We start from the raw sequence: 68,678 nt of genomic DNA, 5'->3' as shown, positions 1-68,678 counted from the left end.
AAATACAATTTTACACGAAGTTGTGGTCGAATTTACTTTTATCAAATGTTATATCCATTGCAAAACGTTTACCTTTTTTTATTTCAAAATGATATTTGAGAACTGAGCAATTCCAAATGTCCTCATAATTATGTAAATTCTAATATGAGCTTCTTCAAACACTTTGAGTACACACCGTGGTAAAATACGAATATATGGTATGTCAGCTGATCGGCAACGTCATGATTTGTTTTGGGTTGTTCCAATCATACCCTCATGGCGTATGCTTTTTACGAATGATTTACCCGAAGTCAATCGGGGTAAATGAGTCATTGCACGATGACGTAAGAAAATAAACATTCTACTGGAAAATGCACGAATGCAAAACTGAAAGTTGTCAAAACATGGAACATAAATAAAAGAATTTTTTGAAAGTCAACTTTCTGATTAAGTTGATTTTATATGATTGACATTTACATACTTATTTATGTACTTCTTTGTCCTGAATGTTCTTGCATTTATTGGTACTGTATTCCTGTCATGTAATGTTGTCATTTAAGCGGTATATTTAACATTGCCATAAAAGCGCGAGGTTTGGCTAGCCACAAAACCAGGTTCAACCCACCATTTTTTTTCTTAAAATGCCTTGTTCCAAGTCAGGAAAATGGCAGTTGTTATCTAATAGTTCGTTTCTATGTATGTTGCATTGTCGTTTGTTTTTGTTGCACTTCAGGGTTTTTGTTGTTTTGTTGTTTTCCTATTATAGTTGATGTGTTTCCCTCGGTTTTAGGTTGTCACCCGGATTTGGTTTCTCTCAATCGATTTATGACTTTTTAACAGCTGTATACTACTGTTGCCTTTATTTACAAACAAAAGCATATTTCTTAAATTAGTAGTATCCTGTTTGACCTTTTGGGCATTAAAACAAGACATTATATGACAAAGTTTCATAAATAAAAAGTACAAAATATATACTTTTGACTTACCCGTTGACATACTGTTTAGTAATTTTATTCACGCGGAATTATTGCCTCTGTCGATGGAATGTGCATCAGTATAATGAAACAATTTACTGTCTTTTGAGACCTGAGAGAAAATATTGAGAAAAATAATATGACATATATAATTGGATCATACAGATTGGTATAGGAACTAAGAAGCAACATTAGGTACCCAGTGTTCAAACTTGTAAATCAACAAATGTTGAATCGCATAAACTCAAACTGAGCAATACCAGATGCGTCAACAAGGTCAGTCTTGTCTGATTGGCTTGTATTGCCAGACTCAGTTGATTACTTCATTGTAATATGGTCTCTGTTGGACAGTTATCTCATTGGCAATCAAACCACATCCTCCTTTATTATTATCTGTGAAATATCGTTAAATACGACACAATCGGTAAAATTTCAGATTAAACACTTATCCTGGTATTTCAAAAGTAATTTATTTGAAAAATAACAATCAAAATGTACGTTCCAAACAACTTTATATTTAGAGCCAAATATACTAGTATATACATCATGTACATTTAGAACATGAAAACCAAATATAATACGATGGCATTTACTTATTTCTCAATGCAAAATAAAATCTATATGGTTAGCTTACTACAGTCAGAAACTACAACAATCAAAAATATATAATATTATGAACAAAAGATAAAATCTTACATGTATTGCGATTCCCTGTGGAAATGACTAAACCATCTTTTGTAGTTCACAATGATTTGATGAGTAACCTGGACTGTTAAGTGTGTCCGTTTATAGGGCACCACTTGTCATATTATTTGGGTATTTTAAAAAAACATACTATCGTGTCTATAACTGACTAATGGAAAACTCAGCGTTCTGCAATTGATACAAGGATAAAGTGTTACGGATAACACAGTTAGGAAGATTATTTGTTTTTATATCCGGGGCCAAATATATGGAAGAATAAAGCATATTATTTATGAAAGCATACTTTATGAAATCATTATATTTTAATAGAATTGGTATAGATTGGTCCAGATTGTGCAAGGAACCACAGGTTCTAATTTTCTGATCTTCGTCACAACATGAAGTTGTAATTTCAGTGCTATTTACAATCGATCGTGTATTATAGTTATTTTCCAGAATCCTTTCCTTAAACAAAATTATATATTTCAAATTAAATGGGATGGATCCGGTTGACTTCAAAATAATGTAGCATGATTAAATCATGTGATGAAATCTTCATCATCTTAATAGTGATTTAAATAATATTGGGGTCGTTAACTAGTTTATCGAATTTTGTTTTGATAATCAATTGTATTAAATTATATACTATTTGGTTACCTGGAACTGTACTGTAGTATGTATTTTATTGGCATAAGACAGATACTGCTGCATCTAATGGCAAAAGTATTATAGATTATTTGTTCTATCAAATACATCGTGAAGTGGAAAATACTGTTCGTTTTTAAACATCCACACTTGTAGGAGAACTATTGCTGACACAAAAGAGTACATTTCAAATATAAAAGGAAACACATACATATAAGTGAAACAAACATATCGTTACCAACATTGTTCTTTTTAAAATAAATGAAAACATAAATATAATATAATAGCTATACAGCTATTAAAATGGACTGTCATGATTCGGTCGAATCGGTATCATGCAAGATTCTGTTTATCTCTTACATTGTATGACGTCTTTACACTACATCCATTAGCTGTGTATGGATTGATAATTTAGTCTTAGTTCTTTTATAAGATGTTTTCAGTGTTTTGTGTCGGTCTGATTAGGCAAGATTTTTTTCACCTGATAATGATAGTTTGTTTTAATGTTGTACCCCATTGTCTAATATAAAAGAGGATAAATATCCGCAAGTACATTATACCCCCGCTCATCATGTATGCGCCTGTCTCAATACAGGAGCCCAAAGTTTAATTCCATATCGTTTTATAAAACATCATAAGTTTTTTTAATGCGAATGTTTTATTTTTTTTACCTGCTATGATGTAATTGTTTTGATAAAGTTCATTGTTTAAGGTCCTACTGTGAACTTTAGATACTAATTCCTATGTCGATTGTCCATGTGCAATGTTGTCTCATTTCAAAGTTTCTTATCTTGATATTGTAACTACAGTAATTCAAGGATACATAAAGAATAGTACAATTGACGATTTTTTGGTTGATCAGAAAAAAAATTAGATTACACTGCACTATTTTATTGAAAAGAGTACAGCGAGCGTTTGCAAAGGATGAAAAATGAAAACTACGAAAAAAGGATAGATCTTTTAATGTTTACCCTTCAGTCTATGTAAATGTTAAAAACATATCAATCAAAATCCCTCTTTACGGGATAGTTAAATCGTATTCGATTTGCCCTAGTTCCATTTTGATTTGCCGTCATTCTAAAGTATAATCTTTTAAGTCACTTGATTTGATTAATCGGTCAAACTTTTTGTTTCTATTGGTTTTAAAGGGGGCATTGGCTGTTTATGTTCATCGATTTGACTCAAATTTTTATATTTGATTAATAACATACTCAAAAGTACATCCAAATAATAAAAAACCTAAAATAAACAATTTACAAAGCATGGGCTCGATAATATGTATCATCGTTTCTAGTGTATTTTAGTCTATACGCCATCTAATTAGCTATCAAGTTTACATACGAAGACCGCCGACGGTAATATAAGCGATATAAACATAAATATAGATTTAAATAGATAGATAGCGAACTCATGCAATTGGATTTTTCTAGGCCTCTTTAATTTCATATAATAGTTTTAATAGTTTTAAAATATATGTTAATCATCGATCGTTTTTACCTGCATAGGTTTTGTGGTTCGAATCAGTCAGTCAAATGAGTAACCTTTGTTTCGCTTTCAATAATGATATTCTTTTTAATCTAATACATGAACACACATAATTCATGCGTAATCCATCTCCAGCTAAGGGGATAAGGTGAAGGTCACATGAATACGGATTCAATGAGGTCGAACTACTCATATACAAGTGAATAATTCATCATTGATATTTCTTAGCTTATTTTGACAAAATTGAACCATACTTGCTGCTAAAAGCAAATTATTTTTTTTCTCACTATTTTACTTTTATTAATGATTGAAACAAACATCATATCTAACTTTTTTATAAATCTCGTAGCTAGTGCCCTTTTAAATGAAAAAAAAAAGCAAAATAAAAACTCAAATTAAATTCCAATCGGAATTTCCCTAGTCAGATGGAAAATCAAAGGTTCAAACACATCAAACGAATAAAAAATAACTGTCATATTTCGGACTTGGTACAGACATTTCCTGATGCAGAAAATGTTGGATTTAACCTGGTTATATAGCTTGCTGACTCTTCTTTTTATACACCTCAGATGTACAGTTATCACTGGTGAAAAATTTTGTTAATGTTCGAGTGAGGAACACATTAAACATAGTTTCAATTGTCGAACAGAAGGGAACCTAATCGAGTTGATGTTTATAGTTCTTGTTGTGCATAGGTCAGATGTATAAGTGTTATTGGAAGTATAGTGTATGCTTAACATAATCATCATGCTGTTGATATAAGCACAAATACATATGGTTGACCTATCTCTTTTCAGATCTGAGCTTCAATGATAAGTCTTGTGTAGACGAAACGCGCATCTGGCGTATCAAATTATAAGCCTTGTACCTTTGATAACTATTTACACCACTGGGTTGATGCCACTGCAGGTGGACGTTTCGTCCCCGAGGGTATCACTAGCCCAGTAGTCAGCACTTCGGTGTTGACATGAATATCAATTATATGGTCATTTTTATAAATTTACTGTTTGCAAAAGTATGAATCATTCGAAACACTAAGGATGTTCTTATCCCAGGCATAGATTACCTTAGCCGTATTTGGCACAACTTTTTGGAATTTTTGGTTCCTCTATGCTCTTCAACTTTATACTTGTTTGACTTTCTATTTTGATCTGAGCGTCACTGATGAGTCTTATGAAGACGAAACGCGCGTCTAGCGTATCAAATTATAAGCCTGGCAATAATCTTTTTTTTTTGTAGAAACAGTTTTGTAATTCGAAAATTTAGTATATACAAATTTTGGAAAAACCTGCAAACTCTTGATTTTCGTCTCATCATAGACATAGAGGAAAACCCTTGGTTTCAAAGAATAAAGTTGTCATACTAAAACAGAGAAAGGAAACATTTAAGGAAATTACAATGTTTTCACAACATTTTTCAACTAGATTTAAGCTATTTTGGAGTAAGTTACCGTGTGTGTAAATACTCAAGATTTTTTTCATGTTCCTAGTAAATACACAACAACTTAAAGTATGAATTTAAGAGGCCAAGATTAATTCAGTAATATGCATTGATACATTTTCTTTGACCTTAAACATAACTTTTCTCATGGTATTATCAATCCTCTACACAACATACATGTAATTATTTCCCAATTTGACAGTTGTCAATACTAGTGATACAGATCTGAACAATTAATTTTGTTTTCTACAGGTTCGTATCTAAATAACTATTTTTCAATGATGTTTTATTCATCGTTGATCAATGTCAATATGTGTTAACAAGTTTTAAACAGGACATGAATTATAAATCATTTTAATTATTTAATTTATAAAGTTCGATAAAGGATTGTTATGTTAAAAAAATCAATTTGTTGCGCTAATTATATGAACATGCTTTGTCATCATTTTTTGTACAAATTCTTCCTTAAATTTTATGAGAGAAATATTATAATTAATGTAAAACATTGTAAACAAAAGGCCAAACAGGAAATCAATTATTAATCATAATAGCTGTTTCAAAAGGAAAAACGTTCGCTTGAAGACTATTAGATTAAAAAAATTAATATGTTACGTGAATTATTTAAACAGACTGACTTTTTTGTCAGAATATTTATTATCGCGATGGATTGAATTGATCTCTCCATTGGTTGCAAGGCGAAACAAGAAAACTACCATGCAAGAAGACAATCATAGAAATCAAAAAGTCAAATCACCTTGATGCATATGCATGATACTCCACAAAAAGAAAGAACTGTCACATGATGACACATCAATTTTTAAGCAATGAAAAAACCAACAAAATTGTAAAGCAAAAATTAAATTTAAGTGCAAATACCCCCACGTCATACAGTTTTGTTGTACATTTTTTCAGAAGACAACTGATAAAGGTACAGAACAAGCGGGACTTAATATCAGCTCATTGAGTACTGTCAGTTTCCTTTGGTTTTACTGTGAAACGTTACTGTTTGTTATTGTATTGATTGTACATGTGATTTTGAAAATTTATCATTGTATGTTAGACAACGCTTTATATTATTTCATATGAATGTTAAGTATCGATAGACTGGTTGCTGTATTATTGACCGTTCGTTTCGAGAACTTGCTAACACAGTAAATGTTGAAAAGACAATATAAGGAATATGAGAGGGTGTGAACCTTCTCTGGTAAACTAGATGGTTTCAGCAGATGATTTTGTTGAATTAGTCTATTTGAAGTTTTTTCCTACTTTTTCCTACCATTAACACTAGCATGAGCAGTATAATTCGTTATCTTAATTAGTGAATATCGAACATGACCTCCATTTTTTTCATTATTAACCATGGTAACAACTAATTTGTTTTTAAAACATCTGTCAAATTTAAGGATGGAAAAAACAACGGAAACAGTGAAAATCGGCGATATTGAACTTGACCTCAATTTGCCATCAGTATCAAAATATTCAATTCAAAAAGCATTGGTTGAACGATTCGTATGTCATTGCATGAAATCTGTTACAGTCGCCCACCACCTGCTCATACTTCACCAAACTAATAGCTTTATTTTTTCCTACGTAAAACCCAATGCGGATGGTATATAATTTGAATCGGAGTGAATAAAACTGCTAAGAACAATTGGATAGCTAGTGTGGTCCTAAATTGGTCCTCCTCTGTATGTGTTGGATTGTGAAATGTATTTGTACTCTAGGTCTAATGGACAATAATTTTTCAATCGCCAGATTTCGATTCTTAGATTTCAAACAGACAACCATATGAAGACATACTCTTTCGATCAGTTTATTTTAGGTCTAGAGCAAGCATGACGGTACCTGTTGGTAGTCCTTTGTGTATTAATGATCGTTGTCATTTTGCATAATTTTTTTGTTACTTATTTTAACAACGGACAAGGACTTCTTTAAACTGAGTTTTACGGTGCGTATTGTTTTGTTTGTAGAAGACCAATCGGTAGCCTTGGATGTTTGGCTCATTGGTCTGGTTGTTCTCTTTGACACATTTTCCGTTTCCAATCACATGTCTATCCTTACACAGTTCAAATTTGAGTTTTGAAAGAAATCTATAAAGGTTGAACTGATATACAGCAAAATATAAAGCTTTTTAAAATGATATCCAACTCTATATAGCCAAATGATCTCTATGGAAATGAGATGTGGCAATTCTTATACAACTGCAGACCAAATATCATTAACCTACCACTTACGGTTTCCCATAAACTGACCTAAGCAAACTTAAACATGTTTACTCAGCAAAAGTTTCAAAGTCAACATACTCTCAAACTAATTCATTTTTGACAAAAACACTGCTGCTGCAAACAGCATACCTATGTCTTGCATTTTTTACTCCCTCAAGGCGAAACAAAAATATGTTTTGTTTTCTATTTATGTAGCCTTCCTTGTAAACTCTTCAAGGGGAAGCTAGTGATCAATAGATTTACTGTAAATATAGGTTTCAGTAATGCAAATACTTGGACTTGGCGAGTATCACATCAATTAGAACTTGTATTGTGAACGATTTTGATATTTGATACATAATTATATTGTATGAATATTTTTCTAAAATTGAAATAATTAAAATATTAAATACCAGTATCTCATTTTATCCCCATCTACAAAAATCGCAACAATTAATACATGCAATAATTCCTAAAATTTACAATAATTCATTAAACAAAGTAAAAGAATAAAGTTCCTAAAATTTACAATAATTCAGTAAACAAAGTAAAAGAATAAAGTAACATTGAATGTATATTTCAGCATTTTTATTATTATCTTTTAACAGATAACACATTTTTCTCATGATTGTTCATATAACAAGGATACATAATGACAGACACTGGAGATCAATGTGTGTACAAGACCAACACCACAACATATTCAATATAACCGTGATTCCATCAAGCTACATAGAAAGTAAAACCCTTTCTGTTTGGGTTACTCACAAGATATTCTAATACTCCATAATATAACTGTAAAATATTGTGAACTTAGAATTACTCTAAGCAGTTATGTGATTGGTAGGTTCAAATAGGAAACAAATATTTAACAAGTTATTCAAGATGAAAGTATAAGCATTTGGAAAAAAATTGCATTAACAAATATTTTACTCTAAACGTAAAATCAAGATTGACAAAACTTTCGTGCAATAAACGAGAATCTTCTAGTTCTTGCCAAATACTTCTTCAGTTAGATAAAACATATGATAAATTGATTTTTTTTTTAAATACAGGCATCATTTTTGATTTCTTTAAATTTTGCACACATATTAATAGGCATCAAGTTTTGTTTCTAGCATTTTTGGGAACCAAGTTCAGTATCTGTAATGTAGGCATTTGTCCAAAAAGAAATAATAGAAGTATATTCCCCCCCTCCCCTCATCATTTCAGTAAATTTACTGTTTGTTGTAACAAACTTTGGAATCTTTGTTACCAAAGTTTCGGAAGTTTGGTTTTTCAGTTCTTCCCCTTGTCATCTGGGTAATATTATATTACCGTACCCACAATGCCAAACTCTGGTTTTCATTATCTTTGATGTGGTCATGGGTTGAACAGTAATTACTTAATCATTGATTATACTAAATAAATAATTGTTCTATCCTATGACAATATAGTATCAATTTTTTGGCCAGTAAAAAGATAATAACTTAAGTACATAATCAAAATTTTTACCGACTTCTATAGCATAGCACTTAAAAGTATCTTGTTTCGAAATAAAATTCATGGACAATGAAACGAAAGGCAAAAGTTAACAAGACCTAAATGAAAACAATCAGCATCAAAGATTAATATTTCAGTAAAAATATGGAAAGCTAAGCAAACTGATATTTAGTGGTTTGCTGAAGATATCTGCAACATAGCAACATAGCAAAGCATGACTAAGGTTACTAATCGCCACTTATGTATAAAGAGACTTACTTTATCAATACATTTGATACTTTAATTAACATAAGTTCTTTTCCATAGAACATTGGAATCAATTGATCTCTTATTCTACATCTATTTATGTCTTCCAATGCAAAGCAATCAATTTTTACAAGTTCATAGAAATTCAATGTTTTATAGCTTTGGTAAATGAATCTCCCTTCTAATAACATATTATTGCTGATGTTTTGACCATTTAATATGTTTGATGGAAAATACAGTAGTGGCTCAATCTGAATTAAACTAAACTGATGATGTAAGACTTGTCTGACTAAATGACAGTCTATGGATGAATGAACAGCCGGATGGACAAGGTTATTGCAATAAATCCCCCACTTAGAGAGCGAGTGTATAATTGGTATTTCATCTTAACAATTTGATAAACTCTCTTATATATATGCAAAGTAATACCCCAATTTCTAATTTCGATGTTAGGTTATTTGTTGATGGGCTGCTATCACAATAAATATATCTATTCATATCTTTTAACTCCTAGGAATTGCCTACATTACAGAGCCTTATATAAATGATGTATTGGTGTAAATTTACACACACATATATGTATATATATATATATAATACTCATTACACAGACTTGCACATTTTCTGGTGAAAATTATAGCTCATATTCTTTCTTTCATGTCTTTCAATCAATATGAATTAAACATACATATAAATTTCTACAAATTATTTGAAACATAATCCTCCACTTAAACATAAGCAAGATAATAAAGGCCCACATTCATGAAAGAGGAATCTGCTAATTAATATAAAATTCAGAAATCTATGTTAGCATAAGCTATTGAGGACTTAACATGTTTGAGAAGATTTGTTTTATCCAATAAAACAATATTCAATTATTAATTATTGTGAAGTTCATTCTGTTGCTGTAAAGGATAGAAAAAAAGTGATCTCATGAATCTTCATATTTTTTTTCCTAGTAATATTTCAAATAGTTTATGTATAAAACATTTTTACTACAATGACATAAACATGTAACACAAAACACAAATATGCATAGAATTGATGTTTTACGGCCATTATTTCCTACAGCTTAACAAAATAATACATAGAACATTCCACAACAAATAAGTGTTTGAACAATGCATTAAAAACTACATTCTCTTTTATGTTTCATTGCAAGGCCACCTACCCCTCATTATATGGACTGCAAAAAAGCTATTGAAGAAAACATTTATATATGTAATTCTAGCATCTGCTAGTAGAACAGCAGTTCTCAACCAAATGTTGCACTGAGAAAAAACCCATCATTTCCAGTAACTATCTGGTTCAAAAATTGGTTGTACAGTAGGCTGCAATGTTTTCTTGTTGTTATGAATTGGTTTTGAAGAACAAAGCTATATTGAATAAGTAATGGTAAGTTCAAAATGTATGTCTCAAAAATAGTTCCATTAGTTACTCCTCTTTCACAGTGCTTTCCCTTGGTACCAACTTTAGTTAATGGAATAAGCCTAATGTCCAAAACAAAAGAATGTTAAGTCTGATTATAACTAATACATAAATAAATACATCAGAAATATAAACCTATTACTAGTTCAAATTTGAAATTAATAGATTTTTGTTTGATTAACATCTATAAGCAAGTATCTAATGAATGTTAGGAGAAAAACATCAATTCTTATAACGAAGGCATGGTAAAGTGTGTGACCCAGGATGAATCTTGGGAACTGTCCCATGGAAAAGAGGAAATGTTTGATAATGCAAAAATACATTACATAAGTTTTGTGCTAATTATGCAAAAAGAACATAAAGGACAGTAATTACCATTTGACTAAGACATAATGATACCAAGAACTGGAAATGACAGCTATTTTACTTCAGCTTTATATATGGTTGAGAACTAATGGCTACTAGTACATGTAGTATGCAACATATTAAAAGAAGCATGAAGATATTATGAAAACTTATCACAATTTGGTGTTTATGTATAAATGTAATTTCACCAATCCAATTATAACTAAATATACAAAAATAACTTTTCTACTACAACAACTAAATACATTAACTTAAACTTAACTTTTAACAAAATTATACACAATAATAGTAATAAACTACTACAAATCAGATAAAAAGTACAAAAATAGTAATTTGAGGTCAGGGTTCCATTTCCAGTTATACAAATTCCAAGCATAGATATATCGTTCATACTGTAAATATAGTTTGGTATGGAAAGCTGATAGTGCCATCATTACCAGTAATATATTGTGTAAAGGTCGGTTCTTTCAAGAATATAGATAAAAATTCAAAACCTCTTGACTAGATATATTTATATTTTAATTCTTAAACATAAGGCCAATCATCTTGTATAATTATCTCCACATAAACAAATCTAGATTTCCTTTGCTTGTGAAAAAAAATGTCATCAATTTTAGTCTTTTGTCATATCTAAATCATTGCTGGTGTTTTACTTATAATATTGAGAATTTTGTGCTTTGATTGTAGTTTTTGAATAGTTTCTTTCTTATTCATTCCCAATTTTCAGATTAACACTTACAGTTGTATCACGTAATAATCTAAATGGTGAAATAACATATTCACTAACACATCTGTGGCACTTTTATACTTCCATACATTGGCAAGTTCAAATAATTTACATATATATCTCTCTCCAGTCTTCATATGACTCAACTTTAAAACTTGTATAATGAAAAACACATACTATAAAAATCTATATAATTGGTTATGGTTGATAAAATAAGTATAACATATACACTGTACGTCATCCCTTACAAAATTCAAACAATGAAGCCCAAGACCATTACTTATCATGCTTATCAGTAAAATGATTTCTTTTGAACCTTTTGCAGAACACTTTCTGTTTAGTAAATCTTCTACATTCATATAACCTTCTTATTATGTGCCTTTAATTCAAATGACAGATTCAATATAAAATTTATCTTTAATCATAATAATCTATTGTTTTTTTCTGTATTTTTTACTGTTTATATATATAATTGAAATTCTGGGGGGGGGGGGGGGGGGGGGACAAACACACAAAAAATATCCAAGTTCCCTTTCAAAACTTCATTCATACATTTTTGAACAAGGACACATGAATGATATATAAAATGGTTTAGTACATAGTATATGTGAATGTTTGATGTTATTATACTTCAGGCTATTCCATTTAAGTGAATGGGGGAGGGCAATAATTCATTTTTAGACATGGAGTGGGTCTTTATGGTTGTACCTGTTTGTCCGTTTGATGTATGTACAACTTCTTAAAGACGGTGTGTTAGTTTTTAGGTGTATTTTGAAAGTCTCTTCCTTCCCTCCCTCATCCATTTTTATGGAATAGCATTAATAATAAATAGCACTTTATGAGATATTTGAACAATCCTACTGATTAGTAGAGTATGATCAAATGGATTTGTTTTATCTTTAATATCAATAATTATGTTCTAAAACACAGCAAGACGGTTAAAAAAAATCATTTTAGGGGTAAAAAAGAGAACACATATTTTCTCACACACTTTATTTCGTGTTAAGTTTTTTCTAGTCAATTTCTGACCAGATCAGGATATTTTGTTCAAAAAAGAAAAAGACAAAATGTGAATAATATGGTTGAGATAGAGAGGTTCTTTTTTTGAATAAATTCTTGTATTGCCTGCTTTTAAAACATTGCTTAATCAATTACACTAAATTTTTAAGTATCTTGAATCATTCACAAAACAAACATTGATGAGGTAGGGAGGCTCATTATATTTTATTTTTGATACCATGTTTTTTTTAATATTAGTTAATCATGTTCAACATGAACATTTTGTTTTAAACCTATGTCAAAATTTCATTTGTAAAAACAAGAGTACAGGTATAGGGAATGAAGAATTCAAGGATTGTGCTGATAACTGCTGATGTGACATGCATTGGGAACATGTATGGGTGCCTGAAAAGCTAATATTTGTTTTGGCCTAAGTAAATACATAATGAGAAGTTCAAATTAAATATAAACAAGCTAAGGAACAAACATTTCACAAGATCAGACATGTCCAACAAAAAATAGGAAACATGTAAAATTTAATAAGAAAATAATATAGCACCTTAAGTTCAAGGTCAAAGTTGAATACTTGGACAACATACAGTTTTTATCACAGTATGACTCAGATCATCTAAATAAATGACCAAAATGTTTTTCATTTAGAAATAAAACAGTGACATGACCATATATATAATACCGTGAAGAACTGACATTCAGTGAATTGGTTAGTATGGTGTAAAAATATTTACCACTAAACAAAATCATATTATTCAATCAATGTGCTCTATATATGGGTTAGATTCAATTCAAATTTCATGTAGGTAGTCCTTTTAGGTTATTTCATCAAATTAATTAATCATAAAATTATATACGTTTATTTTTTTTCTGTTGTTTAAAAATAATAGATTTAATATACATTTATTTTCAATGTAAAGAAATGTCAAGTTTGAAGTTACTGTCCAGGAAACTTTTTTTAACTTATCCAACATGTCCAAAGAGTTTCTTTTAAGTCCTATAAAAAGAATCAACCCATAGATAAATCTTTCATAACAAACTATAAATGGAGACAGTTTCATTCCTTCCTCCTGGGAAACTTATAGTTTTAACCTTGGTGTTATAAGACCAATGTATTATAGGGCACCTGCATACAGTTTTTCCTTCTAATTAGTGCCTATCAATTACAGGATTGATTGTCATTAATTTCCCTATGAAACCTATCAAACTAGACTGTAACTTTATCACTGTATACTAGTATGTAATTTAATCTAACGTAAGATAAATGAACACTTCTGCTCAAAATCTTCTGCAAAATATTTGATGATTTATAATAGCTAAGCCTTATATCCTCCTTAAAGGTTTTATAATACAGCCTTGAGCATTATTAAACAATAAATAAATGCCATTTGGGAAATATCTACATCAAAAACATCCTTCTTTCCAACTGTCATCATGACGAGAAGAAGACGCTGATCTAGGGGCAGGTAATCCACTTCTGAAATAAGAAAACATAATGAAAATAACATCCGCAAAATCAAAATGTTGAACAAGTAAGAAGACTTTTTCATTGATTTCTTTGACACATAAAACAGTCACTGTTTAATTTCAGAGTTAAACTAAATGCCAAAGTATGTTGCCATTTAAGAATGTTTACTGCTGAAAAACAAAATAGCAACATACTCATAAATGATATATTTTTTTGAGAGATAATACAAGCATTTGAAAATATAGAATTTTTGACCACAGTTGTATCTGGATACATATTTTAGTTGAAATGTATGGAATAAATGAAGGCATGACTGTATAAAAAAAACATTAAAGCTATCAAGCCAAATCAAGTTGAAGAGCATTGAAGACCTAAAATGCAAAGGCACAACTCCTATAAGGGGTCAATTTAACTTATTTGTAGATCTTGTTCAGGTCATTTCTACTATTTAAAATTTCTTTCTATTGTTGTTTTCAAGATATTAAAAAACCTTGAAATTTGCTAAACATTTTCATTCCAGAGGCAATAACTCTGAAAATTCCACAACAGTGAATTTGCTGTAACTGCTTTAGTTTTTGAGATAAAGGTCAAGAACTGCATTTTACCCCTATGTTTAATTTAAGGCAAATGTGGCCATGTTTGTTGATGAATCAAGTTCCCAGATACAATTTTTAAACATGATTCCCTCAGGAAAATTTGGGTAAAGTTTGGTAACATTGGACTCAGTAGTTTCATCAGAAGAGAAGATTTTTAAAAACTCTGACGACGAGTGATGACAAAAGCTCATATGGCCTTTGAGGTAAGTTGAACTAAAAAGCTAATCCTGTACCTTCTGACAGGAGTTGCAAGCTTGCTATTTCCAGGCCGTGGTATAGTCCGTCTAGATGGTGTTGGAAGACCAGTTCTTTGAGGTGAAGGCCCTCTAGGACTAGGCTGTCTTAAACCACTAACATTCGGTGATCCTGGTCGACCGGGTGCTTGAAGGCGTGAATATTGACGCACTTTTGGAGATACAGTTTGTTCATATTCATCACTACCGCCAGAGGAATAATTGTCTAGATAAGGGTCACTTCCATATTGTCCAGATGTCTGTGGTAATCTTGAAACATTTTGGTAACTTCTTCTTAAACCTGGATTTTCTGAAATAGTACAGTCACATAAACATTGTACATTTTATTCAAATTTTTGCTTTTTTTTTCTGTGACATTCAATGTAAGAAATATGCTAGCTTATCCTTTATTTGTAAAATTAAGCAAAACAAATTCTGCTTACAAAGGAGTTGTATACTACTGTATCTTTGTTGACTAGAAAGACGACAATTTGCCCTACAACATCCTCTCATTGAAAAATGCAGCGTCAAGCAATATTGGGTAAGGAAATGCACATTTCTAACTTTGATACATCGGTCTGTCAAGTGTGTAGAGATTTGGAATATTGACTGATCAAAATTGGCCAAATTTGTTTAGGATACTTGATAATTCCTGGCAGACTGAAACATATGTTAAAAATTCGTAAGGGTTCTGCGGAACCCAGTGACTCGCCAATTTTGCTGTTAAAAGCAGGCTAAACAAAAATGAGGAAAAAAATCAATAAAAATATTCCTTTAGATACTATCTTTTGATTGTAAGAAGCTTCTGTCAAAGTTTGATAATCCAGGATAGTTTATGAATCTAATAAATGTTTTAAAAACTTTAACTGCAGACTGTATTTAATGTTTAACTGGAAGAAAAACTAAGTCCATTTATAAGTAAAGTACGGATAAACAGGTACAAAATTTTAACAAAATTTCCTTCTAGATACTAGCTTTTGATCATTAACAAGCTTCTGTCCAAGTTTGGTACAAATCCAGGATATTTTAAGAAAGTTATTAAAATTTTAAAAACTTTAACCACAGAGTGAATGTATTGTTTCCTGGCGGAAAAACTAAGTCCATTTATAAGTAAAATACGGAAAAACTGAAATTTTTTTTTTAACAAATTTACTTCTGGATACTATCTTATGATCATAAACAAGCTTCTGTCCAAGTTTGGTACAAATCCAGTATAGTTTAAGAAAGTTATTAAAATTTTAAAAACTTTAACCACAGAGTGAATGTTATGTTTCCCGGCAGAAAAAACTATGTCCATTTACAAGTGAAATACGCAAAAACAGGAATTTTATTTTTACAAAATTTACTTCTGGATACTATCTTATGATCATAAACAAGCTTCTGTCCAAGTTTGGTAGAAATCCAAGATAGTTTAAGAAAGTTATTAAAATTTCAAAAACTTTCACAGAGTGAATATTTGTGGATGATGCCGACGACGACGTAATGTAGGATCGCTATGTCTCGCTTTTTCGACTAAAGTAGAAGGCTCGACAAAAACATATATATACCTTATAAACTGTAGTAGTGGTAATTAATGAGTACTGTTAGATAAAAATTCATCTGTCCATCATATAAGAACTTCCAGTATGTCATGTATGTAGATGTAAAAATTGTTTGTGTAGTTATAAACCATTATATTTTAGGAAATGTATCTCTTGCATTACATCTACCTTATATCCTGTTTGTTAAAACTTCAGCACTTATTTTCTGATTCTGTTTCTTAGTTTATTTTTATCAAACTTATGGTGATCATTTAAAACAAATGTTGTCTATCGTTTGTCTAAAATCTATAAGGCAGGGCTAAGTATTATTGGCAAATTTTCCCAATAACATGAATAAGGATTGCATGCCATTCCAGTTGCTGTTTGTTTTATCAACTTCTATCAAAATCACCTGAACACAAATTACATCTGTATATTTGATACCATGGTTACGAATCTCAGACAGTTTAAGCTTACAAGTACTATCAGCATGATAAGATGCTTTAAAAATAATAATGTTAACTTATTACAAAATGTTTTCGTGGCACAAAGGGAAGTAAATCTTAAATTAAAGGTAGAGAGTAACTTACCTTGATTATTATTATAATTATTTAAATACTGACTACTAGCATGTGGACTGTCTGGAGGACTACTGGCATCAGAACCTAAACTATTACTCTGACTTAAATGTCTCTCACCTGAAACAAAAATGAACTTGTCATTTGTAGTTACTAGAGAAGACAGATACATGTAGAGAAGGAAAGACAAATGTGTCTGTGGTTTGAGCTTTTATTCTGGAAAGACGTCTTTCATTTAAAGTAAAAATGAAATATTAATTTACTTTTTTTTCACACACACAGAGAGAGAGAGAGAGAGAGAGAGAGAGAGTGTGTGTGTTTGGAAGAAAAGTTTGAATACTCAACAAAGAATGAAAGTATATCATGTATGAAACTATAAGCCTTAGACAACAGATAATGACAAACAAATTTCATATATGTACAAACATTAGTTCCATGCCTTATCTAAGATATATAATCGGGGAAAAAAATACTGTAGAAAGTTCTTTCAGAAATACAATTAAACTGTTACATTATTTGGCTTTGACCTTAATGGACAGAACAGAATTAAATTTTCTACTTTTTTTTCACTTGCAAAATATAAAATATGCATAATATACACAAAGCCTTTCCAATGAATAGAAAGCTGTTGTTATGGTTATAAGAGCATAAAAAGAGCTTTAATGTCTAGTAAATTAGGAAATCAATCCATTTGATTTTATGTCTATTACAAAAAATATTTGGGTCATGTAACAATATTCATTTATAATTTTCCTCGGAGTTCGGTATTTTTGTTATTTCACTTTTCATATCTTTACTATTGTTATCATGAATGTTTCCATAAGAACTATATTTAATCAACGTTATTGAGTCTGGCAAAACCATGTCTTAATTTGGTTAACTTTTTTAAAAACTTTTTTCATATATACATGACAAATCATTGACTTATTAAGTAGGTACACATGTACACTTGAAAAAAGCCTGCACATGCCTCAAGTTACCTTGACAATACAGAACAGTATTTGTACATGTTAATTACAGATTGGTTATATGTATGTAATGTATAGGCAATACTTTAACTAGAGGCTCTCAAGAGCCTGTGTCGCTCACCTGATTCTACTTTGGTTTTGGAAATCATGTAAAAATAGATTAAAATAATAACAGATACCCTAATAATGAGTGAGGCCAAATTTGGTTTAATATTGGTCCTGTAATTTAATAAAAAATCCTGGTGGCCATCTTGAACAGTAAATCGGCAACAAAGTAGCAACACTTAATCAGCACCTCATAAGAAACATTTATGCCATGTTTTGGTTTCATTCCATTCAGTGCACCTCTAGAAGAAGCATTTGTATGTATTTCCCATAGGGTCTTATGTTAAAGGAAGTCCCCCCATTGGCGGCCATCATGGATGAAGGATCAGCTTCAAAGTAACAAAACTTAGTCAGCACCTCATAAGGAACATTCATGCCATGTTTGGTTTCAATCCATTCAGTATGTGGTTCTCTAAAAGAAGACATTCGTATGTATCATCCATAGGGTCCTTTGTTAAACATTGTCCCCATCTGGCAGCCATCATGGATGAAGGATCAGCTTCAAAGTAACAACACTTGGTCAGCACCTCAAAAGGAACATGCATGCCATGTTTGGTTTCATTCCATTCAATGGTTCTCTAAAAGAAAACATTTGTACGTATTTCTCATAGGGTCCTATGTTTAACTAATTCCTCAGCTGGCGGCCATCTTAGATTATGGATCGGCTTCATAGTAACAACACTTGGTCAGCACCTCATAAGGAACATTCATGCCATGTTTGGTTTCATTGCATTCAGTGGTTCTCTAAAAGAAGACATTTGTATGTATTTCCCATAGGGTCCTATATTAAACTAAGTCCCCCGCTGGCTGCCATCTTGGATGATGGATCAGCTTCAAAGTAACAACACTTGGTCAGCACCTCATAAGGAACATTCATGCCATGTTTGGTTTCATTGCATTCAGTGGTTCTCTAAAAGAAGACATTTGTATGTATTTCCCATAGGGTCCTATATTAAACTAAGTCCCCCGCTGGCTGCCATCTTGGATGATGGATCAGCTTCAAAGTAACAACACTTGGTCAGCACCTCATAAGGAACATTCATGCCATGTTTGGTTTCATTGCATTCAGTGGTTCTCTAAAAGAAGACATTTGTATGTATTTCCTATAGGGTCCTATGTTAAACTAAGTCCCCCGCTGGCTGCCATCTTGGATGATGGATCAGCTTCAAAGTAACAACACTTGGTCAGCACCTCATCAGGAACATTCATGCCATGTTTGGTTTCATTGCATTCAGTGGTTCTCTAAAAGAAGACATTTGTATGTATTTCCCTTAGGGTCCTATGTTAAACTAAGTCCCTCTCTGGCGGCCATCTTGGATGATGGATCGGCTTCAAAGTAACAACACTTAGTCAAGACCTCATAAGGAACATTCATGCCATGTTTGGTTTCATTCCATTCAGTGGTTCTCTAAAAGAAGACATTTGTATGTATTTCCCATAGGGTCCCATGTTAAACTAAGTCCCCCGCTGGCATCCATCTTGGATTATGGATCGGCTTCAAAGTAACAACACTCGGTCAGCACCTCATAAAGAACATTCATACCATGTTTGGTTTCATTCCATTCAGTGGTTCTCTAAAAGAAGACATTTGTATGTATTTCCCTTAGGGTCCCATGTTAAACCAAGTCCCCCGCTGGCGGCCATCTTGGATTATGGATCGGCTTCAAAGTAACAACACTCGGTCAGCACCTCATAAGAAACATTCATGCCATGTTTGGTTTCATTCCATTCAGTGGTTCTCTAAAAGAAGACATTTGTATGTATTTCCCATAGGGTCCTATGTTAAACTAAGTCCCCCGCTGGCGGCCATCTTGGATTATGGATCGGCTTCAAAGTAACAACACTCAGTCAGCACCTCATAAGGAACATTCATATCATGTTTGGTTTCATTCCATTCAGTGGTTCTCTAAAAGAAGACATTTGTATGTATTTCCCATAGGGTCCTATGTTAAACTAAGTCCCCCGCTGGCGGCCATCTTGGATTATGGATCGGCTTCAAAGTAACAACACTCGGTCAGCACCTCATAAGGAACATTCATACCATGTTTGGTTTTATTCCGTTCAGTGGTTCTATAAAAGAAGACATTTGTATGTATTTCCCATTGGGTCCAATGTTAAACTAAGTCCCTCACTGGCGGCCATTTTGGATGATGGAACAGCTACAAAGTAACAACACTTGGTCAGCACCTTGTAAGGAACATTCATGCTATGTTTTGTTACATTCCATTCAGTGGTTCTCTAAAAGAAGTCATTTGTATGCATTTCCCATAGGGTCCTATGTTAAACTAAGTCCCCTGCTGGCGGCCATCTTGGATGATGGATCGGCTACAAAGTAACAACACTTGGTCAGCACCTCCTAATGAACATTCATGCTATGTTTTTTTTCATTCCATTCAGTGGTTCTCTAAAAGAAGTCATTTGTATGCATTTCCCATAGGGACCTATGTTAAACTAAGTCCCTCACTGGCGGCCATTTTGGATGATGGAACAGCTACAAAGTAACAACACTTGGTCAGCACCTTGTAAGGAACATTCATGCTATGTTTTGTTTCATTCCATTCAGTGGTTCTCTAAAAGAAGTCATTTGTATGCATTTCCCATAGGGTCCTATGTTAAACTAAGTCCTCCGCTGGCGGCCATCTTGGATGATGGATCGGCTACAAAGTAACAACACTTGGTCAGCACCTCCTAATGAACATTCATGCTATGTTTTGTTTCATTCCATTCAGTGGTTCTCTAAAAGAAGTCATTTGTATGCATTTCCCATAGGGTCCTATGTTAAACTAAGTCCCTCACTGGCGGCCATTTTGGATGATGGAACAGCTACAAAGTAACAACACTTGGTCAGCACCTTGTAAGGAACATTCATGCTATGTTTTGTTACATTCCATTCAGTGGTTCTCTAAAAGAAGTCATTTGTATGCATTTCCCATAGGGTCCTATGTTAAACTAAGTCCCCCGCTGGCGGCCATCTTGGATGATGGATCGGCTACAAAGTAACAACACTTGGTCAGCACCTCATAAGGAACATTCATGCCATGTTTGGTTTCATTCCATTCAGTGGTTCTCTAGAAGAAGTTCAAAATGTAAAAAGTTAACGCCGACGACGGACGACGACGGACGCCAAGTGATGAGAAAAGCTCACTTGGCCCTTCGGGCCAGGTGAGCTAAAAACAAATCCTTATTTACTGTGCAAAAAAATCATCAAAAACCTGTCAGCATTTCACTCATACCACATCTCCTTATTTTGTATTAATAGCAAATGTTTAAAAGCCAAAATTGCTCATGATGTTAAATTTGGAAAATAAAATTACTAATGTTAAACATATGACATGGTCTGGGTAATTTATTAACATTATTCCTACCAAATTCCAATACCCTAGACAAAAAGGGCTGTGCTCTTTAGGCACTAGGTTAAAATGATCTCCAAGATTTTGTTTTTAGTCTTTTAACAAGAGTGCACACGCTGAAATGTCTCGCCTTCTTTACTAATCATTGATACATGTATTATGTTGATAGTCCTAAATATAAAGCTTTATTACAACTGTCACATAAACTTAACATTAACCAAGTAAACTAAACATTGACCAATGAACCATGAAAATGAGGTCAAGGTCAGATGAACCATGCTAGGCAGGCATGTACAGCTAACAATTCTTCCATACAACAAATATAGTTGACCTATTGCTTATAGTTTAAGAAAAACAGACGAAAACACAAAAACTTAACACTGAGCAATGAACCTTGAAAATGAGGTCAAGGTCAAATAAAACCTGCGTAACTGACATATAGATCATAAAATATTTCCATACACCAAATATAGTTGAACTATTGCATATAGTATTAGAAAAAAAGACCAAAACTCAAAAACTTAACTTTGACCACTGAACCATGAAAATGAGGTCAAGGTAAGATGACACCTGCCAGCTAGACATGTACACCTTACAATCATTCCATACACCAAATATAGCTGACCTATTGCATGCAGTATTAGAAAGAAAGACCAAACCTCAAAAACTTAACTTTGACCACTGAACCATGAAAATGAGGTCAAGGTCAGATGACACCTGCCAGCTAGACATGTACACCTTACAATCATTCCATACACCAAATATAGTAGACCTATTGCATACAGTATAAGAAAAACAGACCAAAACACAAAAACTTAACTATAACCACTGAACCATGAAAATGAGGTCAAGGTCAGATGACACCTGCCAGTTGGACATGTACACCTTACAGTCCTTCCATACACCGAATATACTAGACCTATTGCTTATAGTATCTGAGATATGGACTTGACCACCAAAACTTAACCTTGTTCACTGATCCATGAAATGAGGTCGAGGTCAAGTGAAAACTGTCTGACGGGCATGAGGACCTTGCAAGGTACGCACATACCAAATATAGTTATCCTATTACTTATAATAAGAGAGAATTTAACATTACAAAAAATCTGAACTTTTTTTTCAAGTAGTCACTGAACCATGAAAATGAGGTCAAGGACATTGGACATGTGACTGACGGAAACTTCGTAACATGAGGCATCCATATACAAAGTATGAAGCATCCAGGTCTTCCATCTTCTAAAATATAAAGCTTTTAAGAAGTTAGCTAACGCCGCCGCCGCCGCCGCCGCCGGATCGCTATCCCTATGTCGAGCTTTCTGCGACAAAAGTCGCAGGCTCGACAAAAATTTGATCTGGAAAGTTCTTCTTATGCACATGATTAAATAATATCTGATCATTCTTTCTAAATCATAAACTCTTCCATTATATGAAATCTTTTCAAGAAACAATCATACAAATTGATACAATAGAGTCCAACTTAATATTTTTCTCATTCTGGCATATGTCAGCTGTATATGTCACAGACTCTGTGAGGTCAATTTAATGTTTTGTATAGAAACCGAATATATGTATGTTAGAGAACAATGACTTTTAAATATGTATCTATTAAACCTGATAGATTTTCACAGAATGCTATCAAAGTCAACAATGGGCCAAAGGGCAATAACTCTAGCTCAAATTATGTCAATGGAAAAATGTCAATATAGTTTATAAGTTATTTCCAGTACACCATGTTTAAATATACCACAGAAAAGTTCATTCAGTGTGTGAGGTTTTATTTTTCTCATACTGTTTTCAAAAAGTAAGACTGATATGTCTATTGGATATAATTCATCTAATTTTCATTATTATGATTACCAGAAAAGGTCTCAAACTTTAATCAGATTGTTACCCTTAAATGAAAATAATGTCACACCATTGATTGGATTTTCATTGTTTATGACATTGTTAGCCAATCACAACATTTTGGTGTATGTTTAAATGAAATACTACCCAGAATGCTTCATGTTGTGAACTTGCGAAATTCTGTTATAAAAATGAATGAACGAAAGTACAATCTACCGATGTACATTTTTCATTAGAGATAATTAGCTTTTAACGGTATATTTAAATGTGGTGTACATTTTTCATTAGAGATAATGAGCTTTGAACGGTATATTTAAATGTGGTGTACATTTTTTATTAGAGATAATGAGCTTTTAACGGTATATTTAAATGTGGTGGATTAGTTACAACAAATAAAGCATAACCTATAATACATCCAAAAGAATTATTTAAGTTTTATCATTTAGCGCATATGGACATTACAATGCAAAGGTTTGTCATTTAGTGCACATAGACATTACAATGCAGACATATTGATATTCAACTCCAAAGTAACCATGCATGATAGCCATGCTTACAACATGTACATTGGTCAGGACATCGGTCTACAGAACTGTTTAATGGAACTTCTTCCATTATAATTTTTCTTTTAAATATGACTTTGTGTACACTTACGGAGTTTCACCTACACAATCGAAATGTTTGGAATTATTTTAAACTTTGAAATTCAAGCTTTTTGGGTGGGATAGCATTTTTTTCCTCAAGACCCCCATTCATACAATTTTTCTTATTGTAGGAAAACTTGTTTTGAACCCCACTACCCCTATATTATTAATACTAGGTGTATTTCAACCCCCACCTCCATTTAATCAATTCTTGAATAGCTAACTAACATTAGAGAAAACAGGATTTATAAATTCTATTTCTTTTTATGTAAAAAAAAGAAAAACATGGAAATAAGTCATCTATTGTGATCTAGTAATCAGTTCTGTAAAGAGATGTTTTCGACCACAACCATGCTCCTTACCGTCAAATTTGTTTGGGCTACATCTATTTCCCACATGGTTATCATTTTCTGTATTAACAGATTGAGGAATCTGCCGTGGTTTTGGGGCTGAACAAAAATAGTAGATTTATAAACTGTATCATTTTTTTAACTGTATACTTTTAGATTTCAAAAGAGCAATCTAATTTAATTGTATTCATATTACACAATAAAACGTGTTATTTTACCACATCTCAATGTTCTCATCATTTAAATATGAATATCTGGGGTGTCAGATAGATTAATGTAATGAAAAACTACTTATTAACAGTTTTCTACAAATTCTTTTGTTATCTTAAGTAACCTAGGTTTTATCATTACCTCTTCTTGGTGAAGACTGTGACATACTTTGCCGCAAACCTGAAAATAAAGTTTTAAAAAATGTTATTTCAATTGCAGTTTTCATGGTTATAGTAAGTATGAAGACAGATCATATTTTTTAAAGCTTTTATTGGTGTAAAACGTCTTTGTGATGAAGCCCTATGTTGTTCCTGTATTTCAGTGACTATTTACCTTTTTTTGTAACTGTTGTTTTTTTCCCTTATAAGTATTATTGTACGGAGACATCATGTATCTGTTTAAACTATGATATATGTGTACAGTGATAGAAATATGATATCTGCTGTTGACTTGTGGCAAGCTTGATCTGAGTTTAAGTGTCTACTAGACAGACTAATTTCATCTATTTGCACTTATTAAAGGGTAAGTACATTTCATTGAGGACAAATCAATTGAAGAAGCTGTTTGCCCACTTGTTCCCTACAGCCTATTTCTACCCATGAATTTACATGTATTCCCTATCCAACAAATTATCAGCTAAGACTCAAATAATAATCACAGACTTACTCTCTTCTTGTAATTTAGCTAAATTTTCTATATCTGAAACATTTGGATGATTTTTACTGTCTGTACTGTCTGTTTCCTCTGGAAGCTTTGCAGGATCTGATGGCATATCATTTACTTGAGGTCTGGTTCGTTTAGGTCTGGTAAATGTTCCAGTATCAACGTTTTTGCCCATTCCAATATTACTCCCTAAAAATGATATCAATAACAATATTGCTCCAAATACAATTCAAATGCACATTAATAAAAATAATTTCTGATAACTGGTGTATCAAGACTTCAGATTACTGAAATAAAAATTATTTAAACAGGTAACATTTTATTTGTATGTTGACTTACTTTAATAACAGTAAAATCTGCTAGTGTTCATGGTGTTGAACATAAATGTATGTGGTAAATTTTAGCATGCATGACAAATGTTTCTGGGAATTAACCTTCATCATGTTCATCAAAAACTTTCATCAGGAAGCCTGGAGACTGAACTACTCTTTTTTCTTAGACATTGACCCCAAAAAAATACATTCTTGTGTATAAAAAAATCGTAGAATTGTAAATCAATCAGAGCTTAGACATAAGTGAGTCAGAATCTTTGAAGACTTGTGCAAGTCGGATTATGCATTTCCATGATTTCAACAATAAATTAATGGCATTTTCAGATTTACTATTTCAAAATATGCAAAAATCATTCAGGTCAGTATCTGTTCTGTGGAAATTTTCAGTATTTTTCTTTACTTTGATTGACTGGTGTTTGCTTTATGCCGCCTCAAGTAAATCAAAATCATATGTTACATTTTTCATAATTAATCACAAATACATATTTTTTATTGACAGAACATTTTCTTGTAGATACTCAAGTTTTACATAAAGGTACATTGCCCCAAAAGATAAGCTTGCTTGATCATTTTTTTACATGTAGAAGTCAAAATTTGAAATAGTTGTGATAAAAGGAAAAATTTGCATGAAATTTCATCTCACTTGTAATAGTAAATTTGTGGTAAATAAAAGAAGTGTGTGTCTGAGGACATGAATGCCCCCGCTCAAGCTTGCTTATAATATGTGAAAATAATTTTGGGTCTGATGGATGGAGGGCAGACAGACGGTCAAGGGTAACACTTAATGCCCTCTTCGCCAAGGGGCGGTGGCATAAAAACTAGAGGCTCTCAAGAGCCTGTGTCGCTCACCTGATTCTACTTTGGTTTTGGAAATCATGTAAAAATAGATTAAAATCATAACAGATACCCTAATAATGAGTGAGGCCAAATTTGGTTTAATATTGGTCCTGTAATTTAATAAAAAATCCTGGTGGCCATCTTGAACATAAATCGGCAACAAAGTAGCAACACTTAATCAGCACCTCATAAGAAACATTAATGCCATTATTTGGTTTCATTCCATTCAGTGCACCTCTAGAAGTAGCATTTCTATGTATTTCCCATAGGGTCTTATGTTAAAGGAAGTCCCCCCATTGGCGGCCATCATGGATGAAGGATCAGCTTCAAAGTAACAAAACTTAGTCAGCACCTCATAAGGAACATTCATGCCATGTTTGGTTTCAATCCATTCAGTATGTGGTTCTCTAAAAGAAGACATTTGTATGTATTGTCCATAGGGTCCAATGTTAAACATTGTCCCCATCTGGCAGCCATCATGGATGAAAGATCAGCTTCAAAGTAACAACACTTGGTCAGCACCTCAAAAGGAACATGCATGCCATGTTTGGTTTCATTCCATTCAATGGTTCTCTAAAAGAAAACATTTGTACGTATTTCTCATAGGGTCCTATCTTAAACTAAGTCCTCCGCTGGCGGCCATCTTAGATTATGGATCGGCTTCATAGTAACAACACTTGGTCAGCACCTCATAAGGAACATTAATGCCATGTTTGGTTTCATTGCATTCAGTGGTTCTCTAAAAGAAGACATTTGTATGTATTTCCAATAGGGTCCTATGTTAAACTAAGTCCCCCGCTGGCGGCCATCTTGGATGATGGATCAGCTTCAAAGTAACAACACTTGGTCAGCACCTCATAAGAAACATTCTTGCCATGTTTGGTTTCATTCCATTCAGTGGTTCTCTAAAAGAAGACGTTTGTATATATTTCCCATAGGGTCCCATGTTAAACTAAGTCCCCCGCTGGCAGCCATCTTGGATTATGGATCGGCTTCAAAGTAACTACATTCAGTCAGCACCTCATAAAGAACATTCATGCCATGTTTGGTTTCATTCCATTCAGTGGTTCTCTAAAAGAAGACATTTGTATGTATTTCTCATAGGGTCCCATGTTAAACTAAGTCCCCTGCTGGCGCCATCTTGGATTATGGATCGGCTTCAAAGTAACAACACTCAGTCAGCACCTCATAAGAAACATTCATGCCATGTTTGGTTTCATTCCATTCAGTGGTTCTCTAAAAGAAGACATTTGTATGTATTTCCCATAGGGTCCAATGTTAAACTTAGTCCCCTGCTGGCGGCCATCTTGGATTATGGATCGGCTTCATAGTAACAACACTTGGTCAGCACCTCATAAGGAACATTCATGCCATGTTTGGTTTCATTCCATTCAGTGGTTCTCTAAAAGAAGACATTTGTATGTATTTCCCATAGGGTCCCATGTTAAACTAAGTCCCCCGCTGGCGGCCATCTTGGATTATGGATCGGCTTCAAAGTAACAACACTCAGTCAGCACCTCATAAGGAACATTCATACCATGTTTGGTTTCATTCCATTCACTGGTTCTCTAAAAGAAGACATTTGTATGTATTTCCCATAGGGTCATATGTTAAACTAAGTCCCCCGCTGGAGGCCATCTTGGATTATGGATCGGCTTAAAAGTAACAACACTCGGTCAGCACCTCATAAGAAACATTCATGCCATGTTTGGTTTCATTCCATTCAGTGGTTCTCTCAAAGAAGACATTTGTATGTATTTCCCATAGGGTCCTATGTTAAACTAAGTCCCCAGCTGGCGGCCATCTTGGATGATGGATCCCCTACAGAGTAACAACACTTGGTCAGCACCTCATAAGGAACATCCATGCCATGTTTGGTTTCATTCCATTCAGTGGTTCTCTAGAAGAAGTTCAAAATGTAAAAAGTTAACGACGACGACGGACGCCAAGTGATGAGAAAAGCTCACTTGGCCCTGTGGGCCAGGTGAGCTAAAAATGATGGGAGGTAACTCTAGCTCATGACACCAAATACTCTGTTTTATGCCAGAGCTCTGACTGTAAATAGAAAGTAGCTGCCTAACACATCCGAAAAACAAAATCAAGGATGTTTGCAACTAGTTAAAAAAGTCCAAACATCATTGTCTCCCTTATTTCATCATGACTTGTCAAGATTTTTCAAGTTATGATCTCAGTACGCAACTGATTGGTAATAAAATTTTGAAAAAAAGTCTTTGTGACATGCCAATCCAAAACAGAAATTTTACTCACTTCAATATCATGAATAAAGTACATGTAACTGTGGAAATAGAACTTCTTTTCCCAACAGATATTATATTGTAGATTTTGGATTTGCCACTATTTTAAGGCGTAATTGCCAAATAAATTTTCTTAATGTTTGGTCAACTGTATAAAGTGGCATATGTGTGCTATATTATATCATGGACATTTACATAAAAATATTGTGTATTCTACAATGGACACGCAGCCATTGGCACTACAAATGAAAATGGCTTGGCCACCTTTACAAGTAGGGGGTAATCCTGAAGAAATAAGGAACTGCTCACCCTCCTGGAGCACCAGAGAATAAGAGTATACAGCAGGTTTTAGGTAGATATATATGGTGTTGCTTAGTTTTTGGATTTTATAAGTCGTATAAGTAGTGTTTTGTGGACTGTTGTTTGTCTGGTCATCTTTTCTTTTGACCATGGTGTTTTCTGTATTTTTTCGTTAATGGTATTTGATTCCCATTTAGTATCTACTCCCCCTTTTTGGTGTGCTGCATATGACACTATATTTACCATAAGTTGCCAATGATTTCCTGATGACAGGTTTATTATTATATACAGGTGTACTATCAGCAGAATGACTCATCTTCGTATAACTTTTTGGTGTACTGTAACTTCCAAATACTGGTGTACTACAACTCCTACTCACTGAAAAAGAAATTAGGTTGAAATTTAAACGCAAGGATAAGGTGTCAACGTATATTTGTTCCGCCTAACAGAAGATCCACTGGAAACTTTGTTATAAACAATGTCATAATATCTGTTCCTGTTGGAACAAATATTCTATACAATTTATTCTGTTAGGAACATTTACTGTAATATTTATTCCAGTGGAAATAATATTCCAGAATATTGTTTCCATTTGGAACTTATATTATGAAGGAACTTCTATTCCGTGACAGCATTTAATTAATACATGTAATATAGAAAAACAAAATGTACATTTCCAAGTACATAGGTGAACATAGGTTAATAAGCTACATCCTTGATGTGCCTGTCCCAAGTCAGGAGCATGTAGTGGTTGTCGTTAGTTCATGTCTGTCATATTTGTTTTCGTAAATTGTTTTGTTATAATTTAGACTGTTAGTCACGTTAGTTTTCTCGTTTGAACTGTTTTCACATTTTTATGTTTACACCTTTTACATGCAACTATACGGTATGGGTTTTTCTCATTGTTGAAGGCCATAGGCTGGCATATAATTGCTCACTACTACTTCATTTTAACTCTTGTGGTCGAGTTGTGGATAGTTGTCTCATTGGCAGTCATACCACATCTCATTTTTAAGCATGTACAACATCACTCTTGCTGGTACTTAGTGAATCATTGTGAAACATTGTGATTGTTGGTAACACTGCTACAGCTATATTGTATTGAATGTACAGACATATATTCAGAGTGAATAACACACATTTATCAGTTTTCAGTGAGAAATCACTGACAATAGTGATTTTTTTTTACTAAATCATCTTAGATCTAAAAAATCACAAAAGACAACTGACAAATTACAAATGTATTTTTTTTTATGTTACTGCATATTTTGATTTCTAATATAAAATAAAATGCTCCGCAGGGCGCAGCTTGATACGACCGCAGAGGTCGAACCCTGAACAGTTGGGGCAAGTATGGACACAACATTCAAGCTTGATACAGCTTTGCATTTGGATTGTGATTAAATATTTGATACAGCATAGGTTTCTGACACAGAATGAATGTGGTCTAAGAACTTAAAAATTTTAAATTGGACATTCACCTATTATGGTCCAATATCCAAAATCTAAATACATGGTTAGATTCAGCATATCAAAGAACCCCAAGAATTCAATTTTTGATGAAATCATACAAAGTTTAATTTTGGACCCTTTTGACCTCAATGTGGACAAAGTTGATAACGGGGCCCAAAAATCTAAATACATGGTTAGATTCAGCATATCAAAGAACCCCATATATTCAATTTTTGTTGAAATCAAACAAAGTTTAATTTTGGACCCCGATTTGGACCAACTTGAAAACTGGGCCCATAATCAAAAATCTAAATACATGTTTAGATTCAGCATATATATCAAAGAAACCTAAGAATTCAATTTTTGTTAAAATCAAACTAAGTTTAATTTTGGACCCTTTGGACCTTAATGTAGACCAATTTGAAAACGGAACCAAAAATTAAGAATCTAAATACATGGTTAGATTCGGCATATCAAAGAACCCCAAAAATTCAATTTTTGATGAAATCAAACAAAGTTTAATTTTGGACCCTTTGGACCTCAATATGGACCAATTTAAAAAACCGGGCCCAAAACCCAAAAACTAAATACACATTTAGATTCAGCATATTAAAGAACCCCAAGAATTCAAGAATAAAACCCAATTGAAATTGGTCAAGAAATAAGCAATTTATATATACAAAGTATCTTCTTTTGCACAATACTGTGCAATTAAATATTTCTTGCTAATGCGCAATACTGTACAATTGACAATTTCTTGCTATTGCGCAACATTGTGCTATTGGATATTTCTTGCTATTGCGCAATACTGTGCAATTGAAGATTTCTTGCTATTGCGCAATACTGTGCAATTGAAGATTTCTTGCTATTGCGCAATACTGTGCAATTGAAGATTTCTTGCTATTGTGCAATACTGTGCAATTGAAAATTTCTTGCTATTGCACAATACTTATTATATAATAATTTACACATCCTGTTTGGTGTGTATCTCCTACCATATCATTATTATTTGCTTTTAAATATAAATCAGAAATAACCAACTTAAAATGGAAAATTTTAAAAGAAAAAAAAAAAGGAAAAAAAGAAAAAAAAAATCCCCCCCCCAAATTTTTTGAACCCCCTTATGATTCATCACCCCCAAACTCAATCCCAGCCTTCCCTTTGTGGTATGGTACCTTGCAGTACAATTTCAGAGAGATCCATACACTTGAACACAAGTTATTGTCTGGAAACTAGAAAAATGTGTTTTTTGGCCCCTTTTTGGCCCCAAATTCCTAAACGTTAAGGGCAATTACCCCCAAACTCAAACCCAGCTTTCCCTTTGTGATATGGAACCTTGTAGTACAATTTCAGAAAGATCCATACACTTACACACAAGTTATTGTCCTGAAACTATAAAATGCTTGTTTTTTGCCCCTTTTTGGCCCCTAATTCCTAAAATATTGAAGCAATTACCCCCATCATCAATCCCAGCCTTCCCTTTGTGGTATGGTACCTTGCAGTACAATTTCAGAGAGATCCATACACTTGAACACAAGTTATTGTCTGGGAACTAGAAAAATGCTTATTTTTGGCCCCTTTTTGGCCCCCAATTTCTTAACGTTTCGGCAATTACCCCCAAACTCAATTCCAGCTTTCCCTTTGTGATTTGGAACCATGTAGTACAATTTCAGAAAGATCCATACACTTTCACACAAGTTATTGTCATGAAACTAGAAAAATGCTTGTTTTTTGCCCCTTTTTTGGCCCCCAATTCCTAAAATTTTGAGGCAATTACCCCCAAAATCAATCCCAGCATTCCTTTTGTGATATGGAACCTTGTGGTACAATGTCAGAGAGATCCATACACTAACACACAAGTTATGTCTGGAAGTTACAAAAATACTTATTTTTGGCCCCTAATTCCTTTACTGTTGGTACCATAACCCCCAAAATCAATCCCAACCTTCCTTTTGTGGTATTGAACCTTGTGGTAAAATTTCATAGAGATCCATTCACTTAAACTAAAGTTAGAGTGCGAAAACCAATGTGTCTTCGGACGACGACGACGCCAACGTCATACCAATATACGACACAAAAATTTTTTGCTGTCGTATAAAAATCCCAACTACACCCCTCTTTCTTTGACTGTGTTGACAATATCATGACGTTTTTTTTCAATTTCATTGATTTTTTAAAGATACCCTTTACCATTCATTGTTTTCAAACCTTTTTCACTATATTTGGAAAAATCTAAAAATGAAAAAAATAGTAAGATTATGTCAGCACGTGAAAAAAATGGTTTGAAAATATTAAAGAGAGCTACACGTTTAAAATAAATAATATTGCCATTAAATTTAGTTGCCAACATGGTATTAAATGTAATAATAAATATTTGTCTGTAGTTTCAAGGAGTTCTGACCTGGCAGTTGCAGACAATTACATGTATGCAACATTTTTCTTAGGTTAACATGATCAAAATGCATAAAATACTAAAACAAATAAATGTTGGATACTCAGTTTTCTATGACTATAATACATTGATACAATCTTACTTCTAGCAGCTTCATCAAGTTTGAAAACAAGGGATCTCTTCACAGATTCCACCTCAGGACTAGGGTGCTCAAATTCCTTTCTAACCCATTTGTATGGACTAACTCTGTTCTGTAAAGGCGTTGGAGGTTTTGGAGATGAGTATAACCTGTAAATAAATATATAATCATAACAAGAGTGAACACGCTGAAATGTCTCGCCTTCTTTACTAATCATTGATATTATGTTGATAGTCCTTAGTAAATATAAAGCTTTATTACAAATGTCACATACATGTAAACTTAACATTAACCAAGAAAACTAAACATTGACCAATGAACCATGAAAATGAGGTCAAGGTCAGATGAACCATGCCAGGCAGGCATGTACAGCTAACAATTCTTCCATACAACAAATTTAGATGACCTAGCGCTTATAGTTTAAGAAAAACAGACCAAAACACAAAAACTTAACACTGAGCAATGAACTGTGAAAATGAGGTCAAGGTCAAATAAAACCTGCGCGTCTGACATATAGATCATAAAATATTTCCATACACCAAATATAGTTGACCTATTGCATATATTAGAAAAAAAGACCAAAACTCAAAATCCTAACTTTGACAACTGAAATATGAAAATGAGTTCAAGGTCAAATGACACCTGCCAGCTAGACATGTACACCTTACAATCATTCCATACACCAAATATAGTAGACCTATTGCATACAGTATTAGAAAAACAGACCAAAACACAAAAACTTAACTATAACCACTGAACCATGAAAATGAGGTCAAGGTCAGATGACACCTGCCAGTTGGACATGTACACCTTACAGTCCTCCCATACACTGAATATACTTGACCTATTGCTTATAGTATCTGAGATATGGACTTGACCACCAAAACTTAACCTTGTTCACTGATCCATGAAATGAGGTCAAGGTCAAGTGAAAACTGTCTGACGGGCATGAGGACCTTGCAAGGTACGCACATACCAAATATAATTATCCTACTACTTATAATAAGAGAGAATTTAACATTACAAAAAATGTTAACTTTTTTTTCAAGTAGTCACTGAACCATGAAAATGAGGTCAAGGACATTGGACAAGTGACTGACCGAAACTTCGTAACATGAGGCATCCATATACAAATTATGAAGCATCCAGGTCTTCCACCTTCTAAATTATAAAGCTTTTAAGAAGTTACCTAACGCCGCCGCAGCCGTCAGATCACTATCCCTATGTCGAGCTTTCTGCGACAAAAGTCGCAGGCTCGACAAAAACAATGCTCTCAATAATTTTTAATAAGGTTGAGTACAATATTTTGGGGAAATAAAGCAAATTGAAAATAGCCTAAATTTGTATACTATGGAAATCTTCTCTGTACCCAATTTGCAAAGGCTAAGGAATATTTTCCTACCTGTACGTAAAGTATTGCCGTTCACAGCAAAAGTTTTAAGTTTTTCTTCAAGAATTCAAAGTAAGGACATGAAGGAGGCAGGATATGAATAAACATGATTAACAAAGAATGTTTAATTATAGGAACATTCGCAAGGGCATTTTATAAAGCTTTAGCACATTACCTTATTGGCCTTGCCCACTCCTGAATATAAAGGAATAATTAATCTACATTTTTTGTGTACATGTATATGTATGCAAATTACAGAAAAAATTTCATCAAAGAAAACATCAAAATCACTGACTTAAATACATGTAGGTGATTACTGAAACTTACAAATCACTAAAATAAGCATTTTAGTCATACCACTGACTGTTAAATGACCACTTTCATTAATAAGACCAAATAAAAGCTTTAGTTGTTAAGTAACATAAATATGTATGATACATGTTTATATATATATATACTGTATAACCATGATTATGCTAATTTATGATTCAAATTAAATTGTTAACATAAAATTGTAGCAAAATAAACAATCAAATAAAATTTGTATTTACACGTACATGTGTAGATAGTGATTTGTGTGAAATCTTCAGATTGACAAGTTTTAATTTGCAAAGTTTGCATTACAAATTGTCAATCTGAATTGGAAGATTTCACATAAATGCAAACACATACAAATTAGATATAAGAAGATGTGGTATGAGTGCCAATGAGACAACTCTCCATCCAAGTCACAATTTGTAAAAGTAAACCATTATAAGTCAAAGTATGGCCTTCAACACGGAGCCTTGGCTCACACCGAACAGCAAGCTATAAAGGCCCCAAAAAATGACTAGTGTATAACCATTCAAACAGGAAAACCAATGGTCTAATCTATATAAAAAAACAGAAACGAGAAACACTTATGAACCACATCAACAAACGACAACCACTGAACATCAGGTTCCTTATAAATGATCTTATACAACGATTACCAAATGTACACGTACATTAAGAACATTATGAGAGAAAGCGCTTCAGATGTTTAAATAATAGCACAGGAATAGGGAATGAAACTGTTATCAATGGTTATCAGTTGTTTGTTGATTAATAACATGATTTTCATTATGTTTTTCAGCAGTAAAGCTGAAATCTGTCAAATTTAATGAGACTCAAGAAGATACCTTATTTTTCATTTTTGTTTTTATTAACCAGTAAGATTTTTTTTTTACATACAATGTATATAATATACATGCATGTACATGTAATAACATACTGATTCTGTAATTGTCATATTAAAGAACCAACTTTTATAAATATGAATAATTACATAAACATGATAAATTTGTACACATTTAAAAGGTAAAACTGGAATTTCAAAACATCTACTTAAATTTTATAGTTTTAGAAAAGCTCTTTTTCTCTAATGTTCCTGTTTATTTTGATTGTACTTTTAATTTCTGCAAATGCATACCTCAACAATAACTTTTCCCCCATGGCCACTACATTGCAGTCTGCACCAAAATCTTTCCCCAACTATAAGTCTGAAGACCAATATTCCGACAATTTTCTTATGTGTCTAAACAAAGTTTTGCAAATACTTATTAGTCCGAAAAATTTTTACTAGTCTGGGGCATCGGACTAGTGGCTAATGGTGCAGACTGACATTGTATCTCAATCAGGCAATGTGATCAAAACTTTCTCGTCTAAATGTTTTAATTAGCCCCAAAAATAGTTTACATTTTCCTATTGGAGCACAACTGCACTGTTTACTGTATATATGCACGTTTTCCACAATGTTCTCTTGCATCGAGTATGTTAATAGTCAACGGTACGATAATACTTCCCTGGGATGACTGTACTTTACTGGAAGAAGAAGAAATCTCCATAAAGGAACGTTCATCAGGATAAAACCCTGGGCTACATGTACACAATCAAAATTATGTCATTCCTTAATTTAGTTGTACAGAACAGGATATACAATGTATGTTATGATTATTATTGTTTCCACAGAGATGGGGCCTAAAATAAACAAGGTTTAACAAGTGAAACTGCGAGCTACTGCTCACTGATGAAACCCCCGCCACAACTGGATAATTTTAATAGTGTAAAAATATGTAAGTGTTCGGTAAACAGGAAGTTGTTGAGTGATGAATCTGAAAACGCATTACACGGTATAGCTGACCAAGTTTCAGAAATCCTTATGATGTAGTTCCTGAGAAAGATGCGACGAAAAATATTCATGGGACGGATGGACGGACAGACAGAGGTAAAACAGTATACCCCCACTTTTTTAAAGAGGGGGTATAATAAATAAACTGTTAACACAGAGATATGTCTCTCCTTTCTGTACTTTTGATTATGCAAATGTTGAAATTTTTAAAAATAGCAATACTTTAACATGTTTAACATATAAGTTATGCAAATATTCAAAGTCAATGAACCATGACTGCAGGTACATGGCAAAACAATCTCCATGGAAATGACTGCAGTGTTCTCCCCATGGCCTTTTAGCATCATGGTAATGTGATGCTATCTGAAGTGGTTTTCGTATAGATTATGTTATGAATGTGATGCTATCTGAATTGGTTTTCTTATAGATTATGTTATGGATGTGATGCTATAATTTTTAGAAACAAGATGGTATTTCAATTTCCCCTGTTTACCAGGATGCTAAATGAAATATCTGGGGAGAACACTGAATGAGATGTGCCAATGCTAACACAACTGCATACCAAATACCATAGACTTAATATCATAAGTCGTTCCCTTTCAACAAACCTAAACACAAACATTGACTTGTAAACATGGTAAACTATGTAAAAGTTTCAAAATCAATGAACCATGATGAGGGGGTGGGGCTATATAATCTCCATGGAAACGAGACTTGCAAATGCCAATAAATTTGCATACCAAATATCATTGACTTAACATTAGCGGTTCATCTTAAACCGATCTAATCACAAACTACAAATGAACTAATACATGTAAACTAAGCAAAAGTTTCAAAATCAATAGACCATGACTTAGGGGGCGGGACCAAATATTCTCCATGGAAATGAGATGTGCTAATGCTTATACAATTGCATACCAATTAACATTGGCCTACAATGTTCCCGCCTGCCCTAAATAGAAGGGTGGCCCGCCCTTTGTGCCCTTACCCCGCCCTTCTGCCCTCCAAAGCAAAAAAAATGCACCCCTCTGCCTTTTCAAAATTTCATGCCTATCGTCGTTTCTGTTAAAATTGTATGTTACTTGATTGTGCAACACTCTAATTAACTGACAATAGGATACAGTTAAATACCTTGCCTTTGGCAGTTTTATCACCTCTGTTAATGATTGTTTACTGCTAATTAGGGGATTTAAGATAATTGAACAAATACTAGATATTTAATACAGAATGAAAATGTCCACATGTTATACATTTGTAATGTTTATGTACAGCATGTACACCTGAAAAACTTTATTTCAGTAGGCATAACATAAAAATAAAATGTTAAACAATTTTAAAGGCATATATTTGATATATAGTTTTGACTAAATTGGTAAAAAAAGTTTTGTTTCATAACCCTGAGTAAGAAATTTTGAACATATATACAAGATTGCACCACTTCCTGTTTTACTTCTTGCATTTATAATCCTCCTTATATAGGAGCACTTAATAAATGCTTTTATTTTTAACAATTATGGAGAAAAAGTAAATGGTAATACCTTCTGCAATATGTATGCAATCTATTATTGCATCAATATAATATTATCATCTCCTGTTTCACCTGTTATATTTATAAAACTCCTTACATTGTACTTAGGAGCACTTTGGTGTGCACTTAAGATCACTTAAAAAAATACTTTTTTGTAACAATTTAAATGAGAATAAGCAACTTTCAATAACATATACTTTATAATGTTTGAACAAGTAATTTAAATGTAGATAATTTTATTGGATCAAAAACTAAATTTTGCATATATACATGTACCTCCATCTTTCAAAACCACTTGTTTTTTTATAGACTGGTATCAGTACTAGACTTATAAAACATTGAAATTTCTGATGATTATTTTCCTTACCAAATGTACAAGTTTGTTAAGATTAAAATCAAAATGATATGCTTTGCTTCATGGTTTGATAATTTGATTCTTACTGGAACCAACATCAAGAACACAATAATTTCTAAATATGGTTGAAATACAACTAATATTCTCCAGCTGAGCCTAGCAATACTCAAGGAAATTTATACACTGTCCAACAGTGCCCTTGCAATCTTGGTTATTGCGCTAAAGTGCCCTTTCTGACAACTAGGCTGAGTGAACTACATTTGTAGCACCCTTCTGCCCTGAGATTCAAGCTGGAACACTGGCCTACCACTAATAGTTCCCCTTGAACTGACCTAATCACAAACTAATACATGTAAACTAAGCAAAAGTTTCAAAGTCAATAAACCATCACTGCAGGGGCGGGACCAAATATTCTCCTGGAAATGAGATATGCCAATGCTTATACAACTGCATACAAAATATCATTGACTTACCGCTAGTGGTTCCCCTTGAACTGACCTAATCACAAACTAATACATGTAAACTAAGCAAAAGTTTTAAAGTCAATAGACCATGACTGAGGGGGCAGAGCCAGATAATCTCCATGGAAATGAGATATGCCAATGCTTATACAACTGCATACCAAATATCATTGACTTACCACTAGTGGTTCCCCATAAAATAACCTAATCACAAACTAATACATGTAAACTAAGCAAAAGTTTCAAAGTCAATAAACCATCACTGCAGGGGCGGGACCAAATATTCTCCTGGAAATGAGATATGCCAATGCTTATACAACTGCATACAAAATATCATTGACTTACCGCTAGTGGTTCCCCTTGAACTGACCTAATCACAAACTAATACATGTAAACTAAGCAAAAGTTTTAAAGTCAATAGACCATGACTGAGGGGGCAGAGCCAGATAATCTCCATGGAAATGAGATATGCCAATGCTTATACAACTGCATACCAAATATCATTGACTTACCACTAGTGGTTCCCCATAAAATAACCTAATCACAAACTAATACATGTAAACTGGGAACAGTATATCTAACGGGAAATGAATCGGATAGGCTTTCCAGTATAAAATTGATAAAATCTCGGACTCCTCGAGACTTCGCAAGATTTATGGATTTTGGTGGCGTCTGACTGAAAATTTATCGGAACTGCTCAATAAAGTAATCACATAATTCTAATCGTAAATAAATACAAGTTTTATCATAAAGTAGATATATTTTGTCATATAAAATGACCAAAATAAGTGTGATTTATTTGATGTGAAGTGTTTTATAATGTTTTTGAATTTGGGAATACAATCGGCGCCATTTTTTAAATACCGTTTGCATTCTGTACCATTCTGTGATAAAATGAATGCAATTATAACAAACTTGAAGTGACAGAATACAAGTTTGATACAACTGTAAAACTAGTTTGAATGACATTTTATTGATATTATCAGAAATTATTAGGATAATAGCGAGTACGTTTTTGAAACATGTCCGTTTCCATATCGTATCTTTATTACCTATGACACGACGATAAAATTGGCTACAATTAGGTAGTGTCAAGTCCCGTCAATATATATGTTCCTGATGTAAACTAAGCAAAAGTTTCAAAGTCAATAGACCATGACTGAGGGGCAGGGCCAAATATCTCCATGGAAATGAGATGTGCCAGTGCTAATACAACTGCATACCAAATATCATTGACCAACCACTAGAATAGTGGTTCACCTTAAATTCATTGTTGAAGCCGCCGCCGGAAACCGCATACCCATGATACCTATGTCTCGCTTTTTGACTCCATCAAGGCGAGACAAAAAAGTATGAGATGTTCCACTCATGAATGTAATAATTGTAGTGAATTTACTGAATGATATTAACAGACAGGGTCACTTAATATCAATAGATATCTGCACAATATTAGGTTATTATTATGTTAGTGGGGAGAGTTGGTAGGCCTTAATTTATTCAGCATGCAGGATTAAACTTTTCACATGTGGGTCAAATAAGTGCCTCCTAATACAGCAGGATTAAACCCCTTTTCATTAGTCATGTACGTGTTATAAGTGGGATGGATGGCAGGCCTTAATTCAGACGGATTTAACTCCTTTGCTTCTTCTTCTTCCATTAATTTGCATTCCACCTCTGGTGTATTATCGCAAATGACTATTTACATGCCCAAAGGAAACATCTTTCAAAAAAACTATGTACACAAATCCGGTTAAAAGACATCATGGTGTTATATAATTATATACAATTAAAACTGAAGTGTCTATCATGAAGCAAGTGTCTGGAGGCTGTCTTTGAATTCTTCCAATGTTGAAGCTGTGACGACAGCAGATGGAAGTTCATTCCATAGACGATTGCAGATCGGCATGATTAGTGAGGCGAGTTAGCAGGCCTTAATTCAGGGGAATTAAACTCTTTTTCATTAGTGGGCTGAGTTGGTAGATAGTGGGGCAAGTTGCTGGATAAAAGGGGCGATATGGCAGTAGGGCAAGTTGCTGGATATAAGGGGTGATATGGCAGTAGGGTGAGTTGTCCTGCTGAAATCAATAATAACACAATCTAAGATTTTATCCTTACCAACTGTCTTCTTCATCTTTCATTGAAAGATTTTCGATATCGACCAATTCAGAATCATCTCCTGATTCGGCAGGTTGGTTCTTGAGATTTAAAGTGTCGGGAATATTGTTATTGTGATGCAAAGTCAACTTTCCGTGTTCAATTTCACCGTTCTGTACATTTTCTGAATTGTTTTTTTGTCTAGAACGAAGCACTTCATTTTGCTTTTCAAGCTTTTTGACTAGATCTTGGAGTTTGCGAACTTCAGCTTCTGGGTCTATCAAAGAATCTCCGCTATCCATGGTACTTGGACATTAGTTTTATAGTCAAATGACTCTGTAAAATACCAAATTTAACACAGTTGGGACACACTTTATATATTGGTAGCCATTTTGTGTTTAGTTTGAGAACGCATGCGCAAACGATAACTTCCTTTACATTTCCACTCTTAGATTGCCGTGCGATCACTAGATTCATTATGAATCATTGACAGGTGCGCAATCCTTTGATCCCTTGATTAATGTTAATTATCGATTAGAAAATATCCGATTAGGATTTAATTGTCGTCCCCAAGTATTACTTTATAAACCGACCTATAGCCTTAAAATTTAGAAGCTATATAGTAACTGTGACAAATAGACACAAACTCAATGACCAAATTAAAAAAGGCAATACATTCATGAGGGGGCGGACAGGGTAAAGGGAGACAGGGAGAGGGGGGTGGGAGAAAGGAGAGAGGGGGCGGGAGAAAGGAGAGAGGGGGCAGGAGAAAGGAGAGAAGGGGCAGGAGAAAGGAGAAAAGGGGCAGGAGAAAGGAGAAAAGGGGTAGAAAAAGGAGACAAAAATATGTATGAAAATTATTAAAATTTAGCTGGAAAACAACAATCTTATTAAATTAGTCAATAAAAAGCTTCAAGAAAGTGCTAATAAAAAGTAAAATAACAAAAATACCGAACTCCGAGGAAAATTTAAAACGGAAAGTCCGAAATCAAATGGCAAAATCAAAAGCTCAAACACATCAAACGAATGGATAACAACTGTCATATTCCTGACTTGATACAGACATTTTCTATGTAAAAAATGGTGGATTAAACCTGGATTTATAGCTAGCCAAACCTCTCACTGGTATGACAGTCGCATAAAATTTCATAAAATGTCATAGTAATGAAATCGATCTCATAAATACTCCGAGCGTCGTCACTAATTCATTACGATCTCTCATATACGGAGAAAGACTAAAAACTAACAATTTCCAGGATTTTATAGTGAGTCCGTGCAAGTATAGAGACACATGTCACTATCCTTGTTTTTTAGTTAAATTGCTTCAAAGTTGACCGATATGCATAGAATTTGGCAGATAAATGATGACGTTACTGAATATAGAGTAAAGTTATTTTTACTCAGAGGTATTGAAAAAATATGTAACGGGATCTGAATTGTGTTTGTTATTTTGTTTTCACTCCCCTGTCTGGTTTCGTAAATTTCCTATTAAGTCTACTGATTTAATTTTATTTCGAACTAACTGGGTGCACATTCAGCTTAGAAAAAAATATCTTCAACTTAATCCTACCAAACTAGACAAAGATAATGCCACTGCTACTTCCATGCATGGATAAAGTGCTTCAAAAATACAAGTACAATTTGAATTGATTGATTTGAGGTTGCAAAATGTCAGGTGGCAAATATTTCAGGCATGTTCAGGACGATACAATACAATTTGAAATAGTTGTGTCTAAAAGACACATTTTTACTGCAGCCATCAAAAAGGTTACTAATAAAAACATTCCGTCACTTGTAAAAGTGATATATAAAATAATACATATTTTTAAGATAGTATATACTCCGTATGATTTAAACGTGTGGGTTGTTAATTTGTGTGCGAACAAACCTTGCAAACTGTATTTCAAAAATACATTTGAAAAGACAAAGTTCAACATTCTGTCATTCGAGAAAAATTATACAATAAAAAAATCCTGAGAATATATATGCATCCTCTATAAGTAAAACAATCGGCGCATTATAAAAGTTTCACCTTGAAATTGTACACTGTAGGAGTATGTCGAACTATGTGCTCTGCGTGCCTTTATATATTTTCAAAATGCCAAATTCATAATTAATTAGCAACCTGTCATTTAAAAAAAAATACTGACAATATGCACACTGGTACATAATGTAAAGTTGAAGCTAAAAAAATATAGCACTAAGAAATAAATTGTATAAACCCTTAGCTATATACCAAGTGAGCGACGAGCGGTCAAATTTACACAGGTAAAACAGTATGCTCCCGGCATTTTGCCGAGGGACCAAAATATATATTAAGCGTATATGATTGTGTTCTATTTTACAAGGCATTTGGTGACAAAATATATTTTTGAATAAGCAGTTCATAGTGGAATGTAATTGGGAAATCTCAATTGTACATCATGTCCAATTCAAAAAACAAAACACACCCATCCTTGTACACCCAAGTGTAAATTAACATGAATCTAAATCAAAATGATGTTAAAATGTCAGTTTTTTTTCAGTTTGTTTCTGTCGTTTTAAGAAATATAGGTAAACAAACATATCTCTTTAAATTTTTTTTTGCGTTCGGAGCGCTTTTATGGGATTACCTTCATCAAAGCACCGCGGTTATTCATTTATTGTTGGCCACTGTTTTTTTTAATGAATCGTGTGATTGTAAATTTAGAGAAATAATTTGTTATGAAATACGGAATTGAAAGAAAAATATGTAGCGGGATCTGAATGAACTAATTTTATTTCATCCCAACGGGTGCACATTAAGTGTTGACATCCCAAAATGTGAAGCCTTTGTTAACTTTTTCCTCATTCCGATGTTGCTGTCCCGTGTAAACTGCGCTTATACGATTACAATGGTGGCAATTTATTTTTTACAAGCTTCCGCAACCATATTTTCTGTACAGCCCTATAATATTCAGAAACTGGTTACACTTGGAACATAGGGAAAGATGTGCGGCAAAATAATCAAGTTCAAAGAAAATTCAATTATTCTTGTCTCTTAATTCCATTCCAACAAACCATTTTCTGCCTGATTTTCCGCGGCTGCTTGAACTATGCATTTTCGCCAAATTATATCCCATATTCTTTTCCAAATGAATTTTATTTTTCTATTTTGCAAGCAGCGTTTTTCGGCAACCATTTTAAAACGAATGAGTTTCTTAACGAAATTGCACCAATAGTGGCACAAAAATTCCCCGTATTTTCACACATTATCCTGCGTTTCTATAATTTGGATTTATACTTAAAAAAATCATCGGGAAATGGCGTGCATCAGACTTACAAATTCAATGCAAACAGACAGCTTAAAATTATATAAGGGGACGACCATTTGATATTCTGGGGGGGGCCAGGAGGATTTTGAAAATAAATAACTCAGCCTTGATAATCACAAAAATAAATGGTTTGTTCTGTGGTAGTTTGAAAATAAATTACCTGACTTGCAATGTATTGAAAATAAATAACTCAGCAGGTCTAATCGAAAGTATGAGATGGCACCAGATTCTTCATAAATTCATCTTTTTTCCCAAAAAAAAGTCGGGAAACACTTCCCATATCTTTTAATAATAAAAGTATAAATATTATTTAAATATACTTGAAATGTCAGAAAATTGGTTTCATTTAACATGAGGTTAATTGTCTCAGGAACACTTACCTCACTTTTATTAAATCAGGGCCGTAACTACATTGAGACAAATGCCTCATGCATGTAGGAAATTTCAAAACCAAAAGATTGTCTCCATATCAAATTGTGTTCACCGTGAGTGCCTTGCAAGAAGCAAGTTCTGTTCTCCCTCAGACGTAGCCCCTGATTTTTCGGGATTAATGTTTCTTATTTATTTGTCTTTTGTTCATTGATTGCCCTTCTGTATTCTGTTAGTGTTGCATTCATTTTGTAATTTAGTAATTTTATTATTAACTTGGTCATGAGTTTAAAAAAACACAGCAGCCACAGACTTAACTATGTGAATTACATTTTTGCTTTATCATGCATATTTGTCTTTTGATGTTGTTCCTAGAAACTTAAGTCTTACACTGAATCTATAACGTGATTTTGCTTTGAGACCAAAATATTGTCATAAGATTATTAAAACAGAACTTGCATTTTCAGTTTAAGAAAGGGTCTGGGGAACACCCAGAAGGCATGATTTTGCATCATTTGTTCTATAGCTTCTTGGGCCTTCAGCAGTTCAAAAACCCTTCAAAAAAAATTTTGCCTCGCTCCGCTCGGCGAAACATGTTTGCCAATACTTTTAAAAGAGCCTTAGTTACAACCAAACTTTAATACTGTGTATGTATGCAATACATGTATATGCATTGGGGGATATAGAAGATTCATTTCTGCAGAGGATAATAATTAATTCTGATTAAATGGTACATAATGACTTGACTATACATGAATTATTTATAATAAACAAATAATTTAAAAATTGTATGTTTTCGAATATTATAAATATAGTTGTGAAAATAAATAATCAGTCCCTTGCTTTAATGAAAATGAAAAATCTTGCTTCAATAGTGCAGAAAATAGATAAACTGTCCTCTTAGTTTACAAAAATAAATAACCGATCCAAAACAAATCCTCCTGGCCCCCCCCAGAATATCAAATGGTCATCCCCTAAGTCAATGAAAAAGTTATTGAGGTTCTTGAAGTAGAAGAAACAACACTTCTATCTTGTGAAAGGATAAGACAGGGACGAGCCATAAAAAACAAGACATTTGATCGATTTCTTTTAAAATGAGCTTCCTATACATTAGTTGTTCATGTTTTAGGGCGGGAGTCAAGAGAAATGGGGCGGGAGAAAGGAGAAGAGGGGTGGGAGAAAGGAGAAAGGGGGCGGGAGAAAGGGAGAAAGATACCCCCCTGTCCGCCCCCTCATTCATGTCAAGCACCAAATAAATCATCAGAGACTTTCATAAATCTGCCATCAAAGGGAGATAAGACAAAGACCTCAAAACTGAATTGTACATTTCAACAATTTATCCAAGGGACTGTGGCGATCTTCCAATGTCACGTAAGCAATTAGGAGTCTACACGATTTACCCTATCTCAAATTACTCTGTCGACGTTTACTCAATACTGTGAAATGACCATTTCTGACGATGGATGGACGGCAAGTATTATTTAAATGGAAATAAAATATATGCTTTATAAACTGTCATTTTGATTTTAATCTCTGATGGATATTTGTCTTGTTGCCAATAATACCACGCCTTCGTATTATATTATAAATCTTTTAAGCAACTTGAAGTTCAGGGGCGGATGTAGCCATTTATAAAAGGGGGGTCCTAACCCAGGATAAACGGGGGTGGGGGGGGGGGGGGTGTGTGGGTCCAACCATATGTCCCCATTCAAATGCATTGATCAACAAAAAAGGGGGGTTCCAACCCCCGGACCCCACCCCCACCCCCTGGATACGCCAGTGAAGTTTGCATCAAGCCAGTTCTTTATCGTTACTTTTTGGACTAGGTTTGCTATATTGTTCATTGATAATGCACATGGATAAATGTATACATATTTTGCTTTGCAAACTTTGTCATTGAGCTCACCCGACTAATATCTATGCTCCTTTTAATTTGTAAACTGATATATCGATCCTTTAATACTGTCTCTAGTAATGGTACATGTATCTATATATATTGTTTGTCTGGAGGACAAAACTCTTCTAACATACATACCTTTTTGTTAATTAGTCAATGACCGAACTTATATAATTAACGGTACCACAGTAACTCCATCTGATGTGCAGTTGGACAATGTATGTCTTTGCAGTGATGTTAGAGGTCAAATAACGTGAAGTTGAAAACCTTTCGCAAATTTTGAAGAGCTGATTTAACCAAAAAAGGCCGGAAAAAAAAACTTATAACTAAACTTGGACAAGCTAGAAATTAGATATTTGAATAAGGCAGATAAATTCCATAATTTAAAATGATTTCCAAAATTGTAAAACAATATTTAAAATGATTTGATACTTTCGGCCTTCCTTTGTATTTTTATGATCTAACGAGCAGGAACAGATACAATGTAGCACAACACTACCGAACTATATATCGATGTATGCCAGACTCCTTTACCACGTATATCATATTATCTACCTATATGTCACCATGCCAGAAATAAACAAAGCCACCATGATTAGCAAAGGAACGACCAAAATATTGTGACTTCATTTTTTTCTTTTGTACCAATTTTCGTGGATTAAGGAAAACATGTCTTTTTGTGGATATTGATTTCGTGATTTTACTAAAGTCTGCATACAAGCCTATAGAAAAGTGTACTTCGTTGAACAATTAAATTCGATGACCACCTGTAGCGACGAAATCCAAGAAAATAGGAATCCCGCGAATAATAATGAATCCACAGTGTTACAAATCTTATTAATAGAGATACTCCATGAGACATTCAAAAAGCGAGCATCGTGAATGACATCAAGACAACAGTCTAACAGAAATGTTAAAGCAACATTTTCATCAAATGCGTTTAAAGCATCCACATGAAACAGATTTGAAACAATTTGTGTAACTTATATATATATAGTAGCCTAGAATAGAATATGATAATGCATAACATAAACTTGTACAATGATGTTAGAGTTCTGTCCTTTATCTGAGGTCTGCCTCCCTAACAATTTTTTCTACCATTTTAATGTTATATGCGTAAATTTAGGTGATTCAGCATGCAAAGACAAAATGGTTCGGTAGACTTCTTCCGGGACTGGGAAAGTTACAAAGATAGTTTTGGAGACTTGAATCATGAGTTCTGGCTCGGTTTGTAGATTTCATAATATCTCATTCATTGTTACAAGCTAAATACTATTGACTTGTATGCACTTAAATACTTATATGTATAAATGCATGTCAGACAGGCTCAACAGTTCTCAGGTTTAATACTAAACTATATTGTCACGAGTATTTATAAACGTTATAAATTGATTGACGACCAGAGATATTTTTTATTATTCTATAACATTAAAAGCCTCAATGTGAATCAAGTTAAGTGGGTTGTTTATTAACTTATCAAAGTTATTTTTGATATCGATCAATTTACTAACTGTTTACTTTTTTACTACTTATAATGTTAAATCTTTACATGGCAGGGAATGAAAATCTTCATATCATTACTGCATGCCAACGGAATTTATAAAATAAAATTGAGAATGGAAATGGGGAATGTGTCAAAGAGACAACAACCCGACCAAAGAGCAAAAAACAGCCCAAGGCCACCAATGGGTCTTCAACACAGCGAGAAAATCCCGCACCCGGAGGCGGGCTTCAGCTGGCTCCTAAACAAAAATGTGTAGGTAGTCTACATGTTGAGCTTGGAGATTTTGAAGGGAATTGTTCATTCGCAGATTTCGTAAAATTAATGTCGGAGACTCCACTTCCAAATACACACTCGAGGCAACAGGATGCACAGGACCTGAGCACAATTAAGTCTTCAAGTTGTCAATACTTTCAGACGCAACAGACGCACATTCCATACACACACAGGGAGTCAAGGAAATAAAACAATGCCGTTTAAAGGGATTCAAATTGCAGATAAGCTTGATCTTGTGTTCTTGATTAATTGGTGACGATTTGGCCCGTTTTTTTTGCAGAATCTATAAGAAACGGGTCAACTATAATCATAGTAAAGAATGATGGTTTTAATGTGGCCATGTCCGTCTTACATAGTTCACCTGGCCTTAACCATATTTTAATTAATATTTCGTTGGTCAACTTCTGTTTTTGTGTATATATTGGTTTCTTAGATACTTAAAATAATTGGTAAGCTATATTTGGCATGTCCTTTCAACAAGAGTATGAAAGGACATAATGGTCAGAAATTTAGTACCTGGGACAATGATAATGATCTGCCTGAAAGAAACTGTGCGTCAAATGCACGTGGCGGATGGTAGTATAGATCTTGCTTCCAGTCCAACATGAATGGTGTATACGAACCCGAGCCAAACCGTGCAGGCATAAGGTGGCTTCACTGGCAAAAACAAATTGAATTGAAATATGCAAGGATGATGATTAAAAGACATCATTGATATAAAGTACTATGTAAGAGTGGGTAGACAGGGGTAAGGGAACATGGGTATGAGGGGTCGGGAAGCGGGAGTCCGGGGGGGGGGGAGGCAGTGGGATTCAGGGAGCGGGAACTGGGGAAAGAGGGGAGTAAACAATGGGATATTCTGGGGGAAAATTGGACCGATTTTCATCTGGGAGTAAGGAAGCGGGAGTCAGGGAGAAGGATTGGGAGTTGGGGGTAGGGAAGGGGGAATCAGGGACACCCCTGTCTACCCCTCATGTAATGAAAATTGGTGTTTTTTTAAATTTACTTATCTTGCATGGATATTTCATGAGATTCCATCAATTGATTGGCAGACAACGGTGACGTTGTATTTTTTAACTGATGTTCTTATTTACAAGTCGCACCAATGTTGATACTTAAAACAGAACAGATGATGTTTATAGGTTTTGTCATTAAATAAATTTATAGTTATTGTATATGCCTCTTTTTTGTAGTTTATATACGTTTATGATTTCTATTGCAGTATCTTCAAATCTCTTTATCCGATATAGTAATTCATAGGAATACAGATACCGGTACTAAATATTTAAATTTGAGACTAAAATACAAAAAGAGTAGTTAAACAATGCCGATAATCTTTCTCCTTGTTGTTTAGTCAATGTGTGACTCTAATTAAAATGCACTAAACAAAACGATTTTCAAGACTACAAAAAAAGCTTTAGTCAATATACACATGCAAGCTGATGATACAAAAAATATATTGTGTTTTTCATCTGTAATCTCTATTTGATTTTTCTGCGCCAATCGTTACGTTACCATGATGATGCAACAAGGAGTGAGGAAGGACATAGAACAGTTAAAATATATACCATACACACCAGTTCAAAGTTCTACCACAGGAATAGATGACATGAGCTTTATTTGGCAAAACCTTTCAGAATTTTGGATCCTCAATGCTCTTCAACTTCGTCCTTTATTTGGCCATTTTAACTTTTTTGATTCGATCGTCACTGGTCAGTCTTTTGTAGATGAAACGCACGTTTGGCGTACATAATTTTTATCTTGGTACTTGTGATGCGTTTATTTATTAACATTGGTGTTATATTATGTTAATCTCAATAGTTCTGTCACTAAAATAATATTTGTTTATTCATTGAAAAGATTTAATCTTCTAATTTCTCCTTAAAACCTAAGTAGGCGGTCGTCTCGAGATAGTTTATTTCATGTTGAGCATGCCTCCAACTCATTATATCAACCTTGTACGTGCTTGCAGTGTTGTCATGAACTGATTATGGATGAATTCATTGACATATTGCATATTGAGGTCGCTAGAGTTAGTTTATCAATTAACTTGATGTCTCGCCGGAATGGGCCACCACAGTTATTATTCGATGACAGAAGTTGCGTGTATGGGTTCAACAATACCATTGGTCTACAGTTGACCAGCTTCATTTAGGGATGGGTATATTAAAATAAGGAGATGTGGTATGGTTGCCAATGAGACAACTATCCACCAAAGTTCAAATGAAGTGGATGTAAGCAATTATACGCAACCGTACGGCCTTCAACAATGAGAAAAATCCATATCGTATAGTCGGCTATAAAAGGCCCCGACATGAAAAATGTGAAACAATTCATTTGAGAACACTAACGGCCTAATTTATAACAAAACAATTTACGAAAAACAAATATGATAGACATGAACCAACGACAGCCATTGCACCAAATGCTCCTGACTTTTCATTTTTTTGTAAACTGACTGCTGATGGACGTTTCGTACCAAGCATAGTAGTCAGTAAATTTGTGTTATCCAGTAATATCATTGATTTTTACATTCTCTGTAAGTTTATTAAAATATTGAATCACTTCAAAACACTTATGTTTTTCTGTCCTCCGGATTTTTTTTGCCTAAGCCGTATTTTACATAATGTTACGGAATTTTCGGTTTTTAATGCTCATCAACTCCGTATATGATTTGGCCTTCTACAAATTATGTTTTGGCTCCACTAATGAGTCTAATGTAGACGAAACGCGCGTTTGGCGTACCAAGTTATATGTCTGGTATCTTGGATGAGTTCTTTATCATCAACATTTTTTTTGTGTAATATGAAACACCTAATCGTCATACGATAATGTTCAAATAAAAATAAAAATGTGGTATGATTGCCAATGAGATCCACCAGTTACCAAATGACAATTAAGGATGTGAGCACTGACAAAAACCTTAACCGTATAGTAAGCTATAAAAGACCCCGACATGACAAAATGTTAAACAATTAAAAACAAAAAAACTAACGCCTGCTTTGTACTTGAACAATTTACGAAGACCAATTATGACAGACAGTAGCAAGTGACAGCTTGGGACAGGCTTACAATAAATGCGGCGGGGTTAAATATGCTTGCTAGTACTCAAACCCTTCTTGATTCTTCTTTGACCATGACTTCCTTTACTTGTGATTTATTATCGAAATAATTTCTTTAGGGGTCTACAATAATATATTTTTTAAAAATGTATTGCCGTTTGCTTAACGACCAGCGAAATATTTTTTGCATATCAAGGACATTGCACAATTGACAAAAGATCTAAACGGTAGGCTCTGGAAAGTGGGTCGACCAGGATAAAGATTGAAACATTTAATCAGCCACTGGAACAGGGAACAACAAACCTACGGAACCTTCGAAGAGTTTTTTATGGCCTCTTTATTCTGCAAAGAGCGTGTCACGTCCCCATCTTGACCCGATGGGACTGTGTATTAATACATCCCACACAGCAAAACGAACAGCTTTTGGTTGGCGTTGTACTCAAGACGGAGAAACTGGAACACTTTTCTGTACCTATGTATTTTTTTGCACTTCTTTTAACCATCTATTAAATTTCCTCTGTGACATAAACTCAAAAGCAGTCATTGCTTCATTTTATTCGATTTGTTGGTATTTTTTCTTGAGCTTTTCTGTTTCGTGTATACACTGGACATTGTTACTATGATATACTAGCATGCAATTATGGTGTTACAGTTTAAGGCTCTTCCTTATTAAAGAAAATATATATGAGGGAAAACTGGTGGAATAGTACTTAGCATTGTTTGACAGATTCTCCACAAGGCCTAGGATTCTAAGCATGCAGGTTATCCACAAAATATAAGATGAACAGCTGGTGTTCCTCAAGGTTATGAGGCTCAGCATGGTCTCCACAAGGCATAGGACGCCCAGAAAGTTTTAGGGCAATAAACAGGCTCTTCACAAGGAATAAGGCGCTCAGCTGGTTTTCCATTTAGGCCTAGAACGCGTTTTTTACTTGCAACGTTGAAGATCCATTGGTTGCCTTGTGCTGTTTTAGCTCTTCGGTCGGGTTGTTGTCTCTTTGGCACATTCCCCGTTTCCATTCTCGATTTTGAATAGAATAACAACAAGGCGGTTCCTCGAATTATTATGTATTGTCTTGCTGCACTGTTGCACTGACTTAACATCTTCTGAATACACGAAACAAAAATGATTGAGTACTAGAATTCAAATACTTTTCAATAATTGAAAATAGTATGCAAGTACATGTATTTAAAATTCTAAAGAAAACCTGTTTATTTAGTAATTCTTAATCATGTTTATAATAATATTTGCATATTTGTATGATTTTTCAAACATCCTTAAAAATTTTTAATCAGAATACCAAGTTGAGTACTTATCTTTAATAATAACTTCAATGCCACGTATATGGAAAAAGAATTAATGATAATCGTTTTCTTCATGATTAAGCACGAGCGCTAATCGTGATATAAGAAATGGTTAATATCTTATAAACTTAGAATATGTAACGGTGCTCAAGGCTCAAATGACCCCATGATTGGTCTTAATCAATAATTCATTTCATGGTTGAAGCCCTGTATATATGCAAGATTTCCGTTTGAAGCATTTTAGTTACGGACTTGTCTTAGTGATGTAAAGACTTTTTTATTATTTTGGAAAATGTTTAAGAAATTATGTTTTAGTCATAAGATGGCATAATTAACATTATCGTTGACATACCAATCTTTGTATAAGTTTCGGAATTATGATTATACATGTGAATATATAGCGTATTATTCAAGGGAGAAATTATTATCTTTTAGTTTAGTTACAGTTCAATTAAATATATTACAAAATTTAACCCACAACTATATTTTTTATTAGTCCGTTATCTTTAGGTATCAACTTAAATTGAAACCTTTATTTTAAATGAAAACAAATGAACTTATCTGCCCTATACGAAATTCAAATATTCCTATCGGCTTTCTTTATATAAATATTTGCAATTGACATTCACATCAACCGTGAATGTAGGAAAATGAGTTTGGGTAAATGTTGATTTTATACATTTTACAGATTTTTTATATATCTTGATCTTATAGATATGTAGAATTGAGAATGGAAATGGGAAATGTGTCAAAGAGACAACAACCCGACCAAGAAATATGTATTTTTCTTTAATTCACTTTGATAGATTTCGATCAGGCATCATAAAGGCTGATAAATACGCTTCAAAGCAATCGTAACATATTTATAAACATTCCTTGTTTTAAACTGTCCATAAAAATGAATAATCCTTAGAAGCATGAAATCATACAATTTCATTGGTCGAAAACGCTTTTCTATATTTGAACTGAAAATATACTTATCCCGATATATTCGTATATTGTAACTGATTGATTGATTTTTGGTATTTAACGTCACTTTCAGATTTTATTGATGAAGGGAGCCGGAGATCCCGGAGAGAACCACCGACCTTCGGCAGGAAAACTGGCAATCCTCGCCAATTAAGATTGGCGTTGGACGCACCTGCCCCGTCCAGGATTCGAACTCACAACCTCAGTGTTGACAGGCTAGCGATACAGTAGATGAACTACTTAAATCTCTCGGTGAACAAGGCCAAGTATATACTTATCCCGATAATATTTATCTTGATATTAATGATTATCTTATTAGGACGTATCCATTCATGTTTCACCTTGTTGGTCAGATGGCAGCGCTCCTTTTAAGTTCAGAGCGTCGTGGGTTGGAATTCAGGCTGAAGAACAAAGACTTTTAAATCGGACCTTGATGATTCTCCACCTCATACGAAGCTTTTAGACAAGTCTACTTGTTAGACAAATGTGACGTGACGTCCATTTTCACTGAACTAGTACATAATTTTATTTAGGGGCCAGCTGAGGACCACCTCATAGTGCGGGATTTTCTCGCTACGTTGAAAACCCATTGGTGGACTTCGGCTGTTGTCTGCTCTTTGGTCGGGTTGTTGTCTCTTTGACATATTCCCCATTTCCATTCTCAATTTTAGTTGGATGACGTGTCTTCCCGAAAGTTATACCTTGTGAACTTTCATGTTTAAAATAAACTTCAGCGTGTTTGTTTATTCATACTCATTTCAACATGTTAATTGCTTGAATAATATACATGTACTATTTGCAACTGGGCGTTTAGAAGCCATTTATCAATCAATTCATACCAGAGTATGACTTAATGACATTTATCGTCATCCTGATTCCAAATTTTATATACATGAGGTATATTAAACATTATTAAACAAAAACATGTTGCGTGTACCTCTAGTAAAAATTGATGCCCTTTAGACGTATTTCAACTTTTGGTATTAGCTGAATTTTGTCTCCAAATGACCTTAGATCTTTCGCCGAAAAACCCACTAACGTCATGCAACAATCAAGTTTAAATTATGACGTAAAATGTTTTGAACTGTGATGCAATATTTTACGGAAACTTGGGTGGTTTTAATTAAGTAATGGCGGACAAATTTGCATCAAAGTGTAAATACGTCTGTATCTCTACCCTTTTTCATATTTTGACAGAAACTTTACTGAAACAGTATCAGTTCTTTGAAAGAAAGAAGTTTAATGGACGCTTAATCGTGGGATTTTGAATTCTATCTTACTTTTGATCTTAAGATCAAATAGGGAAAAGTTAAAATATATTAAGTGTTGAACAGAAAAGGGTTTTAATGTAAAGGATTATCTGACATATAGTTGCTTTATGAAAAAAATACAATTTGAAAATGTTATTGATAATTTTGATTGAGATGACAAGTCGTCAGAGTGTAGATACATATACAAGGTCTTTTGATGTCTTTTAATCTCATTATACGAATGTCAAATATGAATTAATGGTTTCCATTACGAACTGGGTCCGCTCAGTGTTTCCTTTGTTTTTATTATAATTTGTTACAAGTAAACGGCAGTAAAAGGTTGTAACTAAGTAAAAAAATAAAGAGCCATCCGTTTTTATCACTGAAATAGTTGTACTCTTTGTAGGCATATTTGATTACAACTGGCAGTTTGATGACACGAATACATACGATTATATAGATATAAGAAGATGTGGTATGAGTGCCAATGAGACAACTCTCCTTCCAAGTCAAAATGTATAGGTCAAAGTACGGCCTTCAACACGGAGCCTTGGCTCACACTGAATAGCAAGCTATAAAGGGCCCCAAAAATTACTAGTGTAAAACCATTCAAACGGGAAAACCAACGGTCTAATCTATTTAAAAAACGAGAAACGAGTAACGATTAGACCATTTGTCGCCACCAGTGACCAATCATTTGGGTTAAACATTTTCTATTGTGAGAGAGAAAAAACGAGACTTTTTTTTCAATGACAGACACACTCGACATGTTTTTTTTCTAAAATAGATAAGTATCACCAACTGTAACATTTGTAATTGTACGTTTTGAGTGGATACTTATTTACGCCAAATGCGCGTTTTGCCTACTGTTAACTTAACAGAGGCGCTCGAATCGAAACAGCTCAAAAACCAAATCATATACGAATGGACTGATTTGCATCATCAATCATATGAGGAAATTATACCAATGAACCTGATCTCAAAGGAGAGTGCAGTGCTTTATGCCATTAAGGAACATTACTAATGAACAACTTAACTAAAACAAACACGGTAGCTGGTTATGGACTTTACATATTCTAGCAGGATTTCTTGTAGGCTACAAGTATACAAAATATCAGAAGCTTTGAATGACAACATATTTATTACGTTTTAGAACGTTTTGATCAACAGATAATCGGCATTCATGTTGGAACTAAATGTGCTTCTCTTCTTGCATTATCACTAACAATCACATGGGTAGTGATAATGGGAAGGATAAGAAACCAAGGGTCAGTCAATACCCATAAGCCGAATAAAACAAACAGCATCATTACCGATAGAGAAAGCGTCAAAATACAAACAATAATTCACAAAACGCTACAAAACAAATAATGAGAGCTTCAAGAACTCCTAAAAAAACTGAGAGTGAACTCAGCAGGTAATGAACAGTTAAGGAATATGTCTACTTCGTTTTACATGGTTGATGCAGACAGTGTGTATTTAGGAAGAAAGACGTATTGGCAAAAGGGGGACAACTGTTTAAATCGGTAATTTGTTTATTACAGTCAGATTCATCCATGCTTTATAAGCATTGTAATGAAGCAGAATTGTAAAAATTTGTATTATTTAGAAAACACATATTTATACTTGTAATTATGTTTTACCGAACCGTGCCATGTATGTTTTTAGAGTTATTTCATTGTCTCTAACGCCTGAATTGCAACTACAAAAATTACTAATGACTGATTTAATTTTAGTTATAACTACATTTTAACTTTATATGCATTCGTACTTACAGCAGGAAAACTGACAACCCTGGTCAATTACGATTGGCGTCGAATGCATCTGCCACGAGAGGGGTTCGTACTCACAACCTAAATGTTGACAGACTAACGATACAGTAAACGAACTATTAAAAAAGTAAAATAACAAAAAATACCGAACTCCAAGGAAAAGTCAAAACAGAAAGTCCCTTATCAAATGGCAAAATCAAAAGCTCAAACACATCAAACGAATGGAAAACAACTGTCATATTCCTGACTTGATACTGGCATTTCCTTATGTGGAAAATGGTGGATTAAACCTGATTGTATAGCTAGCTAAACCTCTCACTTGTATGACAGTCGCATAAAATTCCATTTTATTTACAACAATGTGTGAACATGTTAATGGACATTTAATTATGGGATTATGATTTCTATCTTACTTTTGATCTTACGATCAAATAGGGAAAAGATAAGGCATATCAAGTGTTGAACCGAAAAAGATTTGAATGTAAAGGATTATCTGACATATAGTGGTTTTATGAAGAAAAAAAAATAACAATTTGAAAATGTTATTGATAATTGTGATTGAGATGAGAAGTCGTCAGAGTGTAGGTAAACATAAAATGTCTTTTGATGTCTTTTAATCTCATAATACGAATGTCAAATAGGAATTAATAGGTTTCCATGACGAGCAGGGTCAAATTTGTCTTTGTCTTTATCATATTTTGTTACAAGTACATGATAATCCAGTAAAAGGTTAAAATGAATAAGTAAAAAAGAGTCAGCCGTTTTTTTTTTCTCTGGAATAGGTGTACCCCTTTGGTGGCCAGTTAAATGAGCATATCCGATTACAAGTGGCAGTTTGATGACACGAATAAGAATAGAACATTTTTCGCCATTAGTGACAAATCATTTTGGTAAAATATTTTCTATTGTAAGGAAGAAAAAAACTGATACTTTCTTTCAATGGTAGACACATACGAAATGTTTGTTCTAAAATAGACAAGTATCACCAACAGTTAATTGTATGTTTTGAATGGATAATTGTATACGCCAAATGCGCGTTATGTCTACTGTAAACTCAACAGTGGCGCTTAAATCAAAACAGTTCAAAAACCAAATCATTTACGAAGTGACCGATTCGCATCATCAATCATATAAGGAAATAATACCAATGAATCCTGATATCAAAGATAGTGCAGAGCTTTTTTTGCAATAGACTATTTTCATCGTACCAACTGGTGACTCTGGATTTTATAATTTTCGACAGGTTACCTACTCTGTGGTAGGACATCCTGGTACTCGGTCAAGTAAGAGCAAGCAAAAGAAGGAAAATCAAACATATAATCGGTGCAATTTAGGGGAAAAGCTTATGTTTTCCGAAGATGTTGTCGTGTATAAAAACAATAAAACAGTTAATTTCTCCCTAAATTGTACCGATCGTAGGCTTGATTTTTTCTTCCTAAGGTTTTCTGACTTGACCGAGTACCAGAATGTCATACCACTGGGAAGGTAACATGTCGAAAAAATATATCCCCCGGAGTCAAAAGTCAGTAATATGAAAAAAGTCTAGTAAGGGACATTACTAATGAATAATCTAACCAAAACAAGCATGATAGCTGGTTATGGAATTCGCATTTTCTTGCAGGATTTCTCGTAGGATACAAGTATACAAAATATCAGAAACTTCAAAAACATCTTTTTGTTGATTGACAACATATTTCTTACGTTTTGGGACGTGTTTTTTCAACAGATAATCGGCATTCCTATTAATACCACATGTGTCCCTCTTCTTATAGTATCCCTTACAATTACATCTTAAAACGTTAGTGATAACAGAGAGGATGAGAAATCCATAAGTCGACGAAATACAAACAACAGCATTACCGATAAAGAATTTTGATTTTTATACAAACAAAAGACCACGAAATTCTGGTATAACAAATAAAGATAGCTTCCTGCACTCCACCAAAAACCAAGATTGAACTCAGGTGCTCCTGTCGTCGAACATTTAAAACATACGTCTACTTCGTTTAACATGGTAGTTGCAGATGGAATGTATATTTGGGAAAGACCTTGGCAAAGGTAGGACAACTCTTTAAATTTGTTTTTAACAGTTAGATTCATCAATGCTTTGTAAGAATTTCCATGAAGTAGAGTTACAAAAAAAAAGTTTTTACTTAGAAATTCAAAACATATCTATGATCATAATGTTTTACACAAACGTGACAGTTATTTTTACGAGGTAATCCCTTGACTACCACCTAAATTTCAATTTCAAAAAATACTATTTCTAATGATACAATATTGTTGTCATTTCTAAACTACATTTTATTTTAAATGTGCATTCGTACTTAAAGATGTCTTTGAAAAGGTAGATGTGCATGGCTGATATTTTCATGCATTTAATGAAAACAGTCTCTGTCTCGTTAAATAATATAAGAACCTCCACAGCAGTTCACTACTGGTAGGGAAAAAAAATTAGTATTACATACGAGCAAGGTTACAACGTCATTTTGTGCGTTTTTAACAAAACGGTTATTATGTTTTAGCAGAATATCAATACTATTCCAAAGGTCAGGGGTTCTCTCCGGGCACTTCGGCTCCCTTCACCAATAAAGACTGACCACCGCGTAATAGCACAATAGTGCAGAAAGTAGCGATACACATCAATCAATCAACCAATACTTTTAAATCAGTGACCAGGTCGCCTAATATGCCAAATTTGATATATTGATATATCATACATGTTTCTTTTTAGCAGAATGATACAATACATGACATGCCAAAATAAATTCATTGTATCAATAAACAAGATAAACGTTGTTTGTATAACACTGGCACTGATATTAAGTTTCTGATTTGAATTGTTGTATAATAGATCGTATTTTTACATTTTCGTTTCTTTTGAACAGTATGAGCTATCATACAAAATAAACACTTGCACTTCGTAAGCATTAGGATATAAACAGTACAGCTATTAAACAAAGATGTGGTCCGTACAGCTACGCAAGGTCCAAAAACACCCAACTAAGTTGCCAGTGACCAATAAGGTTATAAGAGAAATGTTGGTACACTGACATTAGTTCCATAATTTTATTTTGGTATATTCTTCTGTCTATCAAATTGTTCTATTGTATTTGTTAAAAGTAACGTAGACTAAAATGTACAAGCAACGGATGGAAGATACCGAATTGACATTAAATAATCATAAGATGTAGTAAAAACAGACAACATCATACAAAAAGGACAAAAAGACGTAGCAAGTCTACAAAACAGTACGTAGAAAAGTAAATATTGAGCAATATGAACTCTAACAAAAACCATGGGAGATCCAAATTGAGCTGGAATATTAAACAGACCCTCTTCCACTACTGGAATCCGTCTTGTGGCGCATGGCTAGTGCAAACCACAGCAATACATATTAAAGATGATACTGACCATATAATATCGATATGAATGGAACGATATAGAATAAAAGAAAAGCATTAAAAGAATGAATCGCTTGGAACTGAAGTTTTGCATTCTTAATTCAAACAACATAGAAAAAGTTCACATATGAAGGATATAATTCCAATATAAATTTTCACAAGGTATTTTGTGACGTAAAAATAAGTGTTTCCTAAATAAAACAGTCAATGTATATTTACGTTGTTTAGAGTAAAACAAATGTAACATATATGCAACTTATTCATAGGTATCGTTCCTACAATGTCTCTATCCACTTATCGTAGCAAATAAAAATGGATTTTATTTGATCTCTGTACGTCTTACTAGTCTTGTAATATATAATAAAATTTACAGTAGAGTTTATTAAAAATGGTATATAAGAAATGGCCATTACAACTTCAAAAACATTACTGGAATATTTATATGGCTTCATTTCCATAAAGATGATCACCATTGCTATGGCTCCTGGCAACTGACAAATTGTAAATGTAAACGTAATTGTCAATAATGTCTTTGTCACGTGCATTTCTTTGCCTGTTATAGCTTTAGACATACCTTCCATAATTTTAAATCGACGTCTTCCGGAAATAATTACGACTATTCCAGTTATAGTGCTCATTAACATGACACCAAACACAGGAACAAATTTAAAAATACAGGTCAGCACTATGTTATAATATTCGGTAAAGTCAACAAACTGTCCGAGTGTTGTGGGTTTTAGAATGTAAACCATGATTCCGGTATCGTTAGAATACATTTTCACCGCACGGAAGTAAAAACCTTGCGGCAGTGACACGACCAGGGTCATGGCGTATGTCATCAATACAGAGATTATGGCGGTTTTACGCGTGAAGTAATGTTTTATTTTCATTGGTTTAAGTACACAGAAAAGTCTTTCTGCAGATAATATGAAAGTCAGAATGTTTCCAATGCGATTAGGTAACGCTGCCATGAAGCCGTCAAAGTAAGGTAAAATTTGTATCATTTGATTAGCTGTCAGTGGAACGCCAACATATGTTGAGACTATTTTAATAACGTACACAACGGCTGTAAGCAAAATGAAAATGTCTGTAACCGCCAATGATACAAGAATGACAACGGTTGAAGTTTTATTTTTCAACTTGTAGAACATCACACAACATAAAGCATTTAAGATAAGTCCAGAAAATATTAAAATCGGAATTATTCCAAAGTAACATATCTTTTTGATCATGATGACGATATCTTTCTGTATAACGTAGTAGTTGGTGTAAGTATCCACACTGGCATTCGTTGCTACTGACATATTTTGCATGGCATCTTCAAGAAAAGACATTTTGCATACAGTCCTATCGAAGGCGTTTGAAGTATGGATACATTTGAGAATTTTTATACTTTTCTATATCCTTTGAACCGCGATTAACATAATCTTTACTCAGAAATTGCCAGAACTTTAGAATAAAGTTTAATGGAAAAGATATGACATTGTATGGATTACCTTTTATTTCATTAAGAAAATCAACAAATAAGAGTATTATATTTAATGCATCTTCCTTGTAAAATGGACACATGGTAAATCTATTGCAATAAAACATCTTTTTAATGTAGAAGATTAATTTTCTACATCTTTTTCATGTTGGTTGTTTTTTCTTTCCTTCCATATGAAGGACTTAATGAAAATATGAACTGAAGGACAAACTGTGAAACATAAATATAAAATCAGAAATTCTTTAATGTAAAGTTAACTGGGAAAAAAATCAAAGAAGTATAATATAATTCATTACACTGGCTATTTATCTTTATGTTAGAAGAGTTGGTTGGTGTCAAACTGCGAAATCGAATACTGCGATTCAACTATTTTGGAACATCTAAGATATACCCCGGTTTTCGACAGCGTTCGCGCTAATCAGTCTTTTGTTTTCTACGTAGTATTGTGTAGACTGTTGTATGTTTATTGTCGTTTTATTCAACCAAAAAAATCAAAAGGTTTTGTGATTTTCTTTCACAATTCTAAGTCGAAAGTATTTATTAATTTTTGAAAACATAAGAGTAAATTTTTAAAATTTTAGACAACATTTATAAACGTATATTATGTTGGGAGGAAATACTTGGTATGTGCAGTTAATAAGTAACACAAAGTAAATATGTTGCTTATAAGAGTGACATTTGTATTATAATATAAAAAAATAATTAAGGAAAACAGAAATCTACTGATGCTCAAATCTCATAAATCAACTACGATTATACAAACCAAGGCAAAACACTTATGGAACAGAATGAACCCCAAAAAGAAGCGAGACCGGTGGTGTCTATAGGACTAGCGTCTTCTTCTTTGTATGTAACAATCGAAATGCGAATCCAAACTCAGTAAAAATGTCACAATCGGGAAACGGACACAATTGGTAACTTTACATTTCAGATGACTATTTTGTTATGCAAAGGTACAAGACCACAAAAAACATGCCGTTATTGAGTAGAGAAACATATGTATCTTACCGTGAATAAAATAATAATTGTTGTTTTTTATTTTTGTACCAAATTGTGAGTTTTTATGTTTATCTTTATATCTGTACCGACGTATGTTTTATGATTTTGTGTTGAAGTTTCCTTCATGTAAGTACATGTTTGCATTATATGTTACTATGAACGTATACAACTTTTCTTATGATAATCTGCAAATGTTCGTCATTGACGAAAAAATACTTCTAGCAACCACAAATTTAAACTATACTCTACATTTCATCTTCACAATGAAATTAATTATTGGAGATGTCAAAATGTTTTAAACGTATTTAAAATAGCTAAAACAACTGATTTCTTTCACATAACACTTATTTCTGGAAACACCTTCAAAAATATATTATAACCAAGAGTATTGAAAGTCATATATATATATATATATATATATAAAACGTTGTTTTCAATTAAGACTTGTATATACACATATATATATATATCCGGATATGGTGTACAAATTTTTGCACCTCATGTTTGCGGTATACCATCTTTTCCGCAAGTTTATTGTTTTCTGTTTTGTATTAAATTAATAATAAAGATCCATTTTGTTACATCTTGTGATCCGTTTATTTGGCAATCGCCAATGTCAGTCAGCAGGGTTTAAGAACATCCGTTGTTCGACCTGTCAGTCAAATGCGTTTCGTTTAAATATACTTTTTCACTTTTTTGGTCTTTTGGAAAATGTTGTTTGTGCTGTATTTAGACCCCTCTACCAAGAAATTTGTTTTGCATGCACACGTATAAAAATTGCGGTTTTTTTCCAACGCAATCATAGGTTTGAACGTTGTTTTCAATTTAGACTTATTTATATTTTTTCGTTTGAGGTTGTATTATATTTGACTTCGGGTTTATATGATCCGTTCATCCTATTTCGACTCTTCAAAATTCAAGATTCTATCCTAAATTGAGGTAAATTATATGGCCTTCTAAATACCGTTTCGATTCCTAACATTAATTGTCGAAATCCGGATATGGTATACAAATTTTTGCACCTCATGTTTGTGGTATACCATCTTTTCAACAAGTTTATTGTTTTCTATTTGGTATTAAATTAACAATAAAGATCCATTTTGTTACATCTTGTGATCCGTTTATTTGGCAATCGCCAATGGCAGTCGGCAGGGTTTAGGAACATCCGCTGTTCGACATATGAGACAAATGCGTTTTATTTAAATATACTTTTTCACTTTTTTGGTCTGTTGGAAAATGTTGTTTGTGCTGTATTTAGACCCCTCTACCAAGAAATTTGTTTTGCCTGCACACGTATACAAATTGCTGTTTTTATCCAACGCAATCATAGATTTGAACGTTGTTTTCAATTTAGAATTATTTATATTTTTTCGTTTGGGCTTGTATTATATTTGCCTTCGGGTTTATATGATCCGTTCATCCTATTTCGAATCTTCAAAATTCTAGAGTCTATCCTAAATTGAGGTAAGTTATATGGCCTTCCAAATACCGTTTCGATTCCTTACATCACTGAAGAGACATTAATTCTCGAAATCCGGATATGGTGTACAAATTTTTGCACCTCATGTTTGCGGTATACCATCTTTTCCGCAAGTTTATTGTTTTCTGTTTTGTATTAAATTAATAATAAAGATATAAAAATTGCGGTTTTTTTCCAACGCAATCATAGGTTTGAACGTTGTTTTCAATTTAGACTTATTCACATTTTTTCGTTTAGGCTTGTATTATATTTGCCTTCGGGTTTGTATGATCCGTTTATCCTATTTCGACTCTTCAAAATTCAAGAATCTATCCTAAAAGAGGGACAAAAGCTACCAGATGGACAGTCAAACTCACAGATCGAAAACAAACTGACAACGCCATGGCCAAAAATAAAAAGACAAACAGACAAATGATAGTACAGATGACACAACATAGAAACCAAAGACCAAGCAACACGAACCCCACCAAAAATTGGGGGTGATCTCAGGTGCTCCGAAAGGGTAAGCAGATCCTGCATCACATGTGGCACCCGTCGTGTTGCTTATGTTATTACAAATCCGGTTAAATCGGTAGGTCACATTCGTGAAAAGGGCAGGGTATTGTAGTTACGACATATATACAAGTCTAAATTGAAAACAACGTTCAAACCTATGATTGCATTGGCTAAAAACCGCAATTTTTATACGTGTGCATGCAAAAAAAAATTCTTGGCAGAGGGGTCTAAATACAGCACAAACAACATTAATCAAAAGACCAAAAAGAGTATAAAAGTATATTTTAACAAAACGCATTTGACTAGCAGGTCGAACAACGGATGGTCTTAAACCCTGCAGACTGCCATGGCGATTGCCAAATAAACATATCACCAGATGTAACAAAATGGATCTTAATTATTAATTTAAAACCAAACAGTTATATATATATATAACTACTCTAAATATCAGCACAACAATGTTTAATATGCAAATTTGCGGTAGCAATTTTTTGTTCTTCCATGGCCGGAATTCGAACTCATGCCATTGGGATATCGAGACAACACCGCCTGCACTGTGTCCATCGCCCAAGACCACTCGACCACCTAAACTGAACTAAAAGTGTTGTTATTATTATATATATATAATGTTGTGTTATTATTATTATATATATATATATATAATGTTTAAGAGCTTAAGGATGTACATCTCTGAGGAGCCAAACATGTCTAGAGTTAAACTTTTTGTCTTAACCTGATTATTGGGTTGATATAACTACAAGAATGTAATTGACGTAGAAAAAAATCATATGGTGGTGCACTTCATTTTTTGCTACAGCCATTTGAATGTACCCAATTTTTAATGATTTTCCCATTTTCATAATTTTTTACCCATTTTTGGGCTAATATCATGAAAAAAATCACAGTTTCACAATTAAACTTTTCATACTTTCACTTAAAAAACTATAGGTTGGTGTTAATATTAGAAAGATTTATAAAATTTTGTTGCTTTTTCGTGTCAAATTGACCATGTTGTCAATTTTGTAAATTTGGGATTTTTCTGTTTTTCTTAGAAAAAAAGCATATTATTTCAACTTCTTTGTTATAAATGATTGGAAAAAAACATATCAAAGAATTTTGAAAAGACAAATTGATATGGAATGTACATATCTATGGAAAAATTATTTTGTGTAGCCCTCACCCATTTTCTCAACATTTTGGCTGATGATATTTTGACCTGATTGGTTATAAAATTTGAAAATTTTATTACTCAAAAACTACTAGTTGTATGTACACAATTTTTTCACTGAGTTTAGTTTTGATTATAATATTTTTAAAATTCATTAATATTTGGAAATTATGCCCGAAGGAGATTTCAATGAGACTGAAACATCAGAAGAATACATCCTTAAACGAAACAAAATTAAAAATTCAACTGTGTCTGTAGGAGTTTAGATCTTAGTCTTACCACTATTAAATAATTCTATGAACAGGAAATTAACACACGAAATGTATAATACCGTTCAATATCTTATAAATGGATTGTATCATGTTGGTAATAGTCCTACATCAACGGTACTGACGGAGTGGTTCATTTGTTCGTTGTTTTTTCGTTGTTTCTATCAAAGTAACTTGAATTTGTTTTTGTAGGATCTTAATCTTAGTTTTCCTCAATATCAACGAATTCGAAAGCCATGGACATTGATATCCAATGAATATTAGTAAATCCCAAGTATTGAATTAAACATTATTATGTTATTCTAAGAAAAATGATCACAAATGAAAAAATATTTCATTTAGTTACAGCAATGCTGTAATCACAGTTAAAGAAGAGTGTTTCAAACTATGTAACTTAAAGGGCAAATAATTAACCTTAAAATTTACGTGTTACGGGTTCAACATATGGAAAAGAATTTGATTGCCCTTACGGAGTGCCTGAGATTATCGTAAAGTTTTGGTGGGGTTTGTGTTGTTCTGTCTTTAGTTTTCTATGTTGCGCTTTTAAACTGTTTATTGCGTTTTGATCGTTTTTAAATTTTGTCAGGGCATTGTCAGTTTTATTTTCGACTTTTGAGCTTGAATATCCCTTAGGTATCTTTCGCCTCCCTTTTAAATTAGATTATTTTTGTAGTGTTTCAACTATTATTTTGTCTAAAAGTGTTTGCCTAACAATCTGAGAATATATTTGACTGCACGTATAGAGAATTTTTTCATATAGAGGTAAGAAACCAATGAAATTGAGAATGGAAATGGGGAATGTGTTACAGAGACAACAACCCGACCGAAGAGCAGAAAACAGCCGAAGGCCGCTAATGGGTCTTCAACACAGCGAGAAAATCCCGCACCCGGAGATTGGCTTCAGCTGCCCCTAAACAAAAATGTGTACTAGTTCAGTGAAAATGGATGTCATACTAAACTCCAAAACATATAACATGTATAAATGAACTAAAATTAAAAAAAAAAACACACACAAGACTAACAAAGGCCAGAGGCTCCTGACTTGGGTCAGGCGTAAAAACGTGGCGGGATTAAACATGTTTTGTGAGATCTCAACCCTCCTCTATACCTCTAGCCAATGAAGAATAAACAAAACACACAGCAAACTTTCTTTACGTTTTTCTGTTTTCACAACTGTATAATGGTTATACACAGTCTTTCAACTAGCCATACGAGGATTTATTATTGTTCACATCTTTGCACTTGGTCTTTATAGATAGATGTATCATTGGAAATAATACCACAACTCCTTACTGTTAATTCATTATTATTCGTGGAATATCAATTTTCGTTGATTGTGTAGGTAAAGATATACCACGAATTTAAATGTTCGACGAAATCGAATATATAAAGATGCATGAATAGACAACGTGTCCTCAATCGACGAAAATTGGTACACACGAAACATTTAGTTCAACAATATTTCTATTGATTTCATCTTCAAAATCTTCAAATCTGTACTTTATTTGACCTTTTTAACTATTTTGATTCGAGCTTCACTAATGAGTCTTTTGTATACAAAACGTGCATTTGGCGTCCAAATTCTCAAGCCGGATATCTATGTTGAGTTTATAGTTATTTTATATACAAGATCTTCGACTAGCCTTTTTAATAATAAGTGAAATTCGGCAGCATAACATTGTCTTTTGTAGACCATGTAGACGTAACTCGACGTGTCTTGCGAACAAACTTTCAATCCTGGTATCTATGATGAGTTTATTGTACTTCATTTACAACAGTTCACAATAAAATTATTCAGTACCAACCGTAAATGATCCCAAAACTCTTCGAACTGAATTGGTTGTGAAAGGAGTTTTGGCGGGATTATAATATATTGTTGTTTGTTCAAAATTCTTTAAAATTAAGGAGACAGCTATTCACTAAAGGTTAAATGACGTTGATGTAAACAACTAAAGATCATTGTACGACCTTTAACAATGAGAAAAAAAACATACTGTTTAGTCAGCAACAAAAGGCCTCGACATGTAAAATGTGAAACAATTTAAAGAGGGACGAAAGATAACAGAGGGACATTCAAACTCATAGATCGAAAACAAACTGACAACACCATGGCCAAAAATAAAAAGACAAACAGACAAATAATAGTACAGATGAAACAACATAGAAAACTAAAGTCTAAGCAACACGAACCCCATCAAAAACTGGGGGTGATCTCAGGTGCTCCGGAAGCGAGGAAACTAGCAGCCTTACTTAAATAATTCAATTTACGAAAAAGATATGACGGACATACAGCAGCAAATACCACTGAATTACTGACTTTGGACAAGCACATCAAGAATGTGGTAGGGTTAACAATGTTTGGGAGAGCTGCCCAACCCTCCCCGTTACTAATTAGAACAGTGGTGCAACAGAACGACATAGCATAAGTTGCATATGGCAAATGGTGAAAGTTTTAATTGATTTGAGATAACGAAATCCCTTACTTATTTATTTACCAGTTACATGTGTATACACAAATCACGTACACTAAAATCTAAAACGTCACTATGGACGCCGGAATAGAGATCAAGTTCTAAAATATACATATCGTACGACTTAGCCATGGGAACATCACCGTCCGAAAAGAGAAAACGAGATTGTGTCACACTCATTATAAATATTATGTTATTTATTAATTAGTTTTGACCCAATTTGCATAATAATTGATGCCTACTATTGTTTTTTTTATATTAATAAAAGATTGTCAAGTGCAAAATAAGTACGATGTTTCATTCGTTGATTGCGGTTGATACGGTTGT

The 68,678-nt window shown here is 33.4% G+C and overlaps 1 protein-coding gene across 2 annotated transcripts; it reads right to left on the bottom strand.

Moving 5' to 3' along the window:
* Positions 1-7,984: 7,984 nt before the first annotated feature.
* LOC127716298 (SLAIN motif-containing protein 2-like) lies at positions 7,985-41,303 on the bottom strand. 2 transcript variants are annotated; one of them, XM_052222459.1, is made up of 9 exons: positions 40,907-41,303; positions 32,912-33,057; positions 29,169-29,303; positions 25,205-25,390; positions 24,680-24,718; positions 24,341-24,427; positions 17,079-17,186; positions 14,969-15,278; positions 7,985-14,148 (listed from the first exon to the last, which is right to left on the bottom strand). In XM_052222459.1, exons 1-9 carry the CDS (start codon positions 41,185-41,187, stop codon positions 14,076-14,078), a joined length of 1,365 nt encoding a protein of 454 aa, XP_052078419.1. In that variant the 5' UTR covers positions 41,188-41,303; the 3' UTR covers positions 7,985-14,075. The 2 variants fall into 2 exon arrangements, with proteins under 2 accessions (XP_052078419.1, XP_052078420.1); XM_052222460.1 differs by lacking the exon at positions 24,341-24,427.
* Positions 41,304-68,678: the final 27,375 nt, after the last annotated feature.

Source organism: Mytilus californianus, unplaced genomic scaffold (genome assembly GCF_021869535.1).
Source record: "Mytilus californianus isolate M0D057914Y unplaced genomic scaffold, xbMytCali1.0.p SCAF_9, whole genome shotgun sequence".
NCBI lineage: Eukaryota > Metazoa > Mollusca > Bivalvia > Mytilida > Mytilidae > Mytilus > Mytilus californianus.
This window is presented reverse-complemented; position numbering and strand designations above follow the sequence as displayed.

What these genes read in the sequence shown, in the direction of transcription:
- LOC127716298 (XM_052222459.1), bottom strand. Translation starts at nt 41,187, where the DNA reads ATGGATAGCGGAGATTCTTTGATAGACCCAGAAGCTGAAGTTCGCAAA. An exon ending in TAGCCCAAACAAATTTGACG is followed by an intron (nt 17,187 to 24,340) that starts GTAAGGAGCATG and finishes TTTTTGTTTCAG; the next exon opens with GTGAGAGACATTTAAGTCAG. An exon ending in CTTGCAACTCCTGTCAGAAG is followed by an intron (nt 14,149 to 14,968) that starts GTACAGGATTAG and finishes TTCTTATTTCAG; the next exon opens with AAGTGGATTACCTGCCCCTA.